At 42.2% G+C, this 72,089-nt stretch overlaps 2 protein-coding genes across 2 annotated transcripts; one reads left to right on the top strand and one right to left on the bottom strand.

Moving 5' to 3' along the window:
• The first annotated feature begins 13,767 nt into the window (after positions 1-13,767).
• Positions 13,768-26,067, top strand: LOC131242785 (uncharacterized). The gene is made up of 10 exons (XM_058241664.1): positions 13,768-14,135; positions 14,329-14,367; positions 16,800-16,923; positions 18,419-18,480; positions 20,535-20,602; positions 21,176-21,225; positions 22,468-22,537; positions 24,051-24,174; positions 24,768-24,884; positions 25,874-26,067. Exons 1-10 carry the CDS (start codon positions 13,818-13,820, stop codon positions 25,967-25,969), a joined length of 1,068 nt encoding a protein of 355 aa, XP_058097647.1. The 5' UTR covers positions 13,768-13,817; the 3' UTR covers positions 25,970-26,067.
• A 13,936-nt stretch (positions 26,068-40,003) lies between these two features.
• LOC131242784 (leucine--tRNA ligase, cytoplasmic-like) lies at positions 40,004-61,656 on the bottom strand. Its single transcript, XM_058241663.1, has 2 exons — positions 61,500-61,656; positions 40,004-43,493 (listed from the first exon to the last, which is right to left on the bottom strand). The coding sequence occupies exon 2, from the start codon at positions 43,466-43,468 to the stop codon at positions 40,175-40,177; it is 3,294 nt and encodes a 1,097-aa protein (XP_058097646.1). The 5' UTR covers positions 43,469-43,493; positions 61,500-61,656; the 3' UTR covers positions 40,004-40,174.
• Between the last annotated feature and the right edge of the window lie 10,433 nt (positions 61,657-72,089).

The following is a 72,089-nucleotide window of genomic DNA, read 5'->3' as shown; positions in this document are numbered from 1 at the left end:
GCCCTGAAATTCGGGGGTCGAGCATAACTCAGCTCTTGGTTGGTGAATTATCTTGATTCTTCCTTGTTCTTCTTCACCTTTGAACCTTTACTTTGAATCGTTCCTCTGACGATTCTGAGTTCTTTTGGGGTAAGTTAACCTAACCCTAACCTGTGTTAGAGCTTAGACTAGACTTGGTGTTGTTGTATCTCATTTCTATCCTTCGACCCAGAACATCAGATCGACTTGATTTTCAAGGTGAAGATCAAGCCCAACTCGGTGACCGCAACAGCCTAAGATCATCGCTATCGGACTTTCGACGCACGGTCTAGGTCCGATCCAGATCTTCCAAAAATTCCCCAGAACAACTGGATTTAGCGATGGATCCCAGATTTCAGAGTAACGTAGCGCTCACTAATCTACACGTTTAGAGCCATGCTGCATAAGTGATGTTTTGGAACTCGGGAGCTGAGTTATGCTCGACCCCCGAATTTCAGGGCGTTACAGTTTCCTTTAGGCCATTATCCCACAGAACAGTCAATCCAACCTAAATTGGACCATACAATACAAGGCTGTGAGGATAAGTACTTAACTATTGAATCCAACCTAAGGCCACCATGGTGTATCTATTTAATCCATGCAGACCATCCACTTCCTCATATCATTTTAGGACTTGGACTAAAATAATCAAAGCAGACCTAAGTCGTAGGTGGGTCACACACAACTCAACCTCATGGGAAATCCCCATGGACTCTACTGCATAGGACCCATTATGAATTCCATTGATATATGAGCCCCAGAATGTTAAGGCCCATTTTGAGTGAACGCCATGTGGGCCCATCAGTGATAGCCTTGTTTGGGCCAACCATTGGGCATCTTCGATAAGAGTTTGTAGATTCCATATGTGGAATGTATGATGAACCGGTATTGTAATTTTTGAAGTAATGATGATTAATCCTTTAAATGGGCTGATTGTGGACATCCCTTGATCACTTGGCACTTTGGTTAGAGTGCGGCCCCAAGTAATAGGATCATGATACTTATGTTTAAACTCTTAAAAACATGTTTAATTATAACAAATATATAAACTCTAGTGGTGTGAGGGTGTGATATTACCTGTTTGGCCCATTGATCATGTGGGTATTTGATGTATGTATAGCCACCTAATCATAAGCAATGGTGGAGTACATGTAGTATACGTAGTCATCTAATTGTATGAATGTGAAATACGTATAAGGCCACCTAATCGTATGAAATCAAGTGGCATTGATGGTCATTCAATGACGTAGGTTTGTGCTTATCGATATAGATACCGCCACTTGAATCACATATAACTAAGTTGTACACTAACCGAATGTGATGTAGAGTTATATTACCCAAGCTAATGCTATTAAGGTCCTGGATTCGATACGCTGTGATCGTTAAACCGTAAATGGTACGATGAAATGTGGCTCTTGGCCCTTAACTATGCAGCACCAAATATGAGCCATTAACTATGTGACGTGTGAAGTGGTTGTAGTATGAGACTTATCATAATTAGTGTAGCCATGTATTTGTGGCCTATGGGCAAGGCCCATTGAGATATATTTCTGGCCCATATGATGAGGCTTATTGTGATGTATTTGAGGCCCATGTGTAGGGCCCACTTATTGTGTATTTGAAGCTCATGGGTCGTGAAGCCTGATGTGATGTATTCATAGCCCATGAGCCAAGGCCCATTGCGATGTATAGTGCACATATGATACGGCCTAATGTGATGTATATGCGGCCCATGAGTGAGGCCCAATGCGATGAATGTGCGGCCCTTGTGTGAGACCCGAAACGATGTATCTGAGGACCGATGTAGTGTGATTTCACCATGATGTATGTATTGATATTTATGTGAGTCATTCCTTGGGGACAATGTTGGTTAAATGTCTATATTGTCGAAGCCGATTGTTGAGGCCGGTTATTGATACTGATTATGAGTATGTGACAGCACAGCATTATCATACATGCCCATACTCATCATCTGTATGTTTGTTATGAGATGTGGTTGACCATTGCATATATCGTTGGACAGATTGTTATGAGACTCCCTGATAAGCGGAGGTTATCTCACATGAGTGCACGGTTTGCGCATGATTGATGCATAGCTGTATTGTATGACTCATGCATCTTGCATTGTGTGCCCTAGCGACACCAGGGCTGTAGCCTCCACAGGCATATCTTGGATGGCTAGATGGGATACCGAAAATATTTGGTTCTAGCATACGGGCGTCATAGATGTCCCTGGGTGAAAATTCCTAAACCTCCGAGGCCAGGAGACGCCCCAACGTTGAGACCGAGTGGATACATGAGCGCCCGAGTGCCGAATACCAGGAGGCCGCGTTTCCCACTGTGTCATGGTCGGTTGGGAGGGGGTATGGCCTTACCCGCCCGAGGGTAGGGGGCATTACTAGGCTGAGTTTGACCAGCTCGTGAATGGGTCCACTATCGACGTGCCGGATAGGTATTGGCAGACTATTGGCAAGGCGGGTAGTGAGGCTTCTTACGCTCACTTGGACTGTGCTGCTAGGAGAGAGACAGTGTCATTTAGAGTGTACTAAACCCCGGTGATGATCCCAGAGATGAACTGTACTGATATGTGGACTTATTGAGCAGGAGTTGCATACTCATTCATTCATTCATTTACTATTCACTCGGGCTGGTGGTGCATAACTATCTGTTGTGTGTACCTTCGCAATGGCCAGGATTTCGGTTGGGGCGCGCGACTAACCTGAGATCAGGAGTTTACCACATTGAGTCTGACTATCCAAATTAGGTATGGGACTATTTTGGATAGAAGTCCCTTGTGACAGACCCCATAGTCTGCAATACTACGTACCACCATCCCGACTTCACTCCAGCATAGTCATTTCATTCGCACCGCATATTGCATTGCATCCTCGACATCTGATATTTGGCTTTTTATAACTCATCATTTACATGCTGATTTATATTGCGTACTCTGATATTGTATGACTCATGGACTTCTCAGTATTTCCGATATTGTATAATTATGGCATGACAATATGATGATGATGACGTGATTACGGATGCATGTAATATGGTTATGGCTGTGGTATGATTTCCTTGTAGTATATTTATCTTGCCTGCTTGTAGGACACACTGCACACACGTGTATACTCACTAGGCTTTTTGCCTAAGCCTCCTATTTCTCATTTTTTTTCAGGGTTGGAGTAGCTTGGAAGACTTAGCTTTCTTGATGCATTGCATCTATTCTTCGATTTGACAATGTTGACGTTACGTATCTTTTGTAAAGCATTATACTTATAACCATCGGGACATATGATGGAGAGTGTTGTTTGGTAGTTGATCATGGGTCTTCATGCTCAGGTATTACTATGTATATAAAAAAAAAATTCAGTCAAAAATCTTCCTTGTGGTGCGCCGAACTCGGGACTTGGTGTATGGAAGTCGAGTGCCGAATTCGGGGCATCACGGAAGCTGTCCGTCCCCGGGTTTGGGGCGTGACACGATCTACCACCATGAACACTGAATCCATGCCGCGTTGTATTCGTGGGAGACGAAGCACGAAGTCCATTAATAAATCCTCCCAAGGACCGTCAGGCACAGGTAACGGGATGTAGAGGCCCATATTTTGAGATTGACCCTTGGAGGTCTGACAAACATGACAACGTTGTACGACTTTTTCCACATTATGTACTAATTGCGGCCAATAATACCGCTCTTCCACAAGAGCTCACGTCTTGTCTCACCCTAGGTGTCCACTAAAGTCACCTCCATGTAGCTCCTGAATAATCTACTCCCTCAGAGAACTTTGGGGGATGCACAATCGATTCCCTTTGAAGAGAAAATCATCCTGTATATGAAGGTCACTGGGGTGACCTTCTTAGCACTTCATCCAAGAATCTTTGAAGTCCTCATCCTCAGCATACAACTCCTTGAGACAGTCGAAGCTGACCACCTCGTTGCTCATCGTAATAAGTAGTGATGCACGACGGCTAAGTGCATCAGCCACCTTGTTCTGCTGCCCTGATTTGTGCTTTAGAACAAACGTGAATTCCTGTAAAAATGCAACCCATCTAGCATGCACACGATTCACGTTAGTCTGACTATTAATAAACTTTAATGCTTGATGGTCAGTGTACAAAACAAACTCTCTTTGAATCAGATAATGCCGCCAATGTCGCAGCGCCTGAACAACTGCGTACAACTCAAGCTCATAAGTCGACCACTTCTTTCGGGCTTCGCTGAGCTTCTCGCTATAGAAGGCTACTGGCCTGCCTTCCTGTGATAATACTCCTCCAATTTCGACGTATGAAGCGTCACACTCAACCTCAAACAATTTGTCAAAATTAGGAAGCACCAAGACTGGTGTTGTAAACAAACGATGTTTGATCTCATGAAAGCTCTTGTTAGCTTTATCGGTCCACTGAAACGGTCCTTTTTTCATGCAATCTGTTATAGGCGCGACTATGGTGCTCACACAAATCGACGATAGAAAGTCGTCAACCTGTGAAAACTCCTCACCTCATGAATGTTTGTCAGGATCGGCCATTCCCTAATAGTTCACACATTTTCATTGTTCACACGAATATCTGTGGACGTTACAACAAATCCTAAAAATAATAGGCTATCAATTAAAAAACTACACTTCTTCAAGTTAAGGTACAACTTGTTAATTTGTAGGACCTGCAACACCTACCTGAGATGTTTCTTGTGCTCCGCCTCATCCTGGCTATATATCAATATGTCATCAAAATATACTACCACAAATCGGCTAGTGAACGGTTTTAGAACTTGATTCATCAAACGCACAAAAGTACTTGGTGCGTTCGATAGGCCGAAGGGCATGACCAGTCACTCATACAACCCTTCCTTGGTCTTCAATGTCGTTTTCCACTCATCACCGGGTCGAATACGAATCTAATGGTACCCTCTCCTTAAATTTAGTTTAGAGAACACCTTGGCCCTTTCTAACATATCGAGCATGTCGTCCAACCATGGTATTGGAAACCGATATTTGATAGTAATTTTGTTGATTACCCTGCTGTCGACACACATGCGCCAGCTTTCATCTTTTTTTGGCATTAATAATGCTGGTATGGCACATGGGCTCATGCTCTCTCTCAAGAGACCCTTACAGATCAATTCCTCCACTTGCCCCTGAAGTATCGCACACTCTTTCGGACTCATCCGATAATGAGGGCGGTTGGGTAGGCTAGCCCCAGGGACGAGGTCTATGTGATGTTGGATGTCCCTCATGGGGGCAATCCATCAGGTAAATCCTCAAGCCAGACTTCTTTAAATTCGTTTAGCAATAGTCTTAAACTTGTAGGGATGTTTGAGGGTTCCTCTTCCTCGCCCTTCACCACTATGGCGTATACCTCGCCGGTTTCTTTGGATTCCTCCATGAAATCTCGAATGGTCAAGAGGGAACTCCCCTCCACTTTAGAGGCTTCAGAGTGGTTCTCTAGTGCCATAGGGGCAATGATTATTTTTCGACTATCCTTGACAAATACGTAAACATTATCTCGTCCCCGATGGGTCACATCACAATCCGACTGTCAGGGTCGATCGAATAACATATAACAAGCTTCCATATCAACCACATCACAAAGTATTTAATCCTTATAATTTTTACCAATTAAAAATGAGATAGTACATTGTTCAGTTAACTTAGTCTCATTCACCTTTTTTATCCAACCAATTGAGTACGAAGAAGTATGTTTCATCGTTGGTAGCCGCAACTTGTCCACCATCACTCTCAAGATGATGTTCTCGCTGGTACCACTATCTATGATCACATCACAGACTTTTCCATTGATGGTGCACCGAGTACGAAATATATTGTGTCATTGTGAATGTAATTCCTTTCGTGGGGCATACAGTAATCGCCTCACAACTAGAAATTCGCCACGATCCTCGCCCGTCACTTCATCGTCACCTGCTATTTCTTCAATGGTTTGTTCATGTTCACCAAAGCAATGGTCTTCTTTTGTAGCCTCATCTTCAGTGCTCCCTTCGTTTATAGTTAAGTGTGTTGCGGGACGTTAAGGACAAGTGTTTGAAAAGTGGTCTGATTGCCCACAACAGTAACAATTGTTCGACCTTGGCCGAGTATAAGGATTTGGAATCCTACTCGGACCCGCTGTTGTGGGTGTTGCACATTGAAGTCTGGATGAGCCGCTCCCCGTATCACGGTTTGCGGTTGTAGGAGTTGAGGTACTGGGTCTTTTCCTCGTAGTAGCACTGGATCCTGCGTGGGACCCGTCATGGGGGTCGAGTTGAAGAATATGGACGAGCAGGAGCTCTTGCAAGTTATGTTTTTGCCCTACTCGTCAATTGAACTGCTTCATCCACAGTCCCGACTGGGTACATCTGAACTCGGTCCTGAATTGTCGGTCGCAACCCACCTATAAATCGTGCCACCTTCTGTGACTCAGATTCTGACAGATCGTTTCGTGTAGCCAACCGTTGGAATTCTTCAGTGTAATCTTTGACTATTCGATTTCCTTGTCTGTAATTTTGATATTGCTGGAATAATATCTGCTCATAATCACAGGGGAGAAATCGCGATCGAAGAAGGCATCTCATCCGTGGCCATGATGAGATAGGCGCCTTGTTCTAGCGAGCTCGTGAGAGTTGTAATTGTTCTCAATATGTAGAAGCACCAGATTTTAATTTAAATGCTACAAATTTTATCCTTTTATGATCTGGCACGTCCATGTAATCAAAATATCTCTTTACTTCGGCTAGCCAATCAAGAAAATCTTCTATACGTAATAAACCGTTAAAACTAGGAAGTTCAGCCTTACCTCGATAGTCTCTTTCAGCACGATCTAGATGATCACCTCCATGAATTGCTCGTCGGGCAAAACCCTCATTAAGGTCCTCATCGCTAGAACTTGAATCATCTGGTGTAGCCCTACGGTTCGCCACTGGTAGTGCTCTGCGAAAATCGGGGTTGCGTCGTACAGCAACCATGGGTGGTGGAGCCACCATGGGTAAGGGAGCAACCAAAGGTGGTGGAGCACCACCTAGGGCTCGGGACAGAAGTAGCGCATCCGCAAGACGGTCGAGAGTTACCTGCAACCCTTGCATAGTCAACTGACTCTCCCGATGGAAAGCTTCCATTCTTTTCGAAAGATAACAAATCCTTGGATCACCGTCCATAGGATTTTGATTTATACCTTTATTATTTGCCATCGGCCCGAGGGGAATCCTCGCTTTGATACCAATTGACGCAAGGATGAACGTGATGAGGATAACTACTCCGAATCCACGGAGCTTCTCTGGACTCCTCACAGAGACTTCTCGAATCCACGAGGAAAGAAAGCAGAAAATAGAAAAAAATTCTAATAAATTCAAAATTGATTAATTGATCAATAAAATGAGTTCACAACCCTTTAAATAGGGGTACCAAGCAATGGGAAAGAAATCAGAATCAAACTACAACTCAAACCCCTAGAATCTGTGACTTACTATAAATAGTAAGCTTACTATTTATAAACGGTCGTGATGTCTACTAGTGCGCAAGGTTTTCAGCCAAAAATAGTAAGTGTCCTATTTGGCTTCACCAAACCATTCTCCTAATTATTCTAAGCTCTTTTCACATTGGGCGCAACTCCTAAAGCCCGACGGATGAAGGGATATAATCAAACTTAAACTTACTATTTATAGTAAAAATGAAATTAAAACAGGGAAACGACCGTCAATCCAGGGGTTTTTCGCAATTTCGGGCTACGCAACCTAACGTAGCAGGGTTGGTTGGCTAAAGTAACTCGTTCTACCCCAAAATCATATATTTGACGTCACGTAACTCATTCTGGATTGCGAGATACGCCTGATCTAAGGTCTGACGGTCCGGATCACTTCTGTCGTCAACCGGGCCTTTTCTGATCCATCTTGACCATGAAACTGTCCACGACCTGCTCTACATCAATTTCACGAAAACAATACGGTAGTGTTGGGGGCCATTGCACAAAATCTTAGGATCTAGCCTCCTAAAAATACCAAAATTATAGGATAATAAAACAATAAAATAAATCAAAGCATAAACCACACGACACAAGAGATTTTTACGTGGAAAACTCTCAAAGAGGTAAAAACCATGGGACCTCGTCCAAATCAACAATCCACTATGAAGTAGAACGTTACAACTGATCACAAGCACACACCACTTAGATCAAACCTTCTTTACTCACACATGAATGGATAAACAATAAGAGAATAAAGAAAAGCGAAAAGATCTCACTGATTACGAGGATGTAGAAGCGCTGAGATATCGAGTGCATAATATATCACCTCTATGAGCATAACCTCCCTTCCATAAGCTTCCTCTCTCTATTTCTCTCTCTCTCACACCTTTGATAGCCCTAAACCCTTTAGCAATCTCTTGTAAAGCTTTAAGAAACCCTTTTGCATTACCTAGAAAGCCCTAGGTACCCATATTTATAGATTTGAAAACCCCTCTCCGCACCTATGTGAAAACCGCCTCAAATTTAAGCAATCCGCACAAAATCCGAAACGAATTTGCGTAAGCTCGACTGGTCGAGCAGAGTCCTCGACCGGTCGAGCAGCCGACTCGACTGGTTGAGCACCTCCCTCAACTGGTCGAGCAGAGTCCTCGATTGGTCGAGCGGCCCACTCGACCGATCAGCACCACGAAAAAATTTCAACCAAGCTCGCTGGACTTTGAGTCGAGCCAGTCCTCGACTGGTCGACCAGCACCCTCAACCGGTTAAGCTAGGCTCTCAACCGGTCGAGCCTGGGAGGAAAAATCCCATCAAATTTCTTCCTTTCCGACTCAGGAGAGATCCGCCTTCTTCAAGCCACCCAGGTTTCTACAAACCTCAAACTTACACTTGATCAATGCCTTGGTCATCATATCTAACTCATTATCGTCCGTGTGGACCTTCCCAAGCTGTAACACCTTCTATTCCAAAGTATCCCCGATCCAATGATACCGAATCTCTATGTGCTTCGACTTGGAGTGCTGACTTGGATTCTCGCTCAAGTGAATAGCACTTTGACTATTGCAATAGACCACATTTGCTCGAACTTCAGGCTAAGTTTCTGTAAGAATCTCTTCATCCAAAGCATCTCTTTACATGCCTCTGTGACCACAATGTACTCGGCCTCTGTCGTCGACAATGCTAGGACCTTCTGTAACTTACTCTGGCAAGAGACTGCTCCCCTTACAAACGTGAATATGGACCCCGATGTAGACTTTCTCAAGTTTATGTCATCTGCCATATTTGCATTTGTGTAGCCCTCTAACACAGGTTTTTCGTCACCATAATATAGGCTCAACCTGGATGAGCTTCTTAGATACCGTAGTATCCACTTCACCACTGCCCAATGCTCTTTGCTAGGATTGACAAGATACCGGCTGACAACACCAACCGCATATGCTATGTTTGGACGTGTACACACCATAGCATACATCAAACTTCCTACCGCTGATGTGTAGGGTATCTTCTGCCTCTCATCCACCTCTGCCTTCCTCTTGGGACATTGCCTGTTGCTCAACCTGAAGTGACCATCTAGTGGAGTACTGACCGGCTTTGCTGCATTCATATTGAACAGCTATAGGACTTTCTCAATATACTGCTCTTGTGACAACCAAAGCTTCCTGATGCTTTTGTCACGGGTTATCTCCATTCCTAGGATCTGCTTAGCTGGGCCCAAGTCTTTCATCGCGAATGACTTGCCCAACTCCTGTTTTAGCCTGTCAATCTTCTTGATGTCTTTTCTCATGATAAGCATGTCATTAACATACAATAGCAGAACTAAGAAATCACCATCTGAAAACTTGCACGTGAATACACAGTGGTCCGACTCCGTTTTGTCATACTCATGCTTCAACATAAATGAGTCGAACTTCTTATACCACTGTCGTGGAGCTTGTTTCAGCCCATGCAAGCTCTTCCTCAACCTACACACCATATGCTCTTTGCCTTTGACTTCGAACAGTTCTGATTGGTGCATGTAGATCTCTTCTTCCAGGTCACCATGAAGAAATATAGTTTTAACATCTAACTGCTCTATCTCCATATCCATGTTAGCAGCCAACCCAAGCAACACCTGTATGGATGTCATTTTCACCACTGGTGAGAATATCACCTCAAAGTCTATACCTTTCCTCTTACCGAACCCTTTCACCACGAGTCTGGCATTGAACCTAGTCTGTAAATTCTTTTACTCAATCTTCTTTCTGAACACCCACTTGTTGCTCAGAGCTTTCTTGCCCTTAGGCAGTTTCACCATATCATAAGTGTGGCTCTTATGCAAGGATTTCATCTCCTTTTGCATAACTTTCAATCACTGCCCCTTATGCTCGTCGGCTAGGGCCTCAAAATAATCTTCTGGCTCTCCCCCATCAATGAGCATAATGTACTCATGCGGCGAGTACCTCTTGGACGGCTGTCTGTCCCTAGATAACCTCCTCACCTGCGGCTCAACAGGTGGATCAAGTGGGGGCTGCTCCCTCGATCCATCTTCTACAGGAACTCTCTCGTCTTCTGCACCTTGTTGTACTCCCCCCATCATTAGGCACCATAGGAGGAATAACTGGATTCATGTCCTCTAGCTCTCCTGAACTAGGCTGGTTCTTCTCTGGCTTACCAATGTCTTCTATACACTGATCTTCAAAGAAAACCACATCTCTGCTCTTAACAAGCTTCTTCTCAGTTGGATCCCACAATCTGTAACCGAACTTTTTATCATCGTACCCTAAGAACACACACTGTCTGATATTCATATCGAGCTTGGACCTCTCATCCTTTGGTATATGAACGGATGCCCTCAAAACACCCTGAGATGACTGTACGATGGATCGTGTCTAGTCCACACATTCTCAGGTACTTCTCCATTCAACGGGGCTGATGGAGACCTGTTTATCAAATACACTGCTGTGTGTATTGCTTCTCCCTAGAACAACTTGGACAACTTCGCATGGGATAACATGCATCTGATTCTCTTTACAATAGTGCGATTCATTCACTCAGCCACACCATTATGCTGGGGGGTCTTGGGAACCGTCTGTTCATGTCATATACTCAGGGACTTACAATACTCTTGAAAGTTACCGATGTATTCACCACCATTGTCAGTGCGGATGCACTTCAATGATTTACCTGTCTCTCTCTCGACTATAGCATGAAACAATTTAAACACATCAAAGACCTCGTCCTGGGATTTTAAAGCATAAACCCAAACCCTCCTAGATACATCATCTATAAAAGTGACAAAATACAATGCTCCACCAAAGGTTTTTGTCCTCATAGGACCACAAACATCAGAATAAACCAAATATAATGCATACACTTTATTAACATGAGAAACAGATTTAACAAATGAAATTCTATGTTGTTTCCCTGATAAACAATCAATACAGGTTTTAAGAGGTATACCTGTCATATCTGGAAGAAGCTGCTTCCTTGTTAGTAGCTGAAGTCCTTTTTCACTCATGTGGCTTAGACGCCTGTACTATATGTCAATAGCTGAATCTTCCGTTGCGTTCAACCCACCCTTGCACAAACTTACACTTGTCTTATAAAGGGTGCAACACTTCTTTTCTCTGGTCGCGATCAATAAACCTTTGATGAGCTTCTAGCGCCCACCAACAAATCAACTTTCATAGTCGTCATCATCCAGCCTTCCTGTCGACATCAAGTTGAGGCGAAGGTCTGAGATATGCCTCACGTCCCTAAGAACCAATGTGGAGCCTACATCGGTCTTCACACAAATATCACTGGCCCCTACGATCTTCGATACGCCGAAATTTTTCATCTTCACGGTCCCAAAGTCACCTGACTTATAGCTTGTGAAAAAGTCCCTGCGTGGAATTGCATAAAATGAGGCTCCCGAGTCTATCACCCAGTCGATGTCCTGACTCGTAGCCGTGAGATAAACATCATGATCTGCTGAAAGAATAACTACAATGTCGCCATCTAAAGCAACCGCGGTGGAATCTAATTCATCTTCCTTCTCATTTCCTTTTCATTTCTTATAGTTCTTATTCTTACGATATTCATGCTTATAGTGACCCTTCTTACCACAATTCCAGCATTTAACATCCTTCCTAGTACTCAACTTGCCTCTTGATTTATCTCGGACCTTCTCGCCCTTTTTGTTCTTTCATCTCCCCCGTTATTGTGTCACAATGGCCTCTTGCTGAGTAGGATCCTGAGACTTCTTCATTGTTTCCTCATTGAAGAGACAACTAGTTACCTATTCCATGGATACCTTTCCGTCTGACGCGGAGTTACTTAGAGACACCACCAATGTCTCCCAACTATCAGGCAATGAGCTAAGTAATAACAGAGCCTGTAATTCATCGTCTAGGATCATCTTTATAGCGGAGAGCTGGTTTAATATATTATTGACCTCATTCATATGCTCAGCCACAAAACCACCATCTTTGAACTTGAGATTCACAAGTCGTCATGTCAGGAAAATCTTATTACCAGTTGTCTTCCTCTCATATAGCCCTTACAATTTCAGTCATAGGCTAGCAGCTGAGGTTTCCATAAACACATGGTGGAATACGGAATCGTCCAACCATTGTCTAATAAACGCCATCGCCTTTCGGTCCAATTTCTTCCAATCATCATCAGTTGTATCCTTTGACTTTGCTGATATGTCTTGAATTGGAGAATACAAGTCCTTACAATAAAGCAAGTCCTCCATCTTAGCCTTCCATATAGTCCAGTTAAAACCATTGACACTGATCATCCTTGATGAGCCACCTTCCATAATTCAGAACCGATCCCACGCCGTTCAACCAACCTGAACGCTTTGATACCACTTTATTGGGGGTCGTTGCACAAAATCTTAGGATCTAGCCTTTCAAAAACACCGGAATTATAGGATAATAAAGCAATGAAATAAATCAAAGCATAAACCACACGACACAATAGATTTTTACGTGGAAAACCCTCAAAGAGGTAAAAACCACGGGACCTTGTCCAGATCAACAATCCACTATGAAGTAGAATGTTACAACAGATTGTAAACACACACCGCTTGTATCAAACCTTCTTCACTCACGCGGGAATGGATAAACAATAAGAGAATAAAGAAAAACGGAAAGATCTCACCGATTATGAGGACGTAGAAGCGCTGAGATATCGAGTGCACAATAGATCACCTCTATGAGCATAACCTCCCTTCCACAAGCTTCCTCTCTCTCTCTCACACCTTTGATAGCCCTAAACCCTTTAGTAATCCCTTATAAAGCTTTAGGAAACCCTTTTGCATTACCTAGAAAGCCCTAGATACCCATATTTATAGATTTGGAAACCCTTTTTCCGCACCTATGTGAAAACCGCCTCAAATTTACGCAGTCCGTACAAAATCCGGAACGAATCTGCGTAAACTTGACTGGTCGAGTAGAGTCCTCGACCGATCGAGCACCTCCCTTGACTAGTCGAGCACCACGAAAAAATTCCAACTCTCTCAACTGGTCGAGCACCACTTAAAAATTCCAACCAAACTCGTTGGACTTTAAGTCTAGCCAGTCTGACCAGCACCCTCAACTGATCAACCAGCACCCTCGACCGATCGAGCCAGGCTCTCGACCGGTCGAGCCTGGGAGGAAAAATCCCATCAAGTAGCCCAACGGAGCCGCCTACCATTTGTTTTTTAGCGGACCCCAACTTCCATGAAGGAATATAACGAAGGCACTCCAAAATGGGTGTCTGATTGAAAACCATTTCGAAGAAGGTACTGTAACTTAAATTTTATATTAAGTAGGCAGTTTTTTGTAGAATTCCCTGTATGTTATGTGACGCAGAAATAGCAGGATCCGAAAGCAGCACACAACCATGTTATCTGTGACATGTTCCCAACCCCTCCATTTCTTCTCAGAATCTTCTCACTCTAACCATCGTAGGATATTCTCATTCCAAAATCCTAAGATTTCTCTCTCCAATTCAAATTCCTCATTTGGGTCTTCAAGATTTTCTACAAATTGGAATTGGGTCTTCCGCAGAATCAGAATTCATGCAAAATCTGCAAAATCAGAGATAGATACTGATCAAAGTGGTCAAATTCCGGCTGAGAATATCACAGCTGCTGAAAATGGCGGGACTCCATCTACCAGCTTCTTGTCCATTCTCTGTCCACTGCTCAAGCTCTTTGGTGTAGGCTCTCTCTCTCTCTCTCTCTCTCTCTCTCTCTCTCTCTCTCTCTCTCTCTCTCTCTCTCTCTCTGTGTGTGTGTGTGTGTGTGTGTGAGTAGGCTGAATAAAAGATGTGAGGATTTTGATAGTCGTCTCATGTTCTAGTCTTGTTTTATGTGTTTGTTTGACAGGTTTCTTTGTCTTGTTGATGACAGGGAGGAGACCCTTCTCAAGAGCGGAATGAATTTTTGGAGGTATGTTCTTCTTACTTATTAAGTGTTAGGAAAAGAAATGGAGGAGACAGAAATGATTAGCCTCAATCACGGATGGTGCTGTCCTTATGCCAGTAAATGCGCCTATACCAGTTAAACCAGCATCATCGCAAAGATTCCAGCAAGTCTGCTTCCAGGATAATTTGTATCCAATCCTAAGACTGTTATTGTACAATTGACGTGGCACTATTGTACAAATCCCAACTCCTTTCTGAAACAACCCAGAAAATTGAGGGGTTGTTTGGATGTCCCTAAGTTTTTAAGTTTGCCTGTTTGGATGTAAGCTGTAAGCTACTCACCAGTGAGTAGTTTTTGTGTTTGGGTACCTGTTAATCACTTACAGGTAAGTAGTTGTGCATTCACACTAAATAGAGCTTGGAGTAGAGAATCGCTCCAAAATCTTCAAATCACATTTTTTTTTTAAATGTTTGGCATAAGATATGTCATTAGGTTGGTGGTGACTACATTGGGCGGTGGCGGCGGCAATGGATGTTGCTGTCACGGCTGTTGCTGGTAGCAGAAAAAGGGGACCTTATGGTCTCCTCTACTTGTAGCAAATTCAAAAAATCCAACCGTTAGCCTATAAGTGACTTACCTGTAAATGAAAACACACTTCTCCCCCATGTAAATTGCCTATAAATGACTTACAGGTTGTAACTCACGGGTGAAATTTCACACCAAAAACCTCTTGTATGAGTTATTGGCTAGTCATTTCCCATTAATGGAACTTATAGGCATCCAAACAACCCTGGAGGGGAGAGAGAGAGAGAGAGAGAGAGAGAGAGAGAGAGAGAGAGCCACATGGGTGCCGTGTCACACGATGGTCAACCCAGAGTCGACCATAGGGCTGACCCTACTTCCCAACAGTGTTCGAATTATCTCCGATATTATCTTTATCTCCAGCTCAGCGATAACAATAACACTTGTAGCGATACCGATAACACTGGTAGTATTAGAAATTCTAGGTATTAATAAGGTATCGCTAAGTATCGCGAACATATCAATATCGTTAATGTAATCACCAATATTTTCAACTATGTAAATTCTAGGTGTCGCTTGTATTGCCAATGCATCAATATTGCCAATGTATCGCCAATATTTTTTACTATGTAAATTCTAGGTAATGCTTGTATCCTAAGTGTATCGACGATATTTCAATAGTAAATTTTAATTTTAATTTTTTTCATAGGTACATGGTTGTATGTAGTGTTCAATTTGTCATTGATAATATTGATAATATCTTGATATTATCAATATCGCAACATGCGCGATCTTGAGACCATAATCTTTCGTTTCCTTTCCAATTGTTGATGATTTCTTGGTGAGAAATCATGTGTTGTTGATATTTTGCAATATCGATGAATGTTTGGATGGAAGGTTGGATGGTTAAATAGGCCGGATGGGATGGTTGGACTGGTTTCTTACAACAACACAAGCTTTTAAGGCCCCATTAAATCTAAACTTGTTATGTATACATTCTTTTTGATTTTTTATTTTTATTTTTTTAAATTTCTAAATATGTACATTTTAACATCGCCTGAAGTTTCGCTGAAAATTCCACCGTTTTCCCCATTTTTTTTAACATTTCTAGTTATCAACGATATTATTGGCGATATCGATATTGTTTCTGTATCCCTGGCCAGCAAAACTTATAGCGATACCGATACTTTGAACACTGCTTCCTAGTCATACTAAACGCTGGGTCGAACCATGGTTTGAGCCATGGCTAGACCCTAGGTTAATGCCTTAATGGACAATTGGCGAACATGCGAAGTGCTTAGTGCACCAAAAAAGGTGCCAAAAGGTGCCCATTATCCATGCTGCCGCCACGGCGTGCATGTGGACAATGCTTCTCACTGTCATTCTAGCGCCTGTAGTTCAAACCGTTGATGTGGAAAATCCCAATTTCTTCTCCTCTAGCCACTAATTCTCCATCACTTCTTTTTATATATATATATATAAAAGAACATTTCCACATGAAAAAGAAACTTTTTGTTTAAATATTCAAAATTTTGGAGGGAAAATGAAAAACAGTTTTTGATATTTAAAAAACACCTCCAAAATAGAAAATGTCCAACACCTGGTAACACCTGTACATTGAAGTGTACAACATATATGGAGAGCGTTTCTTGAATTTAAAATGTTTTAGTATATAATATGACACTTTATATGTAATCAGAAGACATAGATGACCTGTTTATTTACTTGAGAGGATGGCTGATGGCACAGATTGAAAAGAAAAGAAGAAAAAAGATGTTCATTTTATTTACATTTATATGACTTTTATGTTGGCATTTTTATTCATTTCATTCCACAATTTGATTCTCCTCCTGAATGTGAATACTAGCTAGCAAGTTTTATTTCTGAGCATTTCTTAAACCATCACCGATCACTATGTTCCTATTGCTCAATAGGTAGCAACATCTTCATTATCTACTTTGGCAAGACTTCCATGGGGATCAAGATCACTATCAGGCAGTGCAAATGACCAAGAGGCTATCCAGAACCCTCCAGCATACTTGCAACTCTTTGAATTTGGTGAGTTTCTTCCTCTGGTCCATCTACCAGCATCCTAGCTAGCTAGGGGGTTAGCTGTTAATTACAGATAACCTTGACAAGTTTTATCCACCCATTTGGATCACTTACATTGCGAGAATTTTGGGAAGTTTATAAAAGAAAATGTGATACCTTGATTTACTTGTAGCACATATTTCGTTCTTATGAAGAAATTGTTGCAATTGATTGGATTACTTCTCATGAAAGCAGGCCATATCTTAACTAGTATACCAAAGGAACCATTAAAGTGATTTCCATCTAGCAAGTCACCTGGTGATTCAGATAAAAGGTGCAATTTGTTTTTTAGTGAGTGCCGATGGTTGTGGGTTGTGAATACCTTGATGCCACTTGGTCTGAGAACACTCACTATAACAGCCAGGTAAAAGTTCTTATTGCTAGTATTGAGGAATTCTTCTATAGTAAAAAAAAAAAAAAAAAGGAAAAAAAAAAACAGAAAAAGAAGAAGAAGAAGAATTAGCTGCGCACCTTTTACAAACCCACCAAAATACCTCACCGAAGTAGATATTTTAGCCGGGAAATCGATAATTCAACATATGCGAATGATCCCCCGCGGCTAATGCAGTGGGATTAGTAACACATGCTCAAGGAGGCAACACATGCCTAAGGAGAGAAGCAACCCATGCTTTGAACTCATTGAAAAGAAAAACAAAAAGGAAAAGAAAATTTCCATTCAAAATGCCATGTCTTAGATATAGTCTAGGGGTCTTTATAGACCTCCTTTACAAGAGATGCAATGAATTTTGATTTTGCTATTTTAGATCTTGAATACACTCTTAATTTGAAGATTGACGCCAACACTTCTATTCTAAAAGGAAACAAATAATTAATAGAATCTCTAACCAAAATACCCAAATCTGGAGATTAAATCTAAGAACTTTGATCCATTCAAAATGGCTAAATTCACCATCAAATTGACACATGGACCATCCAATTGCACATATGGTTCATCTGGACCATCAGATTGATCCTACGAACCACATATTCCATCCTGATTGCTAATCTTGTCCAGAACACTATCATGACTATGGGATGAATCTGATCTCTATATTCAATCTCACTAGCTGGATTGTTCAGATCTCCAATCTGGACGGTTAAATTTGCCAAATATTCGATCAAGACAATGGAATAAGCCTGATGCCTGATGGTTTGATCTTTCAACGGCCAGCGTGTATGGCCTGAGTCCGTCTTTAATTACCTGTCTAGGGTCTTGGATGACCCAAACAACTTTATGGCATCTACTTTTATAAATTTATTTCTTGTAGAATTGCACATCTCTGGATAACTCTACTGATCTGAACAAGGGATTTTTGGAACCATGCTTCTCAAACTTGGGTTTTGGTCACATGTAAAACTTGTATAATTTGTAATAGATTTTTAAATCTGAAGATGTCTCTTTCTTCTTTTAGGGACTAACATAATTCACAAGCAGGATGTTCTAAATATTGTTTTTCAACAGAGTCATGCCCTTTTTGCAGGAGAGTTCGAGAGGCCCTGACAGAACTGGATCTTTCTGTTGAGGTGAGTGATACCTTGGACATGATATCATCCCCTTCCCTAATTTTTAATACCAGGAATTCCCAGGTGTCTTAGTGTGTGTGTGTGTGTGTGTATATATAGTGAAAAGGTACTATGCGCTCGACCTCACGAGTCTGTCCCATGAGGTCGAGCTGTGTGGGCCCCACCGTGATGCGTTTCAAACATCTAACCCATCAGTCAGATGCACCATTCCATCGTGGGCCTAGATCTCAAAAATCAAGTCAATCCGTGACTTTGTGAGCCACATCACATATAGAAGTGGGGAGGGGCCGTGCACCATTAAAACATTCATAATCAGTTTTTTGGGCCCACAGAGATGTGGTTTGCAAATCCAGCCCATCCATTATGTGTGTCCCACTTGCATGAGGGTTCAGACCAAGTTTCAGCAGCATTCAAAACTCAGGTGGGCCCCACCAAGTGCTTTTATATGTTTTAACGGTGTTTCACATGATTTTAGATGGTATGGCCCACCTGAGTTCCGTATACGGCTGATTTTTGGGATATCCCATAATTTAGAGGGTACCCATCAAATGCACGGTGTTGATGGTCGACACGCATCACGGTGGGGCCCACACAGCTCGACCTCACGGGAGCTAATCATGAGGTCGAGCGCATAGTACCTTTTCCCATATATATATATATATATATATATATATATATATATATATATATATATATATATATATATATATATATATATATATCTGCCTTGATGTTTTCATTGTTTGTCCCTTATGGAACAGGGTATAGGACCCTGTAAATTCAATCTTTTTATATTGGAATCTCCACATTTTCCTTTGGCAGCATGAGACTAAATGGAAATTTTCTATAGTAAACCTTTTTTATTTGAATTGCGTGTGGAAATGAAAAAGAAATGAAAAAAATAATCATATTACCGAATGATTATTTCCATGAGCACTATTGAAACATGGATTTCATTTTTATGGGTCTTGTTTGGATCACAAGTTGAAACCTCATTCCTCTCATAATGGTCGCTCGTATTTTGTGTAGTGATAATTTGACTATGGAAAACAATAATCCACTATTTCTTTCTGCTATCCTACCAACACTAAAGGTCCAAACAATGGAAAACCTCTTCCATCGTTGGATAATCATTGCATTTTCCTTTTCTTGTCTTTTCCCACAGTCCAAACATGCCCTAAAATCTGTTTTGTGATGATGCAACATGTACAGGTACTTCATGATTTCGATATTAATGTAATACATATAGTTATTTTTTCTTGGATAAGAGGGGGTTGGAAGTAGACTCCTTGTTGATGTTCGCAGTGAAGATGCTTTAGATAGGTAACGCTTGTAAACATGGTTGTGCTGACCTCCCCCATTGAGGTACTAGGTTCCAAGAGAAGGGATTTCCCCTTATTCAGAGAGGCAAACAATTTATGATAAAATGGGAAATTATGGAGTATACTGTAGATATTTGATGGCCCCACTCACCTATACAAGCAGCCACATCTAGCAACCTTGAATTCGTGTACGAAATTCAATCTGTCAGGTGGGACTCGCACTATAGATGATCTGGCCCAAAATTCAGGATGTTCAGCCATAAGGTAGGCAACATGCGTACATAAGCAACAGATGGCTGAGAAAAACTTCGATCCCTTGTTTCCATACGCGTGGCCTATGGCATACCGGATTCACTGCCCAAAATTTTGACCAGATGATGTACACTTTGGCCCCATCTTATACACCAATCAGATGTTCCTTGACTGCTATGTTATTTATTTTGTTGAGAACATGGACTTGCATGCTTCCCATATGATTTTACTAACAGTGTCCATCATTCGTTTGAAAGAAACAGAGTAATGATTAGCATCTTATTGAATCATTTTGAAATTTTCATCGGTAAATTCTATCTTGCACTTCATGAAACGTAGGTTAGATCTATCTCATGATTAAGGTGAAGGGACATGTAAATGACAATATGTAGAGTGGGTTTCGTCCCAGTGTTTTTTTACCGTCCTGTTATCTCATCATTCCTTAAATTTTATTGATCCATTGATTTAACCATCATGCAGGTATATCCTTGCCCAAAAGGCTCTTTAAGGCATAGAGAAATGGTCAGAAAAAAGGGTGGGAAAGAGCAGTGAGTACTTATATAGATCTTTTCCCATGGATAAACTATAGGTTACTTACAGTTAATTGATTTGCGTGTGTCCAGTGCAGGGGTGCAACTTGAGCAGGTTGGGTCTGGTTGAGGATCAACCAGAGCCTCACCAGATGTCCATGGAACACACCCACAACCTGACCCGACCCAACCTCCATGGACCAAACCCACAACCCAACCTGAACCCAACTGAATTCCTCTATACCCGATCTGACCTGACCTGACCCAAATACATGTGACTTCCCAACCTGACCTGAGCCAACCTGAATTTGTTCAACCCAAAAGTCCCAAACCCAACCCGATCTGAAATCGGGTAGGCATTGTCCAAACCCGAAATGCTCCAGGGGCCTTGACAGGCTACCTAATCCAACCCAGACTCGGTTGAGTCAATCGAGTTCAGGTTGACCCAATGCCAACTTGCAGCAATAGTTCAGCAACTGCTGTCCATACACTAATGTGAATATTAGGAGCTCCCTGATTTCTTGTATAATTTATGTGAATTGTGCACAATGGTTGTCTGACTAGTTGTAACTTGCAAAATCTTCCACTCAGGTTTCCTTTCCTTGTGGACCCAAATGCTGGTATTTCAATGTATGAGAGTGGTAAGTCACCTAGCTTTAAGATGCCTTTATGTTGCATAATCAAATGGCATGGTAGATTCCATATTGGTTTTGGACTTTCAACTATTGTGGATGCATATACTCATCCATCGGACTATTAACTGCTATATTGGACAATTTTCCATAACAGAGGTCTCCCTTTTGGGGTCTGACTCAAAAATCACCTGGGGCCATACCACTCACCAAGTTGGATACAGGTTGCCCATGTTGGGCACATCTCTTTATTGAGAAAATAATCCAAAACAATGTCGGTTTCTGCATTGCTGTAGTTGTTGAGTGGCACGTGACTCAGCCTGGTTATGTATTGATTGACTTGGCTGATAAGTAAAAGATTTGGCCAGGTCATGCAGGTCAGATATGAGTTGCCAGTTATGGAGGCAATTCCTATCAGTCCTATCTGATGCCGAGTGAACTTGGCCGAGTTGTAACTTTAAAACCTTGGTCCGGAGTATGATATCAGGGGAACCATTCATCTTTGCAGCATTGTGACGGAATGGTATCTGTCATTGATGATGCAGGTGCAAACATTATGGCAGATATGTCCTTGAAAATCTGTCCTTCTCAATCATCTCTCCTGGTTTAGACTGCTGTAATTGAATTAATAAACTGATTTCTACCTCAATAACTCCTAGCAGATCACGTTTTATTCCATGCATGTGCCGAATGCAATCCATAACATAGCTCAAAAACTCAACTTGATATCCAGCCGGGTCAGATCGACTCGGAGACACGAATGAGTCTCTATTTGACTCAAGTATTTAATACTTAAATTATTTAACTGTAATTTATGAAGTAATATTTGATATAGTGCGAGTATTAAAACATTTCAAATAGCAGTCAAATGAAGTGTGTACTTCACTAGTTGAACACTTCTCTCTTCCAAGCAGAGGTCTTGAGTTCAAATTGCCTCACCCTCATTTCCATTTTACTATTCAACAGTTAGACCAGGCGAGTGACTTGGCCCAAGTCATCATGAGTTGCATTGAGTTGACCCGTAAAAAACGATGATCAATACTAGACAGTTTAATACGCCTTAACACGACCTTTTACGTTCTTATGGATTACAATATGGCCACATGTGACCAAAGGATGACCATTGGTTGACCTTACTAAGAAAGGTTCTACCTTTTCCTGAGAGCCTTTCAGTCATGTTTATAGTTTGTTTTCCTGCAGATATTGGTTTCTGCTGAACTATTATCATTTTGTCTTCTTTGACATCGACAGGTGAGATTGTGAAATACCTGTATGAGAAGTATGGTCAAGGAAGAAAACCCTCTATTGGACTCTTGGAAAGGTAGTACTCACCTATACTTATCTTTTCGGTACAAATGCAAAGAATCTTTTTCTTCAAAGCGCTATAATTTTGGGTTGAAGCTATTGGAAGTTGAATTGTGCTTCAATACGGTGCTCTAAACATTCCCATTGCTTACCACGAGAAAGATGATGATGACAGATGATAAAGTTTTAATGGAACTCAATAAAGATTAAAACAAACATGGCTGGTGTTTCGATTAATCAGCATCCGTTCTTGAGGGAATCATATCCATGCTTAAAACAGGAGAGATAGTCTCTTGGTTGATAATGCCGCAAGCCAGATCTCATTCTATTTATCTAAAAGTAAGATGTGGATGCTTCTTGCCTTACGTATCAAGAAAGATGGAGACCTCAATATAGTGCAAGCTGATGGGTAACATCCACTTGGTGGCATCCTTCCTCGCTTGTTGAGCATTGCATTCATCAAATGTGACATGATCATGTGACACGTGTTTGCACTATACTCTGCCCTTAGTCCCTTGGGCATCTTCAGCATTTCTTTCTGCTTGTGTTGGTTGAATAGATATCTAATGTGTTTGTGCATGTGGGATTGACATGCCTATGATACTTTCCCTGCAGCAAGTAGAAACAATAGAAGTTGTTGGTGCTCCCTAGAATTTTGTAATGAGGTAGCCCTCAAATTGCAGTTATGTTTTTTTTTTTTTTTTTTTTTTCAAATTGAACTTGAAAGTAACCTAAATACCATAATTCTAAAACTTGCTGTTTTGACTCAAAACTCGGCCAAAATCTTGCTTAGTTTCTTGGAAACTCGGTTCAGGGTCTGACTCAATTCCAACTCAGGAAGACTAGTTGGGTCAACTCGATCAACTCAACGCAACCCGGTGACTCAAACCTGGTCACTTAGTGAGTCACAGCATTGTTACTAATAAAAAGTAATTGAGTAGGGTGGGAATTGAATCCACACCCTAACACACGGGCTCTTAACCAAAGTAGAATCCAATAATTTCATGATAATGTTTCTGTTTGAAATTACTTATAGACAGTTTTAATTATTTTTGCCATCCATTGTATGCTTAGTATTTTGAATTTTAATAATTCAATATCGAGTCAATTCAGATTGAGTTCGAGCTGATCTGACCCAGATAAACACCCAGTCGAGTCAAGTTTTCAGGTTTTCAAACTATGATAAATAGACAGCAGACCCTCAATGTGAACTCTGAGGAAGGAAATTAAAATTTGGTCATTTAAATTTAATGAGATTTATGGTTGCAATTCAATTCAAATGTATTGTTCAAAAAAGAAAGAAAAAAAAAAAATCAAATCAAAGGTGCATCCAAACACGGGCTAAATTAGCTAGCGAATACCATCTTGAGTTTCTAGTTATGGGCTACGGTGACTAGTCCTCATCTCTCTGAGGCTTCATTATGCCACATCATCATGTCTTCAAGCTTTTGGCATGGATAGGTGCAAGTAGGTGCTAATTGTGGTAGATTTTTCAGCATCTAATAGCATTCCTTATCTGATCAATGCAGCACATTGTTCACTGGTTGGATGCCCACGATCCTCCGAGCAGGCAGGGGGTTGACATTGTGGGGAAGAGCAAAATCAGAACCACCTCCTAGAAAGTTGGAACTTTTCTCGTACGAAAACAATCCGGTAAGGTTATATGTTTTACGTTGGCAGTTTTAAATGAATTATGGCTGCTGGCAAGCAAATAGCAGAATACATGGATTCATTCCATGGATTTCTGTTTCAAGTTGCAACATCTTTTTCTTTATCTTTCCTAATTTGGATATCTGGATAAGAGCTAAACTACAGCCTGCATTCACCCACCCCACTTTCTAAACAGCAATTAGTTATCCTCTACACAGACCGTCCACGTCATGGGTTCCATTGCAGATGGAGCATAACCCAAAATCTCAACCATTGATTCTTTCCATTGAAGTCGAATGGCTGACCAATTTACTTTTAGGCATCCATATGATGGCCACCATTTAGATGGTCAAAACGGGCACCAGGATATGAGTTCTCTCGATTCTGTATAAGCATGCCATATGTGCAGTGGATGAGTCCACCTATAAGTGATGGCAAATGCAAGCTCTAGTTTTGAAAACCAGCAATTTTTTAATACCAATTCCATATCTGACATGCATGACATGTAGCAACATAAGATTTGGACTCTTTTTTTCTTTTTTCTTTAAAAAATCAGAAGATTCTGACTGTAATCTCTCATGTTTTATTCTGTGCAGTATGCAAGGATCGTTCGCGAAGCGCTTTGCGAACTAGAACTTCCTTATATCCTCTACAATGTGGGAGAAGGATCATCAAATTCCGATTTACTCTTTCAAACATCAGGTTCCAAAGAGGTGATCATTCAGCTGCAAACCTCTGTACACTTCTCATCTCACTGACTTAAACCAACACAGATTTCGTAAGATTTTCCATGAAATGCTGCAAATGACCTTCGAATTCACCATGCAAATTTTCTGGGCCTTGCCTCAAGGGTAGCTTTATCATTTCAATGGGCGTTTTTTAAAAACTGAAATGACAAAGATTCTAGCATCTTAAGTTGGTCTTGCAATCCTAAAGCCATTTTTGGCACTGTTCATCTGGCGGGATGTGCTTGATAGACCAGGGAACTTGCATGGACAGCAGGAGAGGACAATCTTTACTGTTCAATAGGTAGACGTCTCCACAAGGAATTCTGACTGTTGCCTATTCTTGTATTATTTACTATGTTGCTGCCATTTGGTCATTCAAGATTCTTCGGTTGTTGTATTTATGGGTCATAATCCATCCACAATGTGGCCCACCAGATGAATGTTATCTGAGTATGCACAACGCAGTAAGATTAGTGTCATCCGGCACAGCTGTTCAAATTTTCGGTTCATACAAATGGGCAAGTGGGGATCCATGGTTCACTGATCTAAATAGTCAATATTATGGCTGCACTTTGTACAGCCCATGCATCAAAAATCCCTTACATTAGAATAATCCTAACCCCTAAATAAGTGGTCAACTGATAGAATGCTACACGAGAAAATGCACCTATGGTTCATATTCAAGCAAGAAAAAGCCTAAATATTATATGGGCGGGATCATTCAATCTGGGAATTTTTTGGTTCATGGGCCATTCACGGCTCATCCCATCAATCAACAGTTAGGACCACTGAACCATGGACCCCACTTATACAAACTGAAAACTGGAACGTTGTTGTATGACCTTTTGCCCGAGAATTATACAAACCTCTTCTTAAATATTCATTTATTTTGCTTTTTCTATTGAGGTAAGAACTCAATAGGTCTTAATAAATATGGGCGGGCCGGGCGTGAGTACTAGTCTTTCTTTTTGCAGGTACCGTATCTTGTCGACCCCAACACTGGAATGCAATTAAGCAACTACAAGATGATCTTACCGTACTTGTTTCAGATGTATTCAGCCACAAACTAGATTTCTCCGGCTCATGTGTCAATAGAGGCTGAACAATTCATGATCTTTTATGTTTTGTAAGGACAGTAATTCCTTAATGTGTCTATTAGAATTTTGCAGGTCTCAGTGCAGCAGAGCTGATCACAGATGCTCAAGCAGTTTTTCTCTTATGGCGCAATTTCATGCTTCTTCGAAAAAAAAGGAAGCATGATGAAATGGTACAGAGCATGGATTATATGCATTCCCAACCTAATGCTTTTTTTGTTGCAAATCAAAATGTATTAGGCTGCATTTGTCTGCAACAAATTAGACTGATTAATCATGAAATATCATGATATTTGGTGCAACCAAACGCAGCCTTAAGGTTATGCAGGTACCCAATGGCTGAAATGTAGGTGGACTTGTAGAGAAGTTATCATTCTTGGTTAACTACCAGATCACTCGGTCCGGTGAGGAGACATTCCGTAGATGGATGTTAATGATGTGATTGGCAATGCCTTGTGGCCAAATTGCCAAATTCTTCGTCTTTCAGGACTGTGAGCTGCCCTCAGCAATGGTTGAGATCAAGTGAAGACTGCCTTCCAATGAGCTATGGCTGGCTTTGAACGCACCACATGCAGCGGACCCGCGCTCATGTCCAAATTATCCAGATTGAGGGCTGTAATGGGGATGTTGGACACCACTAACCGTTCAATCAGTGGCCATCAAATGTTTGTTAATATTTGAAATCACATTCATTAGCGTTCAGGATTGCCAGATCAGCATGATTTTTGGGCTGTGTCCCAGCCCATGTGGCCCACAATCTGCATGGCTTGGATTGAGTGCTCGTACGGATGAGTCCATGCATATGATCATGGCATGAGAATGAATGAGATGCCCTGACGAAACATAATCACATGACCCGAATCTGCCTTTGGTAGACAGTTGGGGGGTTGGATTGAACCTCCCAACGAAAGGCATTATAGGGCATGGATCTGTGACTCAAGCTCCTCATGCGTGATATGATCCAGTGAAGAATGCCTGTCTTCGGGGGTGGGGCCCACCTTGGATGGTCCGTGATTGTGGAGGTCGAACGTGGACCATCCATCACCTGGACTTTTTTATTTTATTATATATGTGGGGGCCTCTAGTACAAGACTGGCTTCACTGTGGATCACCAAAAATCCCCCAGATTTAGAGAAACTAGCCATTGCTACATTATTTCACGGAGCGGCCTATAATTCATGGTTTGGACCATCCAATGGGTTATATATATATATATATATATATATATATATATATATATATATATATATATATATATATATATATATATATATTCGAATGCTCGTGCCAACACTGGTAAAGTCGCCAGCCATGTGACATATATATATATATATATATATATATATATATATATATATATATATATATATATATATATATATATTCGAATGCTCGTGCCAACTTTTTTGAGAATTCATTATACATGATGTGACTCCAAAATCTGAACGGTCCATGTGAAGCAGCACCTTATTGAACCCCCAGGGCCCAATTTTTACTTTGATGCAAAACTTTGATGGGCCATGAAAAATGAAAAAATTTTCCTCCCTTGATTTGCATTTCTCTTTGCTATGACCCAGATCAGAGTGAAAATTCGTCCCTTGGGGTTTCATGGGATTCCACATCACATGGACCACTCGGATTAGATGCCATGACACGTGGAAAGGTACTCACATAAGCATGCCTATATATATGTGTGTGTGTGTGTGGGGGAAAATGGTTCTATGCGGTCCACCTCATGATGCGTGTCAAACATCAACACCATACATTTGAACTTCCCATTTCTCATATATATATATATATATATATATATATATATATATATATATATATATATATATATGTGTGTGTGTGTGTGTGTGTGTGTGTGTGTGGGGGAAAAGGTACTATGCGCTCGACCTCACGATAAGCTCCCGTGAGGTTGAGCTGTGTGGGCCCCACCGTGATGTGTGTCGACCATCGACACCGTGCATTTGATGGGTCCCCTCTAAATTATGGGATATCCCAAAAATCAGCCGTATACGGAACTCAGGTGGGTCATACCATCTAAAATCATGTGAAGACACCGTTAAAACATATAAAAGCACTTGGTGGGGCCCAACTGAGTTTTGAATGCTGTTGAAACTTGGTCTGAACCCTCATCCAAGTGGGACACACATAATGGATGGGCTGGATTTGCAAACCACATCTTGGTGGGCCCAAAAAATGATTATGAATGTTTTAATGGTGCACAGCCCCTCCCCACTTCTGTATGTGGTGTGGCCCACATAAGTCACGGATTGACTTGATTTTTGAGACCTAGGCTCACGATGGAATGGTGCATCTGACTGATGGGGTAGATGTTCGAAACGCATCACGGTGGGGCCCACACAGCTCGACCTCATGGGACGGACTCGTGAGGTCGAGCGCATAGTACCTTTTCCCACTGTAGACAAAACCTTTTACCCAGCGGTTTTTATGAAGGAATACAAACTTTAGTTACCAAGTTAGACTAGCACGTGCGGACAGCGACTTTGAGGACGAAACTACCCCTCCTTTCACGGAAACGGACTGGGTACTCCCCCTGCCACCAGCCAATGGCGGATGGTCGGTGGTCTGTGGGACCCACAATGATGTATGCTATTCATCCATGCCGTCCATATGTTTTTCCATATCATTTTATGATATGCGACCAAAAATGAGGTATATCCAAATCTCAAGTGTACCACATTACAGGAAACAGTGTTGAATGAGCATCGACCATTAAAAACTTTTTGGGCGCCCACTGTGATGTTTGTGAGAAATCCTCCCTGTCTAAGTTCATTCATAGGTCACAAAGACCTGGATAAAGAAGAAAAACAAATTTCGTAATGATCCAAAACTTCTATAACCCCTAAAATGGTTGCAATGGTAGGAGTTCAATTCCCCATTGCCTTTTACAGCGTGTTCTACTTGATAGTTAGATCTATCTTATTTTTCGTCTCAAGCCTGAATATGAGCTCGCCAAATAGATGGACGGTTTGGATAACACAGACCTCATGAAGGGACCCACAAAAGGCGGTGGGGATTACAACAGGAAAAGGAAAAAAGAAAAAAAAAAAAAAGAGTAACTTATGGTTACGGTTTTTATAGCTACGGATTATAACCGTAGCTATAACCAAAGCCGGGCCATCAATCACAACTCCCGCGATTCCAACGCAAGTCGCTGTTTGGATTTGGCGGTTCCCACTTCGATCTATGGCTACGAATTATAACCGTAGCTATAGCCAGATCCCTATAATATTTGTTTGTGTTTTTTTTTTTTTTTTACATGGAGAATTTCATTCTACCTACATTTTTCTCTAACACATATTTATATAAACATGTATATATAAGCATATAAAAAAATTTTATCTCTTTTTTTCATTTCTTTCTTTATTCATATAACAAGAATATCTTCTAAACCAAAATTAGTTACTTGACGTACCATATATGATTTTAGGGCTAAAAATTGGGCAGGCTCAACCCAACCAACTTATGACCGACCTGACATTGGGTTGGGCTTGGGTAGGGTGTATCAAGTTTAGTCTTGGGGTTGGGCCATACAAACACCAACCCGATAAAACTTAAGTTGGGCTCGGTTTGAGGTCTCGGGTTGCCTGACCCAACACGAACCCAATTAATATATAAGTTCCTTATAAATTAGTTATAATTGAGTGCAAATCATTTGTGTTGATGGCAAAAGAAATTCCAATGCCTCCCCTCAAGCTAACAAGATATGTCAGATTTTCCTCTCCCAAATCAATTGCTTGATACAAAATGTGACTTGTAATGGAGTAGTTGTCCTATATTTTAGCTTATTTGTTTAGAAAAAAATGCACGGAAATGATCGTGAAGTGAAGGGAATTGACCGTGAAATGAAACGAAATCACCGGTATTGAACGTGAAATGCAGGGAAATGACCATGAAGTGAAGGAAATTGACCGTGAAATGCATGGAAATGACCGTGAATCAACACGGAATCGCCGGGATTGACCGTGAAATGGATAGAAAAATGACCGTGAAGTGGAGCGAATTGACCATGAAATGCTTTTATTGGTCCACATCATTTTCGGTGACTCATCTCACATGTAGACTCTTACATGTCAATATCACATCTAGGGACAATATATACATTAACTTCCTATTCCAGAGTGAAATGAGAAACAAAATCGCCAGGATTGATTGTGAAATGCATAGAAATGACCTTAAAAATCTTTGAACTGGGGGGTTATTTTAAAAATCCAAACATGATGGGAACTTGAAAATCTTGAAATTTTGGATAAGAAACAAAAAATTAGAACATGATAGGACCCACGACAAGAACACATCATTATGGGCTATTGTATTAAGCTCATAATGAGCGGGCCAAACTGGAAATTGAGCAGGCAAACATGGAAATAAGCGGGACAAATTAGAATTTCAGAGGGCCAAATTAGAAATTGAGCGGGACAAACCGGAAATTGAGTGGGCTAAACTGGAAATTGAGCGGGATAAACTGGAAATTGAGCGGGATAAACTGGAAATTGAGTGGGCAAACATGGAAATAAGCGGGACAAAGGAAATTAAGCAGAACAAACTAGAAATTGAGAAGGCCAAACTGAAAATTGAGCAGGAAACATGGAAATGAGCTAGACAAAGGAAATTGAGCGAAACAAACTGGAAATTGAGAGGGCCAAACTGAAAATTGAGTAGGCAAACATGAAAATGAGCGGGTGGGCCAAATTGAAAATTGAGCGGGACAAACTGGAAATTGAGCGGGCCAAACTAAAAATTGAGTGGGACAAACTGGAAATTGAGCGGGATAAACTTGAAATTGAGCGGGATAAACTTGAAATTAAGCGGGCCAAATTAAAAATTGAGCGGGCAAATATGGAAATGAGCAAGACAAACTAGAATTTCAGTGGGCCAAATTGGAAATTGAGCGGGCCAAACTGAAAATTGAGTGAGATAAACTGAAAATTGAGCGGGCCAAACTGGAAATTGAGCGGGACAAACTAGAATTTCTGCGAGCCAAATTGGAAATTGAGCGGAACAAATTGGAAACTGGAGTGGGCCAAACTAAAAATTGAGCGGGCAAATATAGAAATGAGCGGGACAAACTAGAATTTCAAAGGGCCAAATTGGAAATTGAGCGGGCCAAACTGGAAATTGAGCGAGCCAAACTGAAAATTGAGCGGGCTAAACTGGAAATTGAGCGCGACAAATTGAAAATTAAACGGGCCAAACTGGAAATTGAGCGGGCAAACATGAAAATGAGTAGGACAAACTAGAATTTTAGCGGGCCAAATTGAAAATTGAGCGGGACAAACTGAAAATTGAGTTTGGCCCACTCAATTACTAGTTTGGCCCGCTCAATTTTCAGTTTGTCTCGCTTAATTTCCAGTTTGGTTGGCTCAATTTCCAGTTTGTCCCGCTCAATTTTTAGTTTGGCCCGCTCAATTTCCAGTTTGGCCTGTTCAATTTTCAGTTTGTCCCGCTCAATTTTCAGTAAATTCCCTTCACTTCATGGTCATTTCCATGCATTTCATGGTCAATTCACTTAACTTCACGGTCATTTCCACGCATTTCACGGTCATTTCTAGCGATTTTGTTTAGATTCACGGTCATTTCGATGCACTTCACGGTCATTTCTAGGGGTGCACACGGGTCGGTTTGGTCCAGTTCTGGGGTGAAACCGGAACCAAACCGTTCCTGACGATTCCACAGTTTTTGGAACCGGAACCGGACCGTTAGCACTATAGAACCGAACCGGAACTAGACCGTGAAAAATGGTTTGGTTCCGGATCAGTTCCGCGGTTCTGGTTATCAAATGGTTGGTCAAAAGCTGGCATCCCTTTGGCTCTCACCTTGGCTGGTTTTCTCTTCTCCATTGTCATCAGAAGCAAAGCCCAATCACCTCAACAACATCAAATGAACGGTCTCAATGAAGAAGAAGTCGAAGAAGATCACTGCCTTCTACAAACTCAAGGTTCGAATTCTTTGAAAATCTCACAGACTCAATGTCAAGATGAAGCCAGGGAGGAGGAAATCAGGCAAGTCGTTGGCAAAGACGGATTTGACGTGGAGGAAGAGATCGATGGCCTTAAGAACCAGGTCAGTGCTTTTCAAGATAGGGAAGGAGAGCTCGAGGCACGTTTCCTTCATTATTATAGCTTGCAGGAGTATGGTTCCGCTCTTAAAGAGCTCCAAAACGCTTTGGAATTGGAGATGACGCACATCGAATTCTTGGGTATGAAGGTCGAGGCCATGGGAGCGGAAAACCAGAGGCTCCAGGCTGTGGTGCTTGTTAAATTTAACGACATTATCTATCATGGAATATCCATTCAGCGACGCTTATATGAGATTTCTTAGCGAATTTTCATTTTTAACTCCTAGTGCGGGTTTTAAGTTTAGGGAGTGCTTAAATTTGATCTAATATACAATGTAATGGGAGTACAATGTAATTGGCCTGCTCAATTTCCAGTTTATCCCGCTCAATTTCCAATTTGGCCCGCTCAAATTTCCAGTTCGGCCCACTCAAATTCTAGTATATCTCGCTCATTTTCCGGTTTGGCCTGCTCAATTTCCAGTTTATGTTTATCAATAGCCCTTCACCTTGAGTCAAAAATTGAAATACGAAAAGATTTCATATACACCAAAGTTGGTTTTTGCCTTATTTTAAAAACTTGTTTCTCCTTGTTTCAATTATTAGAGGAACAAAAAACGATTTCAAATGTTTGGGGTGTAAATGCCATTTGCGAGGTCGACCGGGTTTCCTCGCTCATTTCCTAGGTTGTCTCGTTTAATTTGTACGTTGCCTCGCTCAATTTCTAGCTTCCCTCGCTCACGATCAATTCGCTTCACTTCACGGTCATTTCCATCCATTTCACGGTCAATCCCGGTGATTCCGTTTTGATTACAGTCATTTCCGTGCATTTCACGGTCAATTCCCTTCACTTCACGGTCATTTCCATGCATTTCACGGGCAATCCCGGCGATTCCGTTTCATTTCACAGTCATTTCCATGCATTTCACGGTCATTTCCTTTCACTTCACGTTCATTTCCATGCATTTCACAGTCAATCCCAGTGATTCCATTTCATTTCATGGTCATTTCCATGCATTTCACGGTCAATTCCCTTCACTTCACGGTCATTTCCATGCATTTCATGGGCAATCCCGGCGATTCCGTTTCATTTCACGGTCATTTCCATGCATTTCACGGTCATTTCCTTTCACTTCACGGTCATTTTCATGCATTTCACTGTCAATCCCGGCGATTCCATTTCATTTCACGGTCATTTCCATGCATTTCACGGTCATTTCATGGTCACTTCCATACATTTCATGGTCATTTCCATGCATTTCACAGTCACTTTCCTTCATTTCATGGTCATTTCCATGCATTTCCTGGCAATTTCCGAGACCTCAACCCAAGCCCAACTCAAGTTTTATCGAGTTGCTGTTTGTATGGCCCAACCCCAAGACCAAACCTGATACATCCTAACCAAGCCCAACCCAATGTCGGGTCGGTCACAGGTTGGTCGGGTTAAGCCCACCCAACTTTCAACCCTAAAATTATATATGGTATGTCAAGTAACTAATTTTGGTTTAGAAAATATTTTTTTTATATGAATAAAGAAAGAAATGAAAAAAAAAAAAAAGAGAGAAATTTTTTTTATATGCTTATATTTACATATTTATATAAATATGTGTTAGAAAAAAATGTACGTGGAATAAAATTCTCCATGTAATTAAAAAAAAAAAAAAAAGTGCATAGGGATACGGATATAGCTACGGTTATAATCCGTAGCCATAGATCGGGGGGTGGAATCGCGGATTCCACGATAAATCGCCGATAGGGACAGCGACTTGCGGTGGAATCATGGGATTCACGATTGATCGCCGAGCTACGGTTATCGCTACGGATTATAACCGTAGTGATATCCGTATCCCTGCCCTGACGCCATTACCATTCTGCTTGAATGTCTACCGTTGAAACCCTTTTAGGGGCCACACAAGTTTTGGATCATTATGAAATTTGTTTTACCTCTTCATCCAGGTCTTTGTGACCTTATGAATAGATTGGATGGAAAATAAATGTTATGGTGGGCCCTACAAAAGTTTCAACGATGAAAATCAATTTTCCGCTGCTCTGTGTGGTGTGGCCCAGTTGATCTTTGGATATGATTTTTATTTTGTTGATAATGCTCCGAAATGATCTCGAAATATGGATGAACGTTGTGGATATGATAAATACATAGCTGTGGGCCATGTAACTTTGATCTCTTTTAAGCCGTTCGTAGAACTCTCAGTTGGAGGAGCGTCAGCGCTCGTCTTCGCAGTGAAAAGGAGGGGTAGTTTCGTCTTCAAAGTCGCTGTCCGCACGTGCTAGTCGAAGTTGGTCACTTAAGTTTGTATTCCTTCATAAAAACCGCTGGGTAAAAGGTTTTGTCTACAGTGGTCATTTTCTCTTGGAAATACTCACCAGCGCACCAGTTCTCACGGAACTGGTGCGAACTTTTTTGAGAACCCATCATACGTGATATGGATCCAAAATCTGAACCGTCCACGTGAAGTAGCACCTCATGAAACTCCCAAGCCCAAGTTTTATTTTGATCCAAAACTTTGATGGACCATGAAAAATAAAAACATTTTCCTTCCTTGATTTGCATTTCTCCTTGCTATGGCCCACCAGAATTTTAGATTAGAGTGAAAATTTGTCCTTTAAGGTTTCATGGGATTCCACATCACATGGACCGTTCAGATTAGACACCTATGACACATGTGCAAAGGTGCGCACATGCACAGGTGAGCATGACTAACTATATATAAATAGGGAAAAGGTACCATGCGCTCGACCTCACGAGTCCGTCCCATGAGGTCGAGCTGTGTGGGCCCCACCGTGATGCATTTCGAACATCTACCCCATCAGTCAGATGCACCATTCCATTGTGGACCTAGGTCTCAAAAATCAAGTCAATCCGTGACTTGTGTGAGCCACACCACATACATAAGTGGGAAGCGGCCGTGCACCATTAAAACATTCATAATCATTTTTTGGGCCCACCAAGATGTGGTTTGCAAATCCAGCCCATCCATTATGTGTGTCCCACTTGGATGAGGGTTCAGACCAAGTTTCAGCAGCATTCAAAACTCAGGTGGGCCCCACCAAGTGCTTTTATATGTTTTAATGGTGTCTTCACATGATTTTAGATGGTATGGCCCACCTAAGTTCTGTATACGGCTGATTTTTGGGATATCCCATAATTTAGAGGGGACCCATCAAATGCACGGTGTTGATGGTCGACACGCATCACGGTGGGGCCCACACAGCTCAACCTCACGGTAGCTTATCGGGGCCCACATAGCTAGACCTCACGGTAGCTTATCGTGAGGTCAGGTGCATAGTACCTTTTCCCATATATATATATATATATATATATATATATATATATATATATATATATATATATATATATATATAGGGTCTCCTATGCACAAGGCCGCACAGAGCTTAAATAAGAGCTTGTATATGTACCGTTAGATCCCCCTCATTGGCTGGGATTCAGTAGCCGTGAGAAGACCGGGACTCTATATATATATATATATAGAGAGGAATGCTCACCTGCACACCTTTGCACACTTGTCATGCGAACGGGGTCTGAACGGTTCACATGATGCGGCACACCTTAAAACCTCACTAACCCATCTTTCAGCTTGATAAAAAACTCTGGTGAGGCATGGCAAAAGGAAACAATTTCCTCCATTGATTTGCATTTTTCTTTTCTATAGCCCACCAAAGTTTTGTATCGCGCTGAAAGTTGGGCTGGCGAGATTTCAAGGAGTGCCACATTATGTGGACCGTTCAGATTACGTGCCCATGATATGTGTGTGCAAAGGTGCGCACGAGTGCTCATGTAAGAACGGGCGTAGGTGAGCATTCCTCTCTCTCTCACCTAAGGAACTTCCACGAGATCAAGTTGTGTGGGCCCCACCATAATGTGTGTCAAATATCAACACCGTGCATTTGATGGGTCCCCTTTAGGTTATGGGATATCCCAAAAATCAGTGTAACTCAGGTGGGTCATACCATCTAAGTCCATGTGAAGATATGCCTAAAACATATAAAAGCATGCCCACATGTGGTTGAAACCTGGTCTGACCCCTCATCCCAAATGAGACGCACAATTTATGGGCTGATTTGTGAACCACATCTTGGTGGGCCCAATAAATGATTATGAATGTTTTAATGGGAGGATAACCCCTCTCAACTGCTGTATGTGGTGTGGCCCACCCAAGTCATGGATTGACTTGATTTTTAAGCCCGTGCCCCACCATGGAATGGTGCATCTGAATGATGGGGGTTAATGTTCAACACACATCATGGTGGGGCCCACACAGCTCGACCTCATGGGTAGTTTCCACGAGGTCAACCTCATAGTACCATTCCCAGAGAGAGAGAGAGAGAGAGAGAGAGAGAGAGAGAGAGACAGGAGATTTTGAACATGCAATGAGGAACGCGGGTTTTAGTGTAAAAATAGATGGGTGGTTTAGATCTGCGACTGTATGTATGGAAGTTAGGTTTTTGTTAAAATCTTAAAATGGCACATGGGTTAACCTATCGGCCATTTGAGCCATTCATTCATTCATACAACTAAAAAGAATTATAAAAAAAAAATTTAAAAATCACACTAATCAGATTATCCTAAGATCCAATCAATAGCATGGGAAATGAGCAGTCAAGATTGAGCACATAAACAAAATAGGCCCGATCATCATCTTGAAACATCTACTAGATTGATCCCTTTTGCATTGCTAATGATCCCAAAGTAGCACTTTGGTTAGATGATTCTAACTACATAATTTATGGCTTGCAAACAATGGACAGTTGTAACAAATTGGCCCCGTTCAGAGGGTTAAGATTATCCAAGCAGCATGGTTCTTGTACCAATAGGTGATTAGACATCCCATGTGTAATTCAAAAGGTTGGGAGACATTGGTCATTAGAAAAAAAAAAAAAAAAAACCCTTTAAGATGAATAATATCTAATCAATGCATGACTTAAAAATGCAGTAACTATAATTTCGTGTTGAAATGCTGAATAGGTATCTGATTGATTTTTATTTTTATTTTATTTTTAAAGTTTTTCCATATATAGTGAAATGTTCTTTTATTAAATCAACAAATTTGTGGGAGACTCCCATATCGTGTCAAGAGACACAGTAACCTAAGTCTTAAGGTTTGGAAGCCAAATGAAATGAAATCAAAAGGGAATTAAAAAGAAAGAAAGAAAGAAAGAAAAGGTTCAGAGTTGGCCTTGAGTTACACCGTACTTCACCCATCCCGTCTCAAGAAACTCATCCGAGCCAAGCCCAAGACGAGCCTGCCCTGCAAGACTCACGGTATTGACTCGACCCAGGTCCAATTGAGTCACAGCCAACTAGGTCGAGCCATGTTGGACGTGGACAAGTCTTCAAACAATGCGTCGGGACCACTGCTTCACAAAATGCCCGTGGCAAGACTCAATCCTAGGTGATGCTGTCCCAGGAAACTGGCACATTAGCAGCTGGAATACCAAGCTGTGGGTGTTATTGTAGCTTCCCACATGCTAGCTTTTAGCCTCATCTAAAACTTCTAATTAGGTGTTGTACTTGATACATTCACTGCATAAGCAAAGTTCTGCACAATAACCAATAGCAAGACTTTGCTATAATCTTATTGACATCCAATCTTTGGATACTTGACTCATCCAAGTTCCACCTTCCCATCACCTTTCAATCTTTGATCGGTCTTGTTGGGAGAAATATCCCTTCTCCACCATACACAGCAATATCAAAATCAAAAAAAAGCATGAAAAAGATGCAAACCACAGTACAAAAATTTACTACAGATTCATGCCAATCCACTATGCTTAAAGGCAAAAAATAAAAAAATAAAAAATGAAGAAGCAGATATATATATATATATATATATATATATATATATATATATATATATATATATATATATATATATATATATATATATATGGGAAAAGGTTCTATGCGGTCAAGCTCATGGGAACTTCCCATGAGGTCAAGCTGTGGAGGCCCCACCATGATGTAGGTCGAACATCAACACCGTACATTTAATGGGTACCCTTTAAATTATGGAATATCCCAAAAATCAGCCGTATACAGAACTCAGGTGGGCCATACCATCTAAAATCATGTGAAGACATGGTTAAAACATATAAAAGCACTTGGTGGGGCCCACCTGAAATTTGGATGCGTCTGAAACTTGGTCTGACCCCTCATCCAAGTGGGACACACATAATGTATGGGCTGGATTTGTAAACCACATCTCGGTGGGCCCAACAAATGATTATAAATGTTTTAATGGAGGGTAGCCCCTCTCAACTTTTGTATGTGGTGTGGCCCACACAAGTCACAGATTGACTTGAATTTTAAGCCCTAGGCCCACCATGGAATGGTGCATCTGACTAATGGGGTAGATGTTCGACACACATCACTGTGGGGCCCACACAGCTTGACCTCATGGGAAGTTCCCATGAGCTCGACCGCATAGAACCTTTTCCCCATACATATTACCCCAACCAAACTAAGGTTTATATAAATCTCCATGTGAAATTATGAAATTGCCCTCTGGATGAACAGTACACCTCGGACAATGAGGCTCCATATATCCTAACATGCTCAGTGTAAAGTTCAAAAGGGGCTATTTAGTAACCACTTGTCTATGTGATAGTTGGCTGATATAGAACAGAAAAAAGATGTCATTTTTGAAGTAACATGACAATAAATTTCTTATTCCGTAAAAAAATTCACCCTTGAGATGCTGGATCAGGGCCCACCTGGGTTTGTGGTTAGATGCTCCGAACCACCCATCCTTCAACATCATACGTCTCCTCTCCTTCAACAAAGCTCAGTCAGAACCCTAAAAAATGAAGAAATAAAAAGTTGCCAGGTGCTATGTAGCACCGCAGGACATCCATCCAGCAAAACTGCATGTCATGGAGTTGCTTGCTCCTCAGCACACTCGCCCGGGTGTGTCCCACCGCTAGCTCCCACCTGCCCCACTACGTGCTAGACACTAAGAACCACATGGTCAGGGAAGCACTTGGGCCATAATCCATGGCCCCGATAATGGCCTTTGGTCACATAGTTGCCTGGACATGCACCCCAGAGCCGTGATCCCAATAATGGCCCTGGGGCCATACCTGGCCAGTCAGGTCCTGCTTAGTTGTTGGGGAATTCCCCCCAGCAGTGTTAACATTTGCCTATGTTTCTAGGGAATGATTAAAATCTTTTTGGTTGATAGACTCAGTTTCCAGGGAAAACTGGAAAACGTCTAAAATTCTATTTTAATTCCTTTTAGCTGGGGCAAGTTTTTGGAGGATAAGTTAGGGCATAATAGAATTCCTGGGTCGTGATCCTATTGACATAGTAACTGGAAGTGGAATGAAAGCCATGATCCATGCATATCAATATGTATGTTCCATAAGAAAATCAAACTTCTTTTATTCTTATTAATTGTTTCCAATTCATCAGAACAGGGAATTTCTAATCCAAGAAATTATCACCCAAGTCTCATCCCAACTAATTGGGGTCAATGACATGAATCCCGTTCCACCATTCTACTCTATCAAGGGCTAAGACATAGGTCATCTAAGTTTTTTCTTACTACCTCCATGGCTCCACCCATGTCCTTTTGGGCCTTCCCCTTGCCCTTTCATAGCCTTCAACTTGCAGCAACTCTATCCTAACCAACGCATTCCTGGTCTCTGCTGTACATGACCAAATGATCCAAGTCTACTTTCCCTCATTTTACAAGAAACTCGAAAGAAAAAAAAAAAAAGGAACTAAACACCGCCTTAACATCTAGTGGCAGTGCATTTTACCTTGTCCCAAGTAGCTAAGAAATAAAATAAAATTGCACAACATAGCCACATATGTAGAGGAGGAGATGGTATGTGGATGATAAGGGATACCCATAAAAAAAATAAAAAATAAAAATAAAAAAGGGAGCTCATTAACGTTCCAAACAAAAATTGCTTATAGAAAACAAAACAAAACGCAATGAAACAGGAAAAACACTCTTTTGGAACAGCAACAACTTAAACATCCCTGGGGATGATAATTAATAGATAACACTCTCCTAGAAGTCCCAAAGTCAGAAATGAAAAAGGGGTGGGGGGGCCATCTAAGCTAATGTGAGAGTAGACAGCAGTGGATACTCTGACCTGCACAAGAAGATGGAAATGGGATTGCCCGGCGATGGAGGATTCTTTTCTAGCACCAGCCTGTATGGACCCGCTTTCGTATAAGCACCATCCTCTGATGTGGATATTATTTCAACATGCTCAAGACCCAATTGCCTCTTTATCAGCTCAGTGTTCTCTTGGAGCACCTCAATCTCACCAAACGGTAGTTTCAAATCCAGCACCTGAAGACCGACTGACAGCACCTCGTCCTTCTTGAATTTCATGAAGGACATACAGTGCTTTTGCATCTCTTTGAAGTTCTCAATGCTTTCCTTCATTGCACCAAGGATCTCTTGATCAGATGCAAACGAATGGTTGGCTTCAATGTATTTGCTCTTAAGTATCCTCAAGCATGTCTCTTTCCAGCCGTCGTACTGCTCGTTCACATATATCAGACCTATCGTTGGCTTATTTTCTTCAGCTGTAACTGCGGGGGCCCCCTTCTTAGCTTTCTTCGGTGCCACTTGCTTCTGAAGCATCTTTCTCATCGAAATGATCGAGTCCTGCAAATATTTATTAGCCTTTTTGAGAGTGAGATCTGGTGAATCTGCTGTTGGCCAGCCTGCCTTCACAATGAAGCCATCCTTCTTCAACATTTCTTTCCACACGTGCTCTGCATAGTGAGGGCAAATGGGAGTAATTAGCCGTGTCTGGACATCCATAAACTGCCACAACAGATCACGGTTCATGCCTCCCATCCCACAAGAGAACCTGTACTCATCTCTAGCAGCCTGCAGGTCATAAAAGCCCGTTTTGAGAGCCTCCCTAAACATGAAATCAGTGTAGTGCTTCTCAGTCATCATCACAGCAATGTTTATTTCATTGGCAAACACACGATCTGCATAAGTAGATGGGGGTCCTGTCCTAAGAGACGATTCCGCAGCCAGAATTTCTTGCATCCATGCAATCTCTTTTGTAAGACGTAAGATTGCGGCATTCGCTGTCTCGAAAACAAAGTTCGCATCATCCATTCCATCCCCAGCATCGGCTAATGAAAATCTAGTTGCATCGGTGGAGAATTCTTCTATTGCCTGGCGTAGAGTCCTGAAATTTCCAGTAGATTTGGACATCTTTTCTGAGTTAAGCATGATATGACCGTTGCATCTGAACCCACGAGGCCACTGGTGTTTGGGCAGAAGCGCAGTGTGATTGTAGATGCAAAATGTGAGGTGATTTTGGATAAGGTCTTTACCAGATACCCGCAGATCGAATGGGTACCAGTATTCAAATTCTTGCTTCATTCGGTTAAGAAGAGATGCTGGAATATCAGATTTGGGAAACAGACCGCCTCTGAAAACAAAGTCCCAAACATCATCCGTCATCTGCTCAGGTCTTACCAAAGAAGTATCCGACCCGTACACATCGCCATTTTGCAACAGATGAGCGATGGTATAGTATGCCATGTAGAGGGTGGAATCTGACAACGATTCGACGAGGAACTGTTCATCCCATGGAAGGCGCGTGCCAAGCCCAAAAGACCGCGAACAAGCCCACTGTGTCAGCCAGCTCAAGGTATGTTCAAAGCCGTGGCGTGTCTCATCGCAGTAGACATTCATGTTGGACAAACACTCCTCGGCTTTCTTTTTCCACTCCTCCTCCCCATATGTAATATACCACTGATCTGTAAGAGCCACAACACACTCGTCTCCCGATCTTGACATGACCCTTTTCTCGGGCTCACTGTACATAACTGCCTGACCCGTTTCCAGAAGCATGCTCCTTATCAACGGCTTTGCTTCCTGAACTTTGTTTCCCTTGAATTCCCCAACGATCATTGTACCATCAGTGAAGCCTCTCAAGTATGTTAATCTCTTTGCCTCTGCAAGCTTTTCTTTGTCATTCTGGCTCTTGATCTTCAAATCAATGCATACTTTCTCTGCGGATTTGTCCCCATATTCTGGAATATTGATGATGGGTACAACCTCAAAGGGCAAAACCCACTCATCCTTCACACCAAACTTCGATCTAAGGGCTGGTTTCGATTTCAAATCGTGCAAGGCCATAAAATCATCAGGCGAGTCACTGGGCACGCTGGTCACGATTCCCGTGCCTTTATCTGTTAAGATTGTAAGCATGGGAAGCGAGTAAATGATTTCATTGAATGTGAGAGGGGACCTTAGGGGCAAACCGATCAAATCGTGGCCAGTCAGCTCGAGCAAGCAGGTTGGCTTCTCTGGAATTCTTGACAATTTCTGATATGCAAGGTTCAGTGCAGCCCTCCGAGTAATGATAAACACCTCTGTCTCATTAATCTCAAAAGCACCGTATTTTCCATTAGGCAAGACCCATGAATTCGTTTGCCCATACATGGTCTCTGGTCTCAATGTGGCGGCGGCTAAAAATACTTTCCTTCCTTCCAAAGCTTTCAACTTGGATGTGAATGGCGGGACCACTTCCATTTTGATTAAGGTATAGTCCTGCGGCTGAACGCCTTCACCTGAAGCCCTGTCATGATCTGCACATGGTTGGCCATCTAAGGGAGAATAAATTGTGTATCTCAAATCCTTGACAATCTTCCCCATCTCCTTCAGTTTCCTCATCTGCCATCTGACAAAAGAATCATAATAGGGGTTCATGTCCGTTGTGATGAAGGATCGTCGCCAATCGCAACCCAAACCAAAAGCCTTCAGATCTTCCTTCGCCAGAGGGGGGAAGTAGCTCAGCCAATGGTATGGGTCTTTAAATTTGGCGATCTCGCTGTCAGAAAGACCGAAACTCCTCATGATTTCCCACTGAAACTTATCTCCACCCGATTTTGCAACAGTCTTGGACCTCTTGCTCTTGAATTTATCAGGCTGAACCTGCTCCGTGTTTTCCTCCTCTGGTTTACTCTCGATGGTAACTTCTACACTTGCCTCATCCTCTGTGGAAGGAAAAATGGGCGGATTTCCAAATTGTTCAATCTCCCTTGCGAGTTTATCTGCAGAGGCCTTGATGGGCATTCCAGTGCAATGGAAAGCGAAAGGCAACAACACATTGGAACCTCGTAACCTATGATAAGCAGATGCGAATTCAAGCTTCGAAAGCGAGAATGCATGACCCAAATGAAGCGAACCATTCATGTATGGGTATGGGAAATTTCCAAAGAACTTTTCGCCCAACTCAGGAGGCTTTTCATGAGATTCGGCCTTGAATACATCGTTCTCTTCCCATCTCTTTTGAACCTCAGCTTGTATCTCCAGCAGCTGATCCCTCCTTGCAAAGCTCCTGCCACCCTCTGTGTTTGATGCCATTTCACTACTGTCCAATCGACAAATGCTGTGGAAAAAAGAAAACACAGATTATAAAGTTAAGATTTTCGATTCCAGATTAAATTGCAACCGACAAACCAACCAGAAACAAAATATCACACAGACAGATGTGGGCAGCATCCATCCAAGAAACCAGCTGAACCCAAATCAGTAAAACAAAAGCCACCAAAATCAAGAAAAATATTACAGGAAAAAAAAAAGGTGCTATTATCACCAAAGTTTCATACCAAATGAATTAAGTTCTAGGAAAAGTTAAACAGCAAAGAAGAAAAAATTTCCTCATCACCCATATTTCAATATCAGCAAAACAAAACTATAAAATTCAGCATAGGCACTACAACTCTCTTTCCATCCAACTTGGACCAAAGTAAATAGGAAAAAAATTTGAGACTTGAAAGAATAATTTCTTTCATCCATAACTTACAAATTCCCAAAATCCCCAACCCTCGATTCCTGATTCCCAAAACCCCCTTCAAAATATCTGATTTTCAAACAAACCCACTTTCCCGAATCTTATTTTTATAGTGCCATTGTTTCTTAGTGTGAATGTTGCCCTACCTATGCCACATTGGAAGTCCCAACTTCCAAGTGGACCACTCTTGTGATATTTTATACTTTCATGCACCGTGTATGTGATAGCCTAGGTCCATTGAGTGGTTAATATGAATTTTCATAACTCATAATGTGAATGTGCTTGATTTTACTTGTTGAGCGCATAAATTGATACGTAGTTTGATCTCGCACCATTCATCATAGGCTAGTTTCACTCATCCTACATCAAATTTGGTATCAGAGCGAGGTTCTAGCGTAGGTTAGTGTTCCCCATTCAAACCTAGAGTTGTTTGGTGCATTTAGAATCTACAAGCATCCCATTACATGCCTAGATTAGTATCATATAGAGCATCATCAAATCTGAATTTTTTTAGAGTCACATTTAGGTGGCATCAAATCTGAATTTTGCATTGCATTCATCATATAGTCCATATAGAGTCTGAGTTGTCTTTCCTTAGGGTCGTTTATTGTATGCAAACACAAATAGGTCGTGGTTTTGGTCTATTCCCCACCATGAACCCGGATCAGATTGCCCAGGCCCTCAAAAAGATTAATCAGCGCCTGACGGCCATTGAGACACACAATAGGACTACTGTTGTACAATTGACTGCCAGCAACTAGCGTATCACACGGCTAGAGGCTTACATCTCACGATACCCCCGTCATTGGGGAAGGCCACCAGTCTTCGACAGGAGAGCTAGCGGATGATGACCCAGTTGAACAGGGTCCGGTCTCAATAGAACCCATTAGGGACTGTTTGGCCGGGCGGATTGGAAGGGATTGGAAGGGATTGGAAGGTAAATTCCAGGATTGGCCGGGTGTGCCAAACAGACATGGGATTCTAATCTCGGGATACAGCAATCCCATGGGATTGCCAGCAATCCATTGACATGACCATCATTACCTTAAAATCCATCCAATCCACCCTAATCCCATTCAATTTTGCCTTGGACGTGTTTGGTTCGATAGATTGGAAGGGATTGGAAGGTGCAATCCCGGGATTGGACGGGCGGGCTAAACAGACTCGGTGATCTAATCCCGGGATATAGCAATCCCATGGATCTTGCAGTAATCCACTAACGCAGCCATCATTACCTTGAAAGTGATGCAATCCACCCTAATACCATTCAATCCCTTCCAATCCGCCCGGCCAAACATGCCCTTAGGGGTCGTAATAAGAACTTTAGTCAGGGAGTAGATCATGTAGGACCGCGCGCCCACACGCCCCCTAGAAAGTCGCGGGATCGTTACGACCCTAAGGACAAGGTTATGAAGAGCGTCAAAGTCGATGCTCCTAGCTTTGATGGCCGCTTGAACCCGAAGGATTTCCTCAACTGGCTAGCTAACATGGACCACTTCTTTGAGTGGCATAACATGTCAGATCGCCGTCAAGTGAGGTTCGCAAAGATGAAGTTGAAGCGTCAAGCCAAGCTATTCTAGACCAATACAGAACGGAAGGTTGAGCGGCATTAAAATGAGCCCATTACATCAAGGATTGAGATGAAAGAGGTCCTTAGAGAAAAATATCTCCCACTTTCCTACTGTGAGTGTCTTTTAGACCAGTAGCAGTCTTTGAGGCAAGGGTCGATGCCTATCACAAATTACAACGCGAAGTTTGAGGAATATATGATGCGATGTGACTTTAATGAGAACCCTTCAATGACCTTGTCTCGTTTTAGGACAAGCCTTCGGGCTAACATTAGGCGTGAGCTCATCCCTCATGATATTGGTACACTAAAGGAGGCCTACCTTAGGGTAGAGGAACTTGAGCGATACCTAGTGCAACCAGCCATGAAGCAATTTAGGGCTAGGGATTCCAGTGATAGGGTTACTCCTCAGGGAGCCAAACCTAACCCTGGGAGCCAAATTAAGGTCCCAACTGGTGCTCCCACCTATAACAAAAGATGTTAAAGGTAAGGGTCCAGCCAGCACTAGTTTAAAGGGAAGTGAGCACATGCAATGTTACCATTGCAATAGCTATGGTCATCTTGCAAAGGAATGCCCGAACAAAGAAAGAAGTAAAGCTCTTATGATGGATGAGGCAAATGAGGATGCCCAGAGCGATTGCGATGTAGAGGACCATGAGCCTGATACTGGTGCTAGTGATGAGGAGTTTGATGAATAGGAGACCCCAATACTCACAGTTGTCAGATGCGCTTTTGCCCAAGCTAAAGAAAATGATGATTGGTGCAAGAACACGATCTTTTACACTTACGCCAAGTGTGGAGAAAAGAATTGTAAAGTGATCGTGGACAATAGCAATTGTGCCAACGTGGTTTCAACCAGCACCATGAGTCGACTAGGCTTGAAAGCCAAGTCTCACACACAGCCTTACGGAGTGTCGTGGGTTGATGAGTCCTCCATTCTGGTTTCACAACGTCTTATCCCCATTCAATTTGGGTCGTATAAGGATTCATTGTGGTGAGATGTAGTTCCCGTATATGTCGGCCACATCATCTTAGGTAGGCCCTGGTTGTTTGATTTGGACATTACAATATTTGGTCGCTTGAATATTTGTACCTTCATGTTTGAGGGCAAAAAATTTAGATTGAGCCCCCCTACCACCCAAGAACACCCCGGAAAAGAAGTAGGCCAACAAGAAGGGTGATCCCAGTACTTCGAGGAAGCCTAAGCCTAAGTCTCTTCATATTATTAATGCGAAAGAGTTCGAGAAAGATACGAGAGCGGATTTGGAGGTGTACGCCCTTGTGGCTAGAGAGGCTACACCCCATATTAGTGTAGAGTTGCCTGGTGAGGTGATTTCGTTGATGAATGAGTTTAGAGATGTGTTTCCTAATGAGCTTCCACCTATGAGGGACATCCAGCATGCCATTGATCTTGTCTGAGGGTCGACTCTCCCAAACCTTCCTCATTACAGAATAAACTCAACAGAGCATGCGAAACTCAGGAAGCAAGTCAATGAGCTTTTGCGAAAAGGGTTCATTTAGGAGAACATGAGCCCATGTGCTATGCCCACCCTTTTGACGCCCAAGAAGGATGGCACGTGGCGCATGTGTGTGGATAGCAGGGACATCAACAAGATTATCGTCAAGTACTGGTTTCCCATCCCGCGTCTTGACGATATATTGGACATGATGGCCAATGCTACCATCTTCTCTAAAATAGCCCTCAAGTCAAGAGTGGGTATCACCAGACTCACATTCGCCCAAGTGATGAATGGAAGTCTACCTTCAAGATGAAGGATGGGTTGTACGAGTGGCTAGTCATGCCTTTTGGGTTGACCAATACCTCGAGTACATTTATGCGGGTGATGATCTAGGCGTTGAGACTTTTCATGGGGAAGTTTCTAGTCATGTACTTTAATGACATCCTTATTTATAACATGGCTAAGGAACAACATCTCCACCATCTGAGGCAAGTGTGTGGGATCCTTAGGGCAGAGTTGTATGTCAACCTCAAGAAGTGTTTGTTTCTGTCCAATAGTGTCACCTTCTTAGGTTTTATCGTGTCATCTGAAGGCATGTCTGCAGATCCCGAAAAGGTCGAGGCCATAGTTCGTTGACCTGAGCCGCGCAATATTCATGAGGTGCGTAGCTTTCATAGCTTGGCCACCTTTTATAGGGCGTTTATTAGAGGGTTTAGTTCCATCACAGCTCTTATTACCGATTGTATAAAGAAATGAGAGTTCCAATGGATTAAAACAACCTCTAAGGCATTCAAGAAGATTAAAGTCAATATGACTGAAGCCCTTGTCATGCGACTTCCGAATTTTTCCAAGGTTTTTAAGGTTGGATATGATGCGTCTAGCGTAAGTATAGGTGGAGTACTTGATCAGGAAGGGCATTACGTCGCTTTCTTTGGTGAAAAGTTGAATGAAGCGAAACTGATGAGGACATCGTGCACACGTACGCCCGCACACCACCACCCCTACGCACGTACGTACGCAGAAGGAGGACCCCACCATCGATCTGGCTCGATGACGACGTCCAGGGAGGGCCTCCTAGCTAGAAGACAAGTTTTGGTTCAGAAAAGTGGCCCGATAGTCAAGAAAAGCCCACCATGGGATCTCATGATCGTGACCCACTCGTCGGATTGGTTTTATATTTTAGGTTTTGCTTATTGTTATTATTTAGAACATCGTGAATGCTTTAGATTTTCTTGTTTGGTTTTTATTTTAATTTACTTCATCGCCAAGTAATAGGTGTCGCACATGGTGCGAGTTTTTGGGTATAGGGTTCTCCCTATAAATAGGCACCCTTTGTAGTTCTTTTCATTCATTGAAGTTAAAAAAAAAAATTCCTGCTTTATTTTTCTGCTCTCTTCGTGAGTTGTGGAAGAATTCAAAAGTGCGTGCGAAGCCCTCCCTTTTCGAAGGGCTAACTACCGTGGTGCGAAGCCACATCGATCCCAATTCACCCCCATCTTCCATCATCTTTTTTTTCCATCTTCCCCCACCATCCGTACTTCGAATTTGTCCTTTTGTTGCATCAGATTTCTTCATTGAAGCAGGTTTCCAGATTTCGGCCCGCAGGCGAGCTGAAACTTCAGCGGAGCACCACGCACAAACCGTACATCGGATCGAGCTGAAATTTGGAGGTTTTAGAGTCCATCCCTGGCCGACCAGGGCCAAGGTGGCCTTTTTCTGAATAGTGGGCCCCACACACGTGCGGCCGGGATCACACGCACGTCCGTCTAGGCCATTGTTGCTGTCCACACGCGGGATCATCTTTTGGCTCAGGTTTTTATCCTCTCATAGCCATTTTTTCATGAATCCTAACTCTATATTACATGATCCCTAATTAATTTGCCCATTTTTATCACCTTAGGGTTCCTTGAATTGAAATTAGGGAATCCCTTGGATTAGGGACTGATTTTTATGCATGAGTAGTTGATTTTATTTCCCTTTGACATTGTTTGGTTTATAATTTTATTGGTCCAGTCCTAGCCTGTGTCGGCTTGGACCCGCATAGATTCCCCTTTAATTGAATGTTTGGATTTTCATGTGGGATGTGGAATTTGTGTGATTGTTTCTGAATTGGTGTGATCTAAGCCTGCAATCTTGCATATCATATTTAATTTTCCATGTCCTGCATCAAATTTAGTATCAGAGCCTAGGGTTCTTATAGGGGAATTCACCACATATTTAGAGTTTAGTTTGTTTGAGTCCTTCATGCATTCAGTCCATCATATATAGCTGAATTTTAGTAACAGTGTGTAGTCTCCTTCATATAGAGTCTCGTAGGGTCATTTAGTTTTTAGACACATATAGTTGTCATAGCAGGTCCTTAGGTTGAGCAAGTCAGTGTATGCCCACACGTACGGGTCGCGGCTTCGGTTTGCACCCCACACTAAACATGGAGCAACTACAAGAAACAGTGGCCAAGTTAGCCCAGCAAGTTGAGTCCTTGAATAAGCATTTGGAACAACACATAGATAAACGCCTCGAAGAAATAGAGGCCTCCTTCAGGGCAAACCCCACCACTGGTGAGGATGCCCAATCTCAGGCAGTTGGTCAGGAGGTTAGGCAAAGGAATGGAGGCGGCCAAGGAGCTGGTCATGGGCGCGTACATGTGCACCCACCCCGTGAGGGACATCATGATCAATATGACCCAGATGCACAACTCCTCAAGGGAGTTAGGGTAGATACTCCTACTTTTGATGGCCACTTGGACCCTAAAGCTTTTTTAGATTGGTTGGCGGATATGGACCACTATTTTGAGTGGTATGATATGTCGGATGCTCGACGAGTCCGATTCGCCAAGATGAAGCTTGTGGGTCAAGCAAAGAGGTTTTGGGCGACGGTTGAGCGAAAAAAAGAAAGAGCAAGGGAACTTCCAATAGTCCATTGGGGAGAAATGAAAGAAACGTTGAAAGAAAAGTACCTCCCTTTCTCTTATCGCATGCGGTTGATTGAGGAGTGGCAGTCTCTTCGACAGGGTTCCATGAGTGTTGCTGACTATATTGAGAAATTCGAAGAGTACTCGACCCGCTGTGAGGTTGATGAGGACCCCATACTCACCCTTGCTCGTTTTAAAATGGGCCTCCGTCCTGACATTAGGAGAGAATTGCTCGCCAAAGATATAGACACTATTGAACAGTTGTATCAACTAGTGTTAGATGTCGAGCAAAACCTTAAAGCATCTGTGGGAAGGCGGTTTGACTTTCGCGAATCTGGTACTAAGGCCAACCCCTCTGGGGCTAGACCTAACACGGGATTCCAAAACAAACCTTCCCCTAATGTTCAGCCCAGACCTAAGGATGATAAGGGTAAAGAGATTGTCGGGTCTAGTTCACGTGGAAGTGGGGCCACTAGGTGTTTTAGGTGTCAGGGGTTTGGTCACTTTGCTCACCAGTGCGGCACGAGAGAGGGCACCAAAGTACTCCTTATTGATGGGCAAGTAGAAGTAGTGCCCTCAGAGAGTGATAGTGAGGAGGAGGAATATGAGCCAGTCGGAACCCCTAGTGATGAGGAAGAGGGAGCACAAGAGTCTTTGACCCTTGCAATTGTGCGTTGCGCCCTAGCTCAAGCCAAGAACAATGATGACTGGCGCCGCAACACGATTTTCTACACTTATGCAAAATGTGGGGAAAAGAGCTGTAAGATGATCGTGGATAGTGGTAGTTGTGCCAACGTGGCATCGACTAACACTGTGAGTCGTTTGGGCTTAAAGCTAGAAGCCCATCCTCAACCCTATAGAGTCTCCTGGGTTGATGAAACATCCATTCCAGTCTCGCACCGTTGTCTTGTCCCTATTCAGTTCGGATCTTATAAAGACACAATTTGGTGTGATGTTGTTCCTATGAATGTGGGCCATGTCATTCTGGGTAGGCCGTGGCTCTATGACAGGGATGTTACCATATTTGGTCGTTCAAATGTGTGTACAATCTGGTTTGAGGGCAAGAAGGTCAAGCTAAATCCTCTACCACCCAAGAATACAACTGGAAAAGAGTTCACCACACAGAGTGGTGTGAGCGGCCCAAAAGAAGTGAAGGAGTTGAAGTCCAAGTCCAAACCACTCCATATTTTGAATACCAAAGACTTTGAGCGAGAGACGGAGGCGGACTCGATGATATACGCCCTTGTGGCTAGGGAGAGTGTACCAGATACTAGCGTAGAGTTACCCACTGAGGCCATTCAGGTAGTTCATGAGTTTCGTGATGTTTTTCATAATGATTTACCGAATGAGCTTCCCCCTATGAGGGATATACAGCATGCCATTGATTTAATCCCTGAGGCAACTCTACCAAACCTCCCACATTACAGAATGAACCCGAAGGAGCACGCTGAGTTGAAGAGGTAGATTGATGAACTCCTAGAGAAGGGTTTCATTCGAGAGAGCATGAGTCCGTGTGCCGTGCCCGCCCTTCTTACACCTAAAAAGGATGGCACATGGAAAATGTGTGTTGATAGTAGGGCCATCAACAAAATCACAATCAAGTATCGATTTCCCATACCGCGTCTTGATGACATGCTAGATATGATGGCTAATGCTACTATCTTCTCAAAAATCGACCTCAAAAGTGGGTATCACCAAATCCGTATACGCCCTGGTGATGAGTGGAAGACGGCCTTCAAGACGAAAGATGGGCTATATGAGTGGCTAGTTATGCCTTTTGGGTTAACTAATGCCCCAAGCACTTTCATGCGTGTGATGACCCAAGTGTTGAGACCCTTCATGGGGAAGTTCCTGGTCGTATACTTTGATGATATCTTGATTTATAGCATGACTAAGGAGCAACACCTCAACCATTTGAGGCAGGTTTGTGGGATCCTTAGGGCCGAGAAGTTGTACGCCAACCTAAAGAAGTGCGCGTTCTTGTCTAGTAGTGTGATCTTCTTAGGTTTTATTGTGTCAGTTGAGGGCGTATCGGCGGATCCCGAGAAGGTCAAGGCCATCGTTAATTGGCCTGAACCCTGCAATATTCATGAGGTGCGCAGCTTTCATAGCTTAGCCACCTTTTATAGGCGGTTCATTCAAGGCTTCAGTTCCATTGTGGCTCCCATCACGGACTGCATAAAAAAGGGAGAGTTTCAATGGACAAAGGCCGCCTCGAAGGCCTTCAAGGAGATAAAGGTCAAGATGACCGAAGCTCCAGTTACGCGACTTCCAGATTTTTCAAAAGCTTTTGAAGTCGCATGTGACGCGTCAGGAGTCGGCATAGGGGGAGTACTTAGCCAGGAAGGGCACCCTGTCGCTTTTTTTAATGAGAAACTGAATGAGGCGAAGCAAAGATATTCCACCTATGATAAGGAATTCTATGCGGTAGTGCAATCATTACGCCATTGGCGACATTACCTGTTACCGCAAGAATTCGTCTTGTTCTCAGATCACGAGGCCTTAAAATACTTGAACTCTCAAAAGAAATTAAGCCCCAGGCACGCTAAGTGGGTTCAATTCCTTCAAGAGTACACTTTTGTGCTTAAGCACAAGGCCGGTGTAGAGAATAAGCCTGCCGACGCGTTGAGTCATCGAGTCACATTACTCAACTCCATGAATGTTGAAGTTACGGGCCTTGAGCGCATCAAAGAAAAGTATTCTGAGTGTCCAGATTTTGGAGTTGTGTATACGTCTTTGTTAGAGAGTCCATCAGGAGCTAACAGTGAGTATTTGATTTTGGACGGATATTTGTTTAGGAGTGACCGCTTGTGCATACCACGCACCTCCCTTCGCGATTTTCTTGTCTAGGAGTTACATTCAGGGGGGGTTGCAGGTCATTTCGATCGTGACAAGACCATTGCCCTAGTGGAGGATAGATTTCATTGGCCAAGCCTCAAGCGGGACGTGGCCAAAATTATAGGGCAATGTCGTACTTGTCAACTGGCAAAGCAAAGGAAACAGAATACAGGATTATATACACCTTTGCCAGTCCCATTCATCCCTTGGCAGGACATCAGTATGGACTTCATGCTTGGACTTCCCAAGACTATTCGAAAGCATGACTCCATATTCGTTGTCGTGGACCGTTTCTCTAAAATGGCCCACTTCATTCCTTGTTCTAAGACCTCCGACGCCTCTTATGTTGCCAAGCTATTCTTTAGTGAGGTTGTCAAACTGCATGGGTTACCAAAAACCATAGTGTCTGACCGTGACGTGAGATTTATGAGTTACTTTTGGAAGACACTATGGCACATGATGAATACTAGGCTCCAGTTTTCTTCTGCTTACCACCCTCAGACTGATGGCCAGACTGAGGTGGTTAATAGGAGCCTAGGGAGTTTACTTCGATGTTTAGTGGGGGAGCATACCAGGACATGGGACGCCGTACTACCCATAGCCGAGTTTGCATAGAATAGTTCTGTCAATAGGTCCACAGGTCTAAGTCCTTTTGAAGTCGTTACTGGTTATAAGCCTAGGAAACCTATTGATCTTATCCCCATGTCATTGTCTCATAGGCCATCAGAGTCTTTTGCACATCACATACATTCATTGCATCAAGAAATCAGGCGAAAGATCACTACTAGTAATGAGCATTACAAACTTTCTGTAGACCTACATAGACGTTTCAAAGAGTTCAATATTGGAGACTCTATGATGGTCCGTATCAGGCCCGAGCGGTACCCTCCAGGGGCCGTTCGTAAGTTACACGCGCGTAATGCTGGGCCCTTCAAAATTATAAAGCAAAACGGTCTCAATGCGTATGAGGTAGATCTTCCACCTTCCATGGGAATTAGTTCCACATTCAACGTGGAGGATCTAGTTGCTTTTCAGGGACCCACTGATACTTTGTCCAGCCCTTCGCCCACCCATCCTGATGTCCCAACCTTACCCTTTGATCCATGGCCTCTTCCCGACTTTTCATCCCAGCCTCTGCCTCCCATACCTAGCCTTCACACACCCAAAGAGGAAATAGAGGATATCTTGGACCATGAGATAATTTCCACGTCGGATGGCGGGTTTCAGAAATACCTAGTTAAATGAAAGTCACGCCCAACTTCGGACAGCGTGTGGCTCACTGAGGAGGAGCTTCAGAGACTTGATCCAGACATCCTAGAGCGGTTCAGGAGTTTTATTTCGCCAGTGGCGAAATCTTCGCAGCCGGGGAGAGTTGATGAGGACATCGTGCACACGCACGCCCGCACACCACCACCCCTACGCACGTATGTACGCAAGAGGACCCCACCATCGATCTGGCTCGATAACGACGTCCAGGGAGGGCCTCCTAGCTAGAAGACAAGTTTTGGTTCAGAAAAGTGGCCCGATAGTCAAGAAAAGCCCACCATGGGATCTCTTGATCGTGACCCACTCGTCGGATTGGTTTTATATTTTAGGTTTTGCTTATTGTTATTATTTAGAACATCGTGAACGCTTTAGATTTTCTTGTTTGGTTTTTATTTTAGTTTACTTCATCGCCAAGTAATAGGTGTCGCACATGGTGCGAGTTTTTGGGTATAGGGTTCTCCCTATAAATAGGCACCCTTTGTAGTTCTTTTCATTCATTGAAGTTAAAAAAAAAATTCCTGCTTTATTTTTCTGCTCTCTTCGTGAGTTGTGGAAGAATTCAAAAGTGGGTGCGAAGCCCTCCCTTTTCGAAGGGCTAACTACCGTGGTGCGAAGCCACATCGATCCCAATTCACCCCCATCTTCCATCATCTTTTTTTTCCATCTTCCCCCACCATCCGTACTTCGAATTTGTCCTTTTGTTGCATCAGATTTCTTCATTGAAGCAGGTTTCCAGATTTCGGCCCGCAGGCGAGCTGAAACTTCGGCGGAGCACCACGCACAAACCGTACATCGGATCGAGCTGAAATTTGGAGGTTTTGGAGTCCATCCCTGGCCGACCAGGGCCAAGGTGGCCTTTTTCTGAATAGTGGGCCCCACACACGTGCGGCCAGGATCACACGCACGTCCGTCTAGGCCATTGTTGCTGTCCACACGCGGGATCATCTTTTGGCTCAGGTTTTTATCCTCTCATAGCCATTTTTTCATGAATCCTAACTCTATATTACATGATCCCTAATTAATTTGCCCCTTTTTATCACCTTAGGGTTCCTTGAATTGAAATTAGGGAATCCCTTGGATTAGGGACTGATTTTTATGCATGAGTAGTTGATTTTATTTCCCTTTGACATTGTTTGGTTTATAATTTTATTGGTCCAGTCCTAGCCTGTGTCGGCTTGGACCCGCATAGATTCCCCTTTAATTGAATGTTTGGATTTTCATGTGGGATGTGGAATTTGTGTGATTGTTTCTGAATTGGTGTGATCTAAGCCTGCAATCTTGCATATCATATTTAATTTTCCATGTCCTGCATCAGAAACAGAAGTATTTTAACTATAACAAGGAATTCTATGCGGTAGTGCAATCTTTGCGCCATTGGCAACATTATTTGTTACTGCATGAGCTTGTCTTATTCTCTGACCATAAGGCTTTGCGCTACCTTGGCTCCCAAAAAAAGTTAAACCCAAGGCATGCCAAGTGGGTCTAATTTCTTTAGGAATACACTTTTGTGTTGAAGCACAAAACCGAGGTCGAGAATAAACATGCCTATGCACTGAGTCATAGGGTTGCGTTACTCCAATCCGTGAGTGTAGAAGTCACTGGGTTCGAGCGATTAAAGGAAGATTATCTTAGTTGCCTAGATTTTGTAGAGGTGTACACGTCATTGTTAGGTGGTCAGTCTAAGGGTAGTAATGAGTTTGTCTTGGTCGGTGAGTTTTTGTTTAGAGGCGATAGATTGTGTATACCCCGTATGTCCCTCTGTAACTTTCTTGTTTGGGAGTTTTATCTTAAAGGGATAGCTAGTCATTTTGGGCGTGACAAGACTATCGCCCTTATAGAGGAGCGTTTTTATTGGCCAAGTCTCAAGCGAGACATGGCTAACATTGTAGAGCAATATAGGACTTGTCAGCTGGCAAAGCAAAAAAAGCAAAATACATGATTATATACTCTTTTGTCAGTTCTCCACACCCCATGGGTTAATGTTAGTATGGATTTCGTGCTTGAGCTATCTAAGACGATAAAAAAGCACGATTCCATCTTTGTGATGTTAGTATGGATTTCGTGCTTGGGTTACCCAAGACGATCAAAAAGCACGATTCCATTTTTGTAGTTGTGGACCGTTTTTCAAAAATGGCCTACTTTAAAACGTCTGTCACTAACGTAGCTAAGATATTCTTTGGGGAGGTAGTTCATCTGCATGATTTGCCAAAAACCATTGTGTCAAATAGAGATGTGCGATTTATAATTTATTTTTAGAAAACTCTATGACACATGATGGGAACTACGTTGCAGTTCTCTTTGGCATATTATCCTTAGACTGATGGTCAGACGGAAGTTGTCAATCGCAGCTTAGGGAATCTGTTACGATGTCTGGCGGGAGACTATATTAGGACCCAGGATGCGGTTTTACCCATAGACGAGTTTGCATATAACAGTTCAATCAATAGGTCCACAAGAATGACTCCATTCAAGATAGTTCTTGGGTATAAGCCTAGAACGCCTATAGATCTCAAACCTATGTCTATCTCATGTAGGCCATCTGAGTCTACAAACACATTTGTGCGACAAATTCATGATTTGCATAGTGTGTTCAGGAAGCACATTAATGCTAGTAATCAACATTATAAACTCTTTACATATTCACATCGTAGGTTTAAGAAGTTTCAGGTGGGCGACTACGTCATGGTCCGCATTAGGCCTGAACGATTCCCACAGGGAACCGTGAGGAAATTTCATGCCGCAGTGGAGGTCCATATAAAATTTGGACAAGAGTGGGCTCTAATGCATATGTGGTAGATCTTCCATCTACCATGGGCATTAGTACTACATTTAATGTGGAGGACCTTGTGCCTTGTGACGGACCTACACATCCATCTTATAACCCTCCTACAGACCTTTCTCCCACCCCACATGATGATGTCCTTGATCCCGACCCCAACCCATGGCCTTTTTTAGACCCTACTTCCCACCTATTGCCTTCTCTTCCATCACTACCTGGACGGAAAGAAGAGATCAAGGATGTTCTGGACCACCAAGTGGTCTTTACCTGCCATGGAGGATATTAGAAATACCTTGTGAAATGGAAGGCCAGGCCGAAGTCAAACAACACCTTGATTATAGATGCAGAGTTCCAGCACATTGATCCTGAGCACTACCACAGTTTTATTTTGTCAATGGTGATTCTTCATAGCCGAGGAAAGTTGATAGGGACATCAGAGAACCTACTCAAGTATACCAGAGGCAGACACAACCCTTTCTGTGGATGGGAGATGAGTTCCAAATGAGGCCCGTCGGACCACTTTGAAGACCCCACATGCATTGGACTTGCATCAGAAAGACCCCGCATTGGGATGATGCATGTGGGCTGCTTAAGAGACATTTTTAGTCATAGGTTTCTATTTTTGTGTCGATCTGACCGTTGGATCTTGTCGATCGGGCCATCGACCACCAGATCCTTCAAATATGGGCCCTGATTTTGCTTTAATTATGTTTTTTTATTTTAGGATTTTATTAGATGGTTGAGATTGCACTTAGGTGTTTTAGTGTGTTTATTTTGGATTATGGGCCATAACACTTAAGTGGATGGCAATTTTGTAATTTTTGATATTTTTTATATAGAAGCAAGAGGGAGGGATGCCCAACCCTAATGGTGTTTTGAGTAAAAGAAAACAAAAGACTTGCCTCTCTTGAGAAAAGCCCTTCTTCATCTTCCTTTAGGGTTTGTGAGAAAACCCTTCATTCCAATCGGATTGTGGAAGGGCTAGAAGAATGTTTGGTGCACTTCTCCAAAGTTCTCTTCTTCCTCTTTCTCTTCTCCAATAAGGTACACAACTCTCTTCACTTTTCTTCTTCTTCCTTTTTCTACAACTCCTCTAAAACCAGAACCCTTTCATCCCACATCCATTTTTTACCTTTCCCCATCAAACCCATCAAAACCCAACCATCCATCGAACCCACACGCATGTTCGTATGTGCGTCCATACAGACCAGCCTTACGGATAGCCGTATGTTCGTACGAACAGCCCTATCCCCTCCTTTTTTACATCTTCTTTCTCCTTACATTATCCTCTAAAACCATTTGCTAACCCTAGCATCAATCTTAAACCTAAAACTGTAATCCCCAATTTCCTAAAACTCTAAATCCCTAAATGGCTAAGTCCCTCATTGCCAAAATCCCCAAACCTCGATTCTCGATTCCAAAACACCCCCTTCAAAAAATCTGATTTTCAAACAAACCCATTTCCCCCAAATTTGATTTTTATAGTGCCATTGTTTCTTCATGTGAATGTTGCCCTACCTATGCTAGATTGGAAGTCCCAACTTCCAAGTAGGCCACTCTTGTGATATTTTATACTTTCATGCATCGTGTATGTGATCGGCTAGGTCCATTGAGCGGTTAATCTGAATTTCCATAACTTATAATGTGGATGTGCTTGATTTTACTTGTTGAACGCTTAAATTGATACGTAGTTTGATCTCACATCATTCATCCTAGGCTAGTTTCACTCATCCTACATCAGTCACCCCATGTTAGGCCTAGGGCCCAAAAAATCAACTTCATCCGTGATTCAGGTGCACCGCATGATTGGAAACAGAGTACAAGACAACACTCACCCTCCAAACTATTCCTCTTCATGTGGCCCACCCGAATCACTGATAGGCCTGGTTCAAGCCCCATACCTAAATTTTGGTTTCGCATCTAATGGTTGGAGTGGATTTCACATTATCACAGCAACGGGCCTTATAAAAATCAAGGGTGGACATCTCTCTCCTTGTTGTTTCCTTTGGTGTGGTCCACTTGAACCATAGGTCAGCCTAATTTTTTTTACCCCAGGCCTAATGTGGGATTACACATCTAATGGTCAGAGTGGATCTCACGTACACATCAAAGTGGACACGTAAAAAACCAAGGGTGGGTGTCCCATAAATTTCCCTTTAGATATCTATTTTTCCGGAATAGTTGTGAGGTTGCGAGAGGGATGCCACCCTTGATTTTTGTTTTTCAGGTCCCACCATGATGTGTATGTGCAATCCTCTTCAACCATTAGATGTGTGATCCCACGTTAATAAGGTCTAAAAAATCAAGATGACTTGTGATTCAGGTGGGCTGCACCAAAGGAAAAAGTTGGGAGAGACATCCACTCTTGATTTTTACAGGGCCCAGCATGATGATTATATGAAATCCACACCAACCATTAGATGCCACACGAAAATTTATGCATGGGGCCAAACATCAGGCCTTTCTGTGATTCAAGTGGGCCAAACTAAGGGAAACTGTTTTGGAGGGTCAGGATTGCCCTGCACGTTGTTTCCAATCATGTGGTCCACCTAAATCACTGATGGAGCTGATTTTGGGCCATGGGCCTAACCATGAGGGTGATGCAACTGGTGGGCAGGGTGGGATTTCGCATAAACATCACGGTGGGGCCCAAGCAAGCCACCGACATCATTGATCGCGCAGCAGACTCCAAACTTCCATTAATAAATTTGACGGAAGGTACTCCAATGATAATTAAATTAATTGGGTAACTTATTGAAAATCTGTTTTAAAAAGGTACCGGAATGCAAATTCCATATTAAGTAGGTAGGTTTTTTTTTTTTTTTTGGTTGTAAAATTCCCTTTAGAATGTGTAGTGAATAGTAACAATTGGGCAACAAATTCAACTTCTAATATTGTTATGGAAGAAATATAACATGAGCAGTGACCAATCCTCACCATACGCGTATTCTGAAAATTTGGACTTGAAGATCTTCAAGACCTAATCCTCGCCATACTCAATACCCTCATCTGTGATTGGGCAACAAAGTTCACATTCAACTGAGAAACAGGAAATATCCAGCTAGGATCTTCCAATATAGGTGTTTTTCGATGCATGGACCATCCACATTGAGGCCTATCATATTCAACAGTTTCAATTCTTTAATAAAGTGTAAGTATGGGCGTTCAAAAGAGGGTTGGTGGACCAAACCCTCATCCATCTACAGAACCTCAGCGGTGTGGAAAGGGGTGCTAGCCATTAAAGAGGAAGTTTTCAAAGAAATCGGCTTTGCAGCAGGGAGAGGTGATAGAATCAGCATCTGGTCAGATTCATGGGTAGGGATTGGAACTTTAAAAGTGGACTTCCCGCGTATATACCGCATGGAAGTTAATCAGGACATCTCAGTAGCTGCTAGTTATTCTGTGATTGGGGGTGTGGTGGTGTGGAATGTGTAGTGCAGAGGAATCTTCATGACAACGAAGTCAAAGAATATGTCGCACTGTTAAATTGTATTCAAGACGTCAAGATAGATTCGGAAAGCGAAGATAAGTTAGTTTGGAACAAACACAAATCAGGAAAGTTTTTGGTTAAATCGTTTTACAGGTGCATTGACAAAGGAGCTGATAAGGAAGAAGAGATCTACACCAACAAGGTCTGGAAGTACAAAGGTCCTCCCAAGATTGTAGGGTTTGCTTGGCTGGTGGGCAAGAGTAGAGTGCTTACGGTTGATAATTTTAGAAAAAGAGGGATGATTATCACTAATGTTTGCTTATGTTGTATGTCTAATGAGGAATCGGTGAATCATCTATTTATTCATTGCCCTTTCATCAGTCATATCTGGACAGACATTCTTTCTTGTTTTGAAACGGCTTAGGCAGCCCCTAATTCGGCAGGAAGTTTTCTAAAGGCTTGGCATGGTACTTCATTGGAAAAGAATAAGTCAATGCTATAGAGAATGTCCCTTCTTGCTGTCTGGTGGGCAGTGTGGGAAGAAAGAAATGGCAGATGTTTCAACGGGATATCTAAATCAGCAGATTATGTTACTTCTAGAGCTAGATTGTTAGTTGTTAAGTGGGCTGTTAACGTAGATAAATTAAAGGGGTGTATTTGTTGTTTCTAGGTATGTAGTAGTCCGTGTAGCTCCCTCGGCAGTGCAGCCTACTTTCTTATGTAGTCTCTTTCATTTATTAATATATTATGTGACTTTTCATATGTGTGTGTGTGTGTGTGTGTGTGTGTGTGTGTGTGTGTATATATTCAGAGGGATTTCATTTGCAGCTAAAAGTTCAAAATTATAGCCATTAGGCTGTAAATGATTTGCAGGTAAATGAAATCACAGCTTTTCAGACGGATTTCATTTGCAGCTAAAAGCTGTAAATGATTTACCGGTATTTTTCAACATCCAAACACTGCCTGTCAATCATTTACCTGTATGTCATTTACAGCTAGTTCAATTTACAAGCATCCAAACGACCCAAACCCAATCAATATCATTAAAAAAATCAGAAGTCACAGAAATTTCAGAAAGAAAAGACACAACTCATGCACTTTCTCATCATGCTTTCAATTCAAGTCAACCAAGATAACAGGAAATTACATGTAAAAAAAGGAAAAAAAAAAAAAGAAAAACCAACAACAACTCAAATAGAAATCCTTTTTCGATCCAATCAAAGGTAAGAAAAAAAAAAAAAAAAAACATTCCAAATTCCAATAAAACCAAACAGAAATGTAAAAAAAATATAATTTTTTCCATCCAAAGCAATAGAACAATCCAAGAACTGAAAAGGGTTTTGGAATGACCTTGAATTGAACCCCAATCTGTGAAGGAAATCCCTCGAAACCCTAGATTTCAGGAGGAGTGGTTTGAAGAGATGGGAAGCCAGTGAGGTGGATTATAGGGTTTTGGAGACGGGAGTCTTTCTGATGTGGACTGCGTCCAGAGGACGCGGATTGCCTGAAGTTCCTGCTGTCGGGTGGGGCCCACCGTTATGTTAGTGAGAAATCCACGCCGTCCATCCGTTTTGCCAGCTCACGTAGTAAAATGGGGCGCGGATAGCTACTGACCGGTTGATTAGCGAGATTCGCCACTGAAGTGACGTCACCAAGTTCCGTGGGCCCCACCGTGTTGTATGTTTTGTACCCACACCTTTCAGTCACCTGGAGAGATCATTTTAGGGTAATATCCAAAAAATGAGTTAAATCCAAAGCTCCAGTGGACCCAGCACAGAAAACAGCGGGGACAGTGACGCCCACCGTTAAAAACTCCTAAAGGTTACTGTAGTTTTAGATCAAGCTGCTATATGTGTTTTCTCTTATTTTATGTCTTTTTTAACCTTTGAACAGGTTGATTTCAAGTAAACATTACGGTGGGCCCAAGGATAGTAAGAATCACTCTCCACGCTGCTTTTTGTGGTGGAGTCCTCTGCAGGTTTTTATCTGCCGTATTCTTTAACTCATGCCTTGAAATGATATCTTAAAATGAATGAACGGTGCATATACAATACGTACATCATAGTAGGCCCGCAGAACGTAGTGGCATAACTTCAGTAGCTGACTCGCTGTTCAACCTGTCAGTATCTAATCCGCGTCCAGTAAAATGAGGGTCGGGATTTCCTGCGAAAGAGTTGTTGTGCCACTAACTTTAGTGGGGCCCACCGTAATTTTTTGAGAAATTCATCCCGTGTATATATTTTTTGAGTTCATTTTATAAAATAAGGCTGAAAATGAGCCGTATCCAAGACTAAAGTAGCCGGAAACGTGAGGATTAAACGTCCACGGCCACAATATTTGTGAGGCCACATAAGTTTTGAATCATTCTAATATTTGTGTTTTTCAATTCATCCCAGTAGGAATGACATTATGATCTGTGTGGATGGCATGTAAACATCACTGCTGACCGAGGGAGGGGGTCTCAACTGTAGGAATTTTCATACCTACCTTTTCCTTAGTGTGGCAAACTTGAGTATTGGATCCTACTAACTTTTGGTCTCACTTCCTAAAATGAGCTCACATAAGGGATGGACGAGATGGATTTCTCACAAACGTCACAGTGGGCCCATCCAGTCCCAACGTCCATGGCAATTCTTGGTGTTTTCTATTGTGTGGTTCGCTTGAACTTTAGACTTGTCCTTCATGTCATGAAATGAGCTGGTAAAATGAATGGATGGTGTGGATTAAACACAAACATCACCGTAAGGCTCACAAAGTCTTTGCGGGAGAAGTGGATTGGATGGTGTACCACACACCAGCTATACAACTGATGAAGATACATGTCGTGCGTCGTGCGAAGCCGACCGTCGACGTTCCTCGAGCTCCCAGCTGTATGAACCGTTCAAAGGACATCAAAGTTACATGGCCCCACGATGATGTATTTATTATATCTACACTGTTAACCATTTCTCGAAATCATCTTAGAGCATTAGCCAAAATTGAATCATATCCAAAGCTCAAATGGACCACACCAAAAATAGCATTAAAAAATTTATAGAGCATACTATAAAGCTTATTTTCCATCTAATTTATTCATAACATCAAAAATACCTCGATAAAAAGGAAAAACAAATTTCGTATTGATATGAGACTTTAACCTTCAAAAGAGTTTCAATGGTAGACATTCAGTCACTACTTTCTTCAGTGTGGTCCACTTGATATTTAGATCTTACTTATTTTTTAGCTCAAGCATTAAGAATAGTACGTAAAATGGAAGGACGGTTCAGATATAACACATACCTCATGATGTAACCCACCAAACTTACTGACATCGATACACCCACTGTATATTACTGACGTCAATACACCGGCTATACAGCTAGTGCGTGGTACACCAGCCAATCTGCTTCTCTTTGGGGTCCCCGCAAGCAATCCGCTTCGGACGCGGATTAGCTACTGACAGAGTAGCTAAAAGACTATCTATGGAAGAAAGGTCACCAAGTTCTGTAGGCCTACTATAATGTATGATTTGCATACACATTAGAGAGATCATTTTAGGGCATAATCCAAAAACTGAGGCAAATTCAAAGATCGAGACACACCAAAGAAAACAGTGGAGAGAGTGACACATATGGTTGAAACCTTCCTAAGTCCACCATGGCCTTTATTTGAGATCCAATTTGTTCATAAGTTAACAAAGAAAATAAAGAAAGAAAACACAAATATGATCTTCATCAAAAACTTATGTGGCCCATAGAATTTTTTCAATGGTAGGTGTTCAATCTTCACTGTTTTCTGTGATGGGTCCACCCGAACGCCTCATTCTTTGTCTTATGCACTAAAATGTTCTATCCAAATGGATGGATGGTGTTGATACAAAACATACATTATAGTGGAGCCTACAAAACTTGATCACGTCACTTCAGTAGCCACTCTCGCTGCTCAACCTGTCAGAAGCTAATCCACGTCCATCGGCTTCCCATTTCAAGGAACCGGATTCAGTGAGGCCGAGAAACCGAATCCGGTTCCCCATTTCAACGGGAATTTATCCGAATTCGACCTCCTATCTTGCCCGCTTTATGGGCCAGTAATGGACGGTCAAAATGAAAAATACCTAGACTAAACATCAGGCGGTCCACTCATAAAAAGGGAACTGTTTCAGTGGATCCCCGGATCCACCGAGTTCGGTGGATCCTTGACAGTGGGGCCCACCTTGATGGATGAACCTTGCATCCATGACGTCCATCTTTTTTTTACAGATCATTCTAGAGCATGATCCCATAAACTAAGCAGATCCGAATCTCAGGTGGACCACACCACAGGAAACCGTGGTGATTGAATAGCCATCATTAAAAACATCTTTGGGGGCCACCGGAATGTTTATTTTCCATCCAACCGGTTGATAAGTTACAAAGACATTTACGAAAGGACCACATAAATACATCTAGATCCCAAACTTTTTTGGCCACAAGAAGTTTTTAATGGTCAATCGCAAGACACGTGCCAACATAGCCCAAGATCTAGCCGTGTACTCGGTGGGGCTCTACGTAAGTATTCCCTAATCCCAAAATCCGGGCTGATCGACTCATCAGGTGTGATGGAAGATCCAATGAGTATTGGCAATTGGTGATTTTCTTTCTAACCGTCCATTTTCCTCAAACGAGTGTGGCCCACATGATGATTGGACAGGAGAATTATCAGAATGGGCCTCTCTGATTATGAGATCAGATCTTGAATACGTGGAGTTAGTACATGTGCTCAAACGGAGATGAAACTAGATCCCGAATGAGCCAACCTACCTTTAATTATGTGATCGGAGATAGCCTCGCCGTCGGAAAATCTTACCCTTACCCATTACTTTCACGTGGAATTGGACCATTGGCTAAACAATCCATTTCAAGTGCTGCTAATCTGACGGTTAAAACAGTATGAATAGTTCAAGATGGAACAGTTTAACGATTGGGATCGTCGAAGGTGGGTCCCACATGTACGGTTGTTGGAATACAAGATCCCTCCCTAGAGTGCAATACTTTGAGGGCCCGGGCGGGGTGGATTGGAAGGGATTGAATGGTATTAGGGTGGATGGCATGGATTTCTATGTAATAATGGTGTTGTCAGTGAATTGCCTGGAGATCCATGGGATTGATATATCCCTGGATTGCTATATCCAGTCTGTTTGGCGCGCCCGGCCAGTCCCCGTATTAAACTTTCTCATCCCTTCTAATCCCTCAAACCAAACACGTCCCAGGCAAATTTGAAGGATTAGGGTGGATTTGATGGGATTTAAATGTAATGATGGTGTTGTCAGCGGATTGTCTTGAGATACCTGGGATTGGGATTAGATCACCACTCTGTTTGGCACGCCAGGCCAATCCCAGGATTTGACTTCCAATCCCTTCCAATACCATCCAATCCCTTCCAATCCGACCGGCCAAACGGGCCCTGAGCGGAATTAATGGTTTTCACCAGCGAGTAAGTGCGGGAGACACCGTTAGATACCCTAACCGTACGTTGGTTGGTACGGAGAGACCACAAAGATCTACCTGGTGCCCTTAAGGGCCCGTTTGGCCGGGTGGATTGGGAGGAATTGAATGGTATTAGGGTGGATGGCATGGATTTCTAGGTAATAATGGTGTTGTCGGTGGATTGTCTGGAGATCCATGGGATTGCCATAATCCTGGATTGCTATATCCAGTCTGTTTGGCACGCCCCGGCCAACCCGGGATTAAACCTTCTCATCCCTTCCAATCCCTCAAACCAAACATGTCCTAGGCAAATTTGAAAGGATTAGGGTGGATTGGATGGGATTTAAGGTAATGATGGTGTTGTCAGTGGATTGTCTTAAGATCCATGGGATTGGGATCAGATCACCGACTCTGTTTGGCACGGCAGGCCAATCCTGGGATTTGACTTCCAATCCCTTCCAATACCATCCAATCCCTTCCAATCCGACCGGCCAAACGGGCCCTTAAAAAACCCGAGCGTGGTTCTTGAAACATGGATCCGTTGAAACAGAACGTCTTTTATGGGACTACTGAATACAGGAGACGTCAGTAAATTGGTGGGGCCACTAGATCAATTGATTAGATCATTGGAAGGTGGGTGTTGCCCCCGTGTGATACAAAAGGTGGATCCAACAGAAACTATATGGCAAACAAGCATATCACCAAGATTTTGGAAAAACACTTTATTAACTGAAACCTGCGTTTGGTGGTGGACCATGGAATTGTAATCTCACAACTGATGCTGTGGACAACTGTATGCATTTGCAAACTCAAACCGGAATATCTCGTGTAGAGGGCACATGTAGATGGACGACGGGTCTAAAACACATGCATCAATGTGGGCCCGACAGATATGGTGGATTGTCTACAATTGAAACTAATGATACAATTCTTTTGCTGTTTCCAAATGACGGATGAAATATGACTAAATGCAGTTTCATATCTAATTCCAAATTTGTGGCATCCAGTGTCCAAACAGACGACTCATATTCTTCCATTTCAATGAGCGGGAACTTGTAATCGGACATAAATGGAAAATGGAATTGAAGATGAGTAACTTGGAAGTAAATGGTTTACTCGGCTGCGTTGGATAAAGTAAATTCCAATATCATATTTTGATGGGAGTAACGGGGAAGAATTGAAATACCTTGAAAATTTTCAATATATTCACATGAACGTCTATAATATCCCAAATTAGATATTTAATAGGATGATTATAATAAACCCATTGAAATATATACCTTAGCTTAAAATGAAAAAGTTTTGAGCCTCAGGTGGACCACAATTGCAAGGATCACAAATAACTTACTAAGGTCTTTTAACCATCCATTTAAATGGTCAATGGTAGACCTTTGACGGTTTGGATCATTTTATTAATGCAATTTTACTGATGTAGATGATAATTAGATTGTTTTGGAATATCATTACCATGCCACATACATGGTGGGCATGTATGTATGGACACATTTGTTTACTGGTCCAAGGGACTAAAAATGATATTTCACTCTCATTCACTTCCAAATGCTTGTATTTGGAATGCATTGGACTTGTTTAACAAAATTTCCAAGACCTACATTTGATTAACAAATTAACTTTAACATCATTTAAAGGAATAATTGTAAGCCCATTTAGACAGCCAATGTTTGGACAGTTAAGGTCATTTCATGAAAGTGATTTTAGCGTTGCAGCCAATCATGGGATTGTTTTAGCATATCACCAACGTGCCACATGTATAGTGTGGATTGGTAGACTAGTGACACATTTGTTACGAAGCTGATATTCCAAAACACAAACTATATATTTCAAACCCCCCAATTCTTCCAAAGGCAAAAAGGAAGACTGCTAGATTCGAAATATAACCAAATACTCCTATTTCCGGGCAGCCTAAAGAGCCCTAATAGTAGTGGCATGTTGGAGAGGATAATTACCAGAAGACTCTCTGGGCGCATTCATACATCACATGGCAGTGGCAGAGCATGCTAAAGTGGATAACAAGCACACAGGATGCAATTCGAAATTAGAAGAAATCTAGTGGCAAATAGCAACGAGCATTATCCAGAAATCAAGACTAATATTCATACATCACGGAATTTCTTAAGAGGTTCAAAAGGCTATGCTTGTCCTTTCATATCTCACACACCAGATTGTAATGCAATTGAAAACATGCATGGGTTTTGACTGGGACTCATTTCTTCCCACTCTTCTTCAGCCCTGTACCTCCAAATGTTCCTTTCTGGGATGCCTTGGCCCTCATCTCCTTCAGTGCCTGTACAAAACCAAATGAAATTTCTCCATCAAATCCAATCTCCACAAAGGATAAGCACAAAAAATAAGATCCCAATCGGACACTCACCTTTTCTTCATCTTTCTTCTTCTGAATATTTGCCAGATCAGTCTGCAAAAGACAGAAAAATCATTCAAGAGAGGATAGGTAAAGAGTAAAGGCCAGATGTGAGTGCCTGAAAAAATACCACCACTATTTTGTCTATTTATCGTGGATGACAGGAAAGAAGAGGAAAGAAAGAAAGAAAGAAAAATAACTAATCCATACTCGACCTCACATTTCCTCAATATCCCTTCCATTGAATCATTGTGGGAAGAGAGAGAGAGAGAGAGAGAGAGAGAGAGAGATCCATAAAATGGCATTTCTGATTTTAAAATCATCCAACAACATAACTGGATGAGCTTCTAGTGACAAAATCAGGCTTTTATGACATTGACGATTCCATACAGATTTTTCTAAGTGGAAACAAGTTAAAAGTTGTTCTAGTGAAAAAGTCAAGGTACCATGTTATGAAACTGATTTGATGGTGTGTGATGTGTCTTCTCAGTTGAAACAGAATTAAAGTTTGAGAAGCTACCAGATTGGCTTAATTAAGATAAAACATCTTCAAGGTATGAATGTTCGGAGTATACTTTAAAAAGTTGTTTTCTTCATCTGCAAGGTAGCATTTTTGTCCTCTAATCATGCCATGTTGACAATTCTTGAAATCTAACTGTCAGATCGACCTTGGATCTTATTTTGAATTGTCCATAAGCTTCTAAAATTATCCAGATCAAAATCTACAGTGGATCTCTGCATTCAACTGGTAGATTGAGTTATTTTTGAGCAAAGGTGCGAATTTTAAGTTGTACACTCAACTGCCAAACCTATTTAAGCTATAGCGTAGGATTTCTTCCCAAATTGTTTCTACACTCACATATACTGGATTTCATTTGCATGGAAACACTCCAGGATTATCAATACCCAAGTACAGCAAAAATTCAGGGTGTTATGGTCTACCCGCTAAAAGAAAATTTCCTCCTCGAGATTTACCCAAGTGAGGTCGTCAAAGAGTTAGGATACTTTTCCTTGATTTCTGCCTCGCGCTCCCACGTTGCTTCTTCTTCTCCATGACGTGACCATAGGATCTTGACCAAAGGAATCATCATGTTGTGGAGAATTTGATCGTTACAATCAAAGATATGTATGGGCTCTTTGACATAAGAGGCGTCATCTCTTAACTCAACCTATTCCCAGTTGATAACATGTGATGCATCTGTTTCGTACTTCTTCAACATAGAAATGTGAAATACATTATGTATGTTTGATAAGCTCAATGATGACAATGCAAGACGATAAGCCACCGCCGCAACACGAGCGAATATCGCCTTCTTTCCAAACCTCATTATTCATTTCATACTTTTAGAGATCTCGTTTTCGATTGTCTACATAACTTTTATGTCTACTCTTTGCGGCTTTGCAAACATTTCTTTATAATATCAATTCTTTCAAATGTAACCTGCGTGAGCTCTGGTCAAGTAAAGTCTTTTTGCCAACTTCTGGCCAACAATGTGGTGCATGATAGGGTTGACAATAAAGCACTTCAGAAGGGGTCATGCCTACACTTGCCTGTAAATTATTATTATAAGCAAACTTAGTGAGTGGAGTATTCCTAAGTTATGCACTGATACCAACTTCTGTCACACCCCATGCCGACAACCTCCGTAGTACCCCGATTCCAGCGCCTAGCACCCATATGCCAAGCTTCGAAAGTGGAATCCCACCAGAAGGAGTTTCGAGGTGATTTTTTTGTAAAGGAGCATAACCATAAGTGTATGCAAACAAAAACATCATCACATATCCACTAAATATTTGATTTGCACAAATGTTGGAAAGGGAAATACAAGGTATAACAAAACTCCAAAAGATTAGGCACGTGCGCCAGCCTCACTACTGCCACAATCTAGTATAACTTGTGGCATAAACAAACGCACATAAGTTTCCTATGAAGCCCAATAGAGTGCGTGTGTGCGTGCACAATGCATATGACAAGTGTATATGCATCGAAGTGAGCAAAAATAAGGGAAGGCTATACTACCAAGTCCATTAATGCTATCAAATGCGGCGCAAACATGCCAATCCTCATCTAATCCACATTTTAGAACAGTTCCCAACTGGAACATACACAGGCACTAATACGCAACGCGTGATCATGCAAGATAAGAGACCACACTACTCGCCTCGTCACAAGTATGTCAATGACCACCTAGCTCGCCAATAGCAAACGCATTTCCAACATGGTGTGCCGTAAAGGCTGTTACGTAAAGGTAACGGTAGCAACCGTTACACATTATGGGGTCAAAAAGGTCGTAACGGCCGTTACGGATAAAATGAACCGTAAAGGCCGTTACAACCCCCGTAACGACCCGTTACGTCCCCTCTATAGGCTATAATGGCCTCGTAACGGGAGAGAGAGAGAGAGAGAGAGAGAGAGAGACCATAACAGCCGTTACGGGGGCCGTCACGGCCGTTATAGCCCGTATCGTAAAGGTAACAATGGTGGCCGTTACAGTCACCGTTACCATTACGGAATACCTTAATTTCCAAGCTGGTCGGTCTTAGTGGTTGGCACGGCTTATTGGTATTCAGCACACGGGTGCTCATGGATCCACTCGATCTAGGCATTAGAGCATCCTACTAGTACCACAGGGGTTTATGGATTTTCACCTAAGGACATCTTTAACATCCAGTAAAAGTAACTAATTTATGGTGTCAAAGCCGCAGTAATTACTACCTTGATATTGCTAGGGTTTTATGGATTTTCACCTAGGGACATCTTTAACATCCAGTCTTAGTCTCAATCGCCACTACACGCTTCAAGTAGGTGAGACCATACCCTATTCCAACTGAACACGACATAGTGGTTGGCACGGCTTATTGGTATTCAGCACATGGGTGCTCATGGATCCACTCGATCTAGGCATTAGAGCATCCTATTAGTACCACAGGGGTTTATGGATTTTCACCTAGGGACATCTTTAACATCCAGTAAAAGTAACCAATTTATGGTGTCAAAGCCGCAGTAATTACTACCTTGATATTGCTAGGGGTTTATGGATTTTCACCTAGGGACATCTTTAACATCCATTAAAAGTACCCAATTTATGGTGTCCATACCCATATACACCGGTCACAGCAAAGCCGCGGTAGTTACTACCTTGATATCGCTAGGGTGTATGCTACAACCCTGATGTTGCTAGGATGTCCATGTAGTCATGACATAGATAATGGGCAATGCATGACTCATACTATCCAAGTTATGAACCAAAATTGCGCATACAGGTCCTCCAATTACCTCAAAGCCATAGGGCATAGAACCACAAGTTTACCATGCATTAGGCAACCGATAAAATGACATGGGTACGAACCTCTACCCCACGGTCGAGTGTACGCTATCATGATCAATCACAATCCAAAGCCAAACATACATTGATGCGCATGACATGTGGATGGCATTTCATTAATGTACTATGCATGTCGTTAAGGTGTGGAGCGACATCACTAATAGTCTAAGCATACCGACATCTTATAAACACATTATCATACAATACATGTCATTGATCACATAAGAATATGCATGGGTCTAGGCAAGGTCCACTTGGATCCAACCCTAACGGGTCCCATAAGCTCCTATGGGCCTACAAGCTAATGGGCCAATTTGTAGCAAGCCATGTGGACACATCAAGGGTCCACTTAGGACTCTACCCTAGCCCTTAATCATGTTTCTAGGCTTCTAGAAGAAAAACATGGGCTATTTAGTGGGGTCCATGACTAATCATGGTTGGCCCTATAAGGGGCTTCAATGTGGGCCTTACAAATGATCCAAAGGTTGGGCCAAATGTGGCGGCCAATGTTTACACAAGTCATGGCCTAGGTGTGGGCTTGAACAAGGAATTCTATTGAGCCCTAAGGAAAAGCCTCATTGGTGAGGTAAGTTGGCCATGTCGCATGGCCCATTGAGACTTGAATCTGCCCCATAATCGGGCTCATGCATTTGTTGAGACTCAAATATTGCATAATTTTTCCCATTTATATCTTGGTTTTATGAACATAAATCATCTTAATATTCTATTTTACTCATGTATGTGTTACAAGGTGAATTTAAGAGCTTGGATTGAAAAAGGTGTTAAAAAG

This window comes from Magnolia sinica, chromosome 4 (genome assembly GCF_029962835.1).
Source record: "Magnolia sinica isolate HGM2019 chromosome 4, MsV1, whole genome shotgun sequence".
Lineage (NCBI taxonomy): Eukaryota > Viridiplantae > Streptophyta > Magnoliopsida > Magnoliales > Magnoliaceae > Magnolia > Magnolia sinica.
This window is presented reverse-complemented; position numbering and strand designations above follow the sequence as displayed.

What these genes read in the sequence shown, in the direction of transcription:
- LOC131242785 (XM_058241664.1), top strand. Translation starts at nt 13,818, where the DNA reads ATGTTATCTGTGACATGTTCCCAACCCCTCCATTTCTTCTCAGAATCT. An exon ending in TATTTCAATGTATGAGAGTG is followed by an intron (nt 21,226 to 22,467) that starts GTAAGTCACCTA and finishes TGACATCGACAG; the next exon opens with GTGAGATTGTGAAATACCTG. An exon ending in TCTATTGGACTCTTGGAAAG is followed by an intron (nt 22,538 to 24,050) that starts GTAGTACTCACC and finishes TGATCAATGCAG; the next exon opens with CACATTGTTCACTGGTTGGA.
- LOC131242784 (XM_058241663.1), bottom strand. Translation starts at nt 43,468, where the DNA reads ATGGCATCAAACACAGAGGGTGGCAGGAGCTTTGCAAGGAGGGATCAG.